Raw genomic sequence first — 72,089 nt, 5'->3', positions numbered from 1 at the left:
GAAATAGCTACTTAACGTCAGTGTTCATGTTTATTAAAATAACTTGCAATTTAAACTGGAAGTGCAATAAAAATGTCTTTTGAATAAACAGAAGATAATAACATGGACTTGAAAAAGCCTGATCAGTTTCACCTTGATTCTCTTTGGCTGTAGCTTTAGCTACGAAGGCATTCAAGGATTCAACTACTTTTTGTTCAATAATCAGAGCTTTACTTCATTCAGGATTTAAGATTTGGGTGCTTTCACTGTTAAAAATGTATCTTCTGATAGGAATATGACCTCCAAAAAGATCCTTTTGGAGGCATCTCCTAGGTTTTATATAAGCAGTCCTCGACTTACGACCAGAATTGGAACCAGAAATTCCATCATAAATTGGTGCAGTCATAAAGCAACTCATCACATGACTGAATAATGATTATTTTTTTTCCACAGTCATTAAATGAATCACATAGTTAAGTGAATACAGCTTCCCTAATTGACTTTGCTTATCAGAAGCTGGATGGGAAGATCACCAGTTATGAACAATGAGTTTGCTTAATGACCATGGCGTTTGCTTTGTTATTGTGGGGTTTGCTTTGCAACTGTGACATTCACTTAACAACCATGACAAGAAAAAAAAAATCTCATTAAAGTAAAATAATGTTAACCTGTTCTGGAACTGCAGCAAGAAGGTGGCACGTATTTGTGGGGAAGGGGAGGTGTTCCATAAACTGGGTGGCTGGAGGTTGGGTCTTCCTGCCATTTCACCCACAGCTCTGTTGAGGAACCAGACCAGAGGGGCAGATTCAATTCCAACAAAGCTTTGCCTGAGGTATCTTGGCATTCTGCCATTTAGAGCTATAAAAGTAAGAGCAGCACTTTTAACTGGGCCTAGAAGCCTAGTGATAACAAATATAACAATCTACATCTATGTCTATATAAAATATAGACACAATATGAATTTATTGTCACATTTGAATTGTGGCCTGTATTACAAAATCATTCTGCTCTGGCTTGGGAAACATGAATTGGTTCAATTTGGTTCAATTTGCAAACAAACCCCAGACCACCCCAATGATGCCCTTGATGTGATGTCCCGCTGCCTGGAGGCCGTGTGGGTCTGGATGGGGTGAAACTCAACCCTTCCTAGACCGAGTGGCTGTGGCTTCCGGCGTCCCGGTATAGTCAGCTGGTGCCATCGCTGACTATTGGGGGTGAATCTTTGCCCCCCACAGAGAGGGCTCGCAATCTGGGCATCCTCCTGGATGCATGGCTGTCTTTAGAAGAGCTGTGCTTTAGAAGAGGGGGGCTTTCTATCAGGTTCGCCTGATCCACCAGTTGTATCCCTTTCTAGACCGGGACACCCTACGCACAGTCACTCATGCCCTTGTCACCTGCTGGCTGGACTACTGTAATGCTCTCTACATGGGGCTCCCCTTGAAGAGCATTCGGAGGCTCCAACTGGTCCAGAATGCGGCCGCGCGGGTGGTTATGGGTGCAACTCGCTGCACCCATGTAACACCCCTCCTTGCATGAGTTGCACTGGCTTCCGGTGGTCTTCCGGGTGTAATTCAAGGTATTGGTTACCACCTTTAAAGCGCTCCATGGCATAGGACCAGGGTATTTACGGGACTGCCTTCTGCCACCAATAGCCTCCCACCAACCAGTTCGCTCCCACAAAGAGGGACTCCTCAGAGTCCGCCAAATTATGCCGGCTGGCGACACCCAGGAGGAGAGCCTTCTCAGTGGCAGCTCCTGCCCTTTGGAACAAACTGCCCCTGGAAATACATACAATCTCTGACCTCCGGGTTTTTCGTTGTGCCCTCAAGACCCTACTGTTCCGACAGGCGGGGCTGTCTATTTAAGTGGTTTTAAATTGGAGTTTTAACTTGGGGTTTTAAATTTTGGCCGAAACTGTTTAATTGATTTTAATTACTTTTAATGATGATGTCTGTATATTTATGTTTTTAAATTGGCTGTACACCGCCCCGAGTCCTTCGGGAGAAGGGCGGTATATAAATAAAATTAACATAACATAACATAACATAACATAACATAACATAACATAACATAACATAACATAACATAACATAACATAACATAACATAACATAACATAACATAACATAACATGTCAATGCAATGATTTTTCCCCCCCATTTTTTATTTCCTTCTGAAACCTGACTGGGAGGGAGGGAAAGAGGGAATCATTTTTCAGAGAGTTTGAATCATTCAAAGGGTTCCCATGAATTTTGGTACAATGATAGTGGAAGCTCATTCACTTATCCCCCCCCCTCACCACCTGTACAGTATGGATGTGTCCTCCATTATCTGATCCTTTATATTATTATGCCTGTTTCTATTTATTATCTGCAGCAGCTGGGTCTATTTGAACACTAGCAAAGGAAAAGTATCTTTATCATCTGAGATCAAATATGCAGGCAAAAATCAATTTGTCCTGCTCTGTGTTAGGAACAATGTGAGCCTCAGCATTTTTCGAACTAGCATCCAGAATTCTCTGCCTTTACAAACTCCTACAAATCTTGACATGCAGGTCAGAAAACTTGAGAAATAGCAGGTCTGCAACCTCACTGGCCCTAAATTAATACACCAAGACAACCCCAAAATGCATCCAAAAGGAAGACAAAGCTGAAACAAAAGTAGAAAATAACCAGGTAAATGATTTTAGTAAAGATTTGTCGGAAAATATAGGATTCAAATTAACTCCAATGTACTAATAAAAGAGAATATTTCTGGCTCAGGGTTGACATGAGGAGTCCTTGGTGCTCTCTGAGCTTGCTTGTTTTCCTGATGATTGATAGATAGATAGATAGATAGATAGATAGATAGATAGATAGATAGATAGATAGATAGATGATAGATGATAGCGATGACAATGGCAATGGCAACGGCAATAGCACTTAGATTTATATACTGCTTCGTAGTTCTTTACAGCCCTCCCTAAGTGGTTTACAGAGTCAGCATACTGCCCCGAACAATCGGGGGGCAGTACCAACCTCAGAAGGATGGAAGGCTGAGTCAGCCTTGAGCCTGGTGAGATTCGATCTGCCAAACTGTTGGCAGTCGGTGATCAGTAGAAGTAGCCTGCAGTACTGCACTCTAACCATTGCGCCACTGAGGATAGATAGATAGATAGATAGATAGATAGATAGATAGATAGATAGATAGATAGATAGATAGATGATGGAAGAAAGAAAGAAGGGAAGGAAGGAAGGAAGGAAGGAAGGAAGGAAGGAAGGAAGGAAGGAAGGAAGGAAGGAAACTAATCAAGGAGAAAAGCAACTCAGAACTAATGAGAAATTTCCTAACAAATAGTAAGAACACTTTATTAGTGGAACAGCTTGCCTTCAGAAGTTGAAGGTGTTCCATCATTGGCAGCTTTTCAGAAGAGACTGGAGAGCAATTTATCTGGAATGGTGTAGGGTTTGAACTAGAAGACTCCAAGGTCCCTTTCTGATATTCTGTTAAACCAAGGCCATTGGTTAAATCTGTGCAAACCATTCTTGCTTCCGTCATATTCATGTGCCACTACATATATTGTCTATTATTCTTTGTGAATTTCATCAGCTCTGTTCAGCCACTGTATTTTTGGTCTGCCCTTTCCTCTCAACTCATTCACTCTTCTTTCATAGATTTGATTGATCAACCAACTCAACATACTTTTGTGTTGGCCATTCACTTTTGTATGCAATCCACCTTCATTTAATCACCGGCCATCCAGCGTACACACATTTGAAGTGCTCAGTTCCCGCTGCTTTCAATTTACTTTTATGTTTCTCCTATTATACTCAATCTGGTTCTTTCCTCAGGCATTTGGGCCAGAAAGTTTAATGATCTCCCTGGATGACAGATTGGTTAGTTTTATTGCTGCTTTTTTGTGGTAAATTGGGAATGATTTTTCTTGACCCCAGACTTTGATTATGTGGATTATGTTTTGTTTAATTTACTGTTTTGTGGTTTTAACTTCTTGTTTAATTTCGGCAGGCACAATAATAGCTGTGAGATGATCAGCCATATAAATTATTTGCATAAATAAAAAAGTGAAGCTTCAAAAACTAATTATAATGGGAACATGGAACATAAGAAGCATTAACATAAGAAAGCTCAGCACAATGAGATATGAAATGAATTTACTACTCATTGACATTTTAGGCAGTATTTGAAAAGTATAGCATAAATGAGCACTTAATAAGGTAGCAATGAAGGCATCAAATGAAATAATATAAATATCTTTATATTCAGATGCTGGGGTAAAAGTGATCAAAGTAATAATTCTGTGTTCAAAGATCAAAATTCTGCATGCAATGTTTTTGCCTGTCACACTACATGGAAAAGAAAGTTAGATTTTGAACACGTAAGCTAGCAAAAGTATTGATGCATTTAAAATTTAGTGTTAAAGAAGACTCCTGAGAATACTATGAACAGCAAGGGAAACAAATGATCATTAAATAACTCAAACCCAGGTTGTCAAGGCACAAACAATGAGAGTCAAATTATCATAAGTTGCACCTTTATCCGAGGACCCAACTTCCTTAAGAAGTCCATAATTCTGGGGGGAAATGGAAAGAAAGAGAAGAGGATGACTAGCAACAAGGAGGATAGACTTGATTATAGTAGTGATAGGTGCACCTGAAAGACTGAGGATAGATATACTGGAGAAGCTAGCTAGGTGGACACTAAGTATCAACACCAAATTGATGGAAATAATCAATCAATCATTTATAGCATTCATATTGAATTCTACATTATCACTATCTTTCCCAAACAAGTGTAGCTCTTCCAAGCAATCTCTCACAACAATTTCATCCAAGATTATTTTATCACTTCAACAAAAATAAACCAACCATCACATGGGTTAGCATTACATGTAAATCGGGATTAGAGGCAGTGGGGAAATAAAAGTAAAGGAATGACTGGTTTTTCCTGAGCTTCTCAGGAAAGATTTGTTCAAAAGAACTCTTTTGTTCTTTTATCACCACAGTTCTCCTCTGTCACCTGAAACCTGAAATGTGTCATTTCACCATTTCACAGGAAGAACAATTCTGAGTCTTATGGCACAGTTAGAGTGGTCATCTGTCCTAAATTACTGAGGACTTTCCTGTGTGAAAGTTTAGTCTTTCTGTATAGGCATCCATCACGTTCAAAGATGGCCCAAACCAAAGAATCAGAATCAGAATAGAGCTGGAAGGGATCTTGGAGGTCTTCAGTCCAGCCCTCTGCTCAAGCAGGAGATCCTATATCATTTCAGACAAGTAACTGTCCAGTCTCTTCTTACAAACCTCCAGTGATGAAACATCCACAACTTCTAAAGGCGAGCTGTTCCACTGGTTAATTCTCCTCATTGTTTCTCCTTAATTCCAGGTTGCTTTGATTAGTTTCAATCCATTGTTTCTTATCCTGTCCTCTGGTGCTTTGGAAAATACATTGATCCCCTCCTCTTTGTGGCAGCCTCTCAAATACTCGAATACTGCTATCATGTCTCCCCTAGTCCTTCTTTTCTATAGACTAGCCAAACCCAAATCCTGCAACTGTTCTTTGTATGTTGTAGTATCCAGGCACTTAACCATCTTAGTTGCTCTTTTTTGACTTTTTCCAAAGTCTCAACAACTTTTTTGTAATGTAGTGATCAAACTGGATGCAGTATTCCAGATTTTATAATACTCTGATTCATTCTTATCTTTAAGTTCCAAGGTCATTCTGTCCATTTGGGACAGACAGAAATGCTGGGATATAGGACCACTGACGAGTAAAATGTTTTTTTATGCTAGTTTGTTATGACAGATACGATTGAATTAGATATCGATATAACCTATATGGATGAAAGAATATACGTATTTGAAATGTGATAATTAGTGTAAATATGTATAGAGATAAGGAAGTGTATCAATTACATGACAAAAGTTGATGAAAATGTTTAACCCGGAGATGTCACACTATGTCCATTGTTTTTAATTTGTATTATAAATAAAAAACTTTTTTAAAAAAAACTGGATGTAGTATTCCAGGTGTAATCTTACTAAGGCTTTATAAAGAGTATAAGTATATAGCATCCAGTATGCTTTGAGTGGCCCATCAACTGTTCTCATAAATTGAACTGGTATTCTGTATGGATCACCAATTATAATTTCTCCACTCAAATTATTCTGCTTTAATGATACTATTTCTAATTTCGTTTATTAACATATGCAAATATTATGCCAACCCAGGTCTTCTTTTGTCTTCTTTGCTAGTATTGCATAAAAGAACTTAGCTGTAAGTGCTGGAGACTAAAAGAGTGATCTTAGGAGCTCATTTAAGGACATATGTTGTATTTATAACAAATTAGATTAAAACCAGGCATTTCCTGGTAAATAGCAATGCTTCTTTGTCACAGGCCATCACTGATTTCATGCTCCATTTTTCTTCTCTTGGCTATAGCCTTCCTCTCCATATCTGGAATCCATCAACATCCATCCCACATTCCATTGTATCCAAAGATATTTTGAGGGGTCCTTGGTGCTCAAAGATGCTTTGACATACAATTCCCATCACCTCCGAAAGATGTAATTAATGATCAGGGTTGATTGCTGTTGTAGGCCAAATTATGGGTACACTTTCCCCACACTTTGGAAATCTAATATATTATTTTCTTACTTTGAAATTGGATCAGAGGCTGGGCCAGCTTCATTTTCAAAGCTGCTTAATTCTTCCAAATACTGGTGTAGATTTAACATTTCCCCATCTGGCTCCGTGTTTTATTGGATCTTTTTTCAGATGGCATCTGGATCTCTTTGGAAACAATGTTCCCACTTGATCCAACTTTTCCCATTAAAAGCAACAGACCCTTTCTTCTTATCCATGTCCTCAAGGAAATATCCTCTCTCATTTTTCCCTCTGGAAAATGTTCCTTATGGGAATTTTTAGAACATATTCTTAGGATTACCTTGTCTTCCCAAATATAAATCTATACAAATGAATATTGAGGAATCAGATTATGCCATTTCATATACTACTCATGTTAAGGTATATGAATACTCTCTCTCTCACACACACACACACATGAGTGTACACTTATACACACATAAAGCAATAAGAAAAAGCATTAACTTGGTTTATAAAACTGAGTCATTGCAATTTTCAGAAGAAATGAAAACTGGTTTTATCAACTGTTAGGGAGAGGATAAAGATAATGTAGCTAGTCGACTGCGTAATAACTCAGAGAATATACACAACAAATCTTGTGATTTAATAAAGATTAATAAGAGTGTTTTGACCTCAGTTTATCTTAGGGTAAGTCCATGAAAGCTGATGCTATAATAAATGTGTTAGCTCCTTAGTTGCCACAATCCTTTGCTGCTTTTGGTCCAATAGATTAGCATAACAAAAACACTGTTAAGGTTTCTGTATATAAAATGCACATGTATATAATCTTGCATGTTGAGTATCTTGAGGAATATCTTCATAGTTTGAAAAATATTAATGCGTTGTTAAGGAAAGCTTCTTGTATTGGTTTTTACTTTATTTATGAATTCATTGGTAACAAAGCCTCTTGTGACTTCTAAACTAAATAACTTTGGATATGTTTCCATAACAAATGAAGAGCAGAAGGATTATTCAAAATAATTTGTTCCACCAGAAGACAATCAGAGTTACCCTTTTCTAATAATCTCAACATGTTGAATCATCTACCACACATTCTTAGAAGGAGCATTATTACAAACATCCCAAATCAACAAGTAATAAGAACAATAAGCAGTTCTGTGCCATATGGATTTTATTAATAATATTCATGACAGAAATGGGACAGAGTAGATAACAATGCTGATATTTATGATAGATTGTATGTTCACCTTGAACATTATATCTCCTGCTCCAATGAGTTAAATAATTAAAATCTAATAATAATGGGTTAGAATTATTAAATGATGCTGTTTTTCAGTGTAGGATCCAGAACTATCCTTCTCCAGCTCAGCAAATAAATGTACTGGGACTGTCACACCAAAATTTCCATCCTAATTGAAAAGCTAAACAAAAGTCTCAAAATACTTGAAGGTTTGAGGTTAGAGAAAGCTCTTCTGGAGATTAAAGAACATGATTGCTATCTAATTCACTTGTGCTGATTAACCTTATTGCTGCAAACTGATAGTTTGTATAATATAAATCCAGTACATTTCCCAAAACTATGAGAATTCAATCTGCTGTTCAGGTGTTTACATTGATTCATAACAGCAAAACCTCTGTTCTTTTTCCTTCATTTCTTTATGTATGGAAACCATTTAGAAAAGACAATTTAGAAGCCATTTAGAAAAGACAACATTCCTATAGGGAATTCAAATAGAGGGTAATACAGTAGATAGATATCATTATATCACAATATGTATATTAACTTGAAATTAATGCAATGGATGAATATTTACTTTGTTTTCAAGTAGTCCATATTCAAAGATCAGTCATTATAGAACAAGTAACTAATATGGTATTCCGTCATTCTACAACATTTCTGAAAAATGTCAGCTGGTAACAAATACCCAAACATAATTAAAACATTTTAAAATAGGGAAGACTTTCAAGATTCTGATATATTTGTATGAGATCTTAGTCATTTAAGTAATAAATTTTTAAAGAGTATTTTTTTTTATCCTGCCACAAAAAATATCTGTCACCTGAAATTGTTGATTATAGCATGTCAAATCCATAACTCCAACAGGAATTTGACTTAATTATTCCACACAAGTTTGGTGTAATCTGACACAAAAACATAGTAATAAAATCTACATTAACTATAAGATGTTTGTTTGAGTGTGGGCATGTGCACACACATGCAGCAGTGGTGGGTTGCTCCTGGTTCGCAAGAACCGGTAGTAAAAATTTGTAGTAGTTTGGAGAACCGGTAATAACATTGGCTGGCCATGCCCCCGAACTGGTCCCTGGCCCAGTCGCTGCTCGCTTACCCCACCCACCTCATCAGAGGCTCTTTTTTTTTAACTTTTAAAAGCATTTTTTCTACAACCTCTTCAGCGGAAAAAAAATGCTTTTAAAAGTTAAAAAAAAAAGCCTCTGATGATCCTGTGGCTCAGCTGAGATCATCAGAGGCTTTTCAAAGCATTTTTTCTACAACCTCTTCAGCCAAAGGGGTGGTAAAAAAAATGCTTTGAAAAGCCTCTGACGATCCCAGCTGAGTTGCCTGAGGCTTTTCAAAGCATTTTTTTCTGCAACCTCTTCGGCCGAAGAGGTGGTAAAAAAAATGCTTTGAAAAGTAAAAAAAAAAAAGTTGGCCACGCCCACCCAGTCACATTACCCCCACCAAGCCACACCCACAAAATAAGCCATGTCCACAGAACCGGTAGTAAAAAAATTTAGAACCCACCCCTGTCATGCACATTTGGGTATCTAATCTAATCAAATGTAATATAAGTAGGCCTCAACTAATGACCACAACTGAGCCCAAAATTTATGGGCTGGCGGCCCCCAGGGGGAGAGCCTTCTCTGTGGGGGCACCTACTATCTGGAACGAGCTCCCCCCAGAGATACGGAGGATCCCGGATCTGCACACCTTCCGCCGCACTTTAAAGACCTTACTATTTCACCAGGCGGGCCTGGCCTAATTTTCTCCCTCTTTTATAAAAGATTTTTAATTTTTAAATATCTTTTAGTATTTTATACATTCAATTTTAAATTGGTTTTAAAAGTTTGGGGTTTTAAATTTGTCAGGGCCAAAATTATTTAATTTGATTTTATTCTACTTTTAAATTTTGTATGTATGTGTTTTATTGTTTGGCTATGCACCGCCCTGAGTCCTTCGGGAGTAGGGCGGTATAGAAATAAAATAAAATAAAATAAAATAAATAAATAAATGTTGCTAAACAAGACAATTGATAAGTGAGCTTTGTTGAACCTTGTTGTAAAATGAGTCATTGCAGTTGTTAAGTTAGTAACACAGTTGTTAAGTGAATCTGGCTTCCCTATTGACTTTGTTTGACAGAAGGTCGCAAAAAGTGATCACATGACCCTGGCTTTTATGCAACCCTCATAAATATCAATCAGTTTGCCAAGTGTCGAAATTTTGATCACATCACCATGGGGATGCTTCAATGGTCTTAAGTATGAACGGTTATAAGTCACTTTTTTTAGTGCCATTGTAACTTCGAACAGTCACTAAATGAATCGTTGCAAGGGGAGGACTACCTGTACAAGATAAACCGATAACAAAGACAAGAAAATAAATAACACATCAGCTGTTTTCTTTTAAAAAGTCCTACTGACACACTGTTGTGGAATTTATTCATTTGTACAAAAACTCTTATTTTATTATCCTGTCTGCAGGCTGGCATTTAACAAGTGCTGCAACATAAAAATTGGAACGTGTTGAAAGTAGCAAAGATTGTTTCTTTGTGTTTTAAGTATCAAGCCGAAAGCATTCAAAATATGTTCGAGAAATTTAATCTGAAGGGATGCTAATGTGAAATGCTGTAAAAGACATTATTTGGTCATTCAGCCATGTTCTTGGAAGTTTAGCTATCAGTTCTAAAAGCTTTATAAAAACAGATGCTTCCACTGTGTTTGCAAAATACGTTTTCTATAAACTTTGCTGATTTGTTGCTAAGTTTTTTAAAAATCAAGATTTTTAATGAAGGAGTCCTGAAATGCACCCACCCTATCTAACCTAGTAAGACAGGCAGACACCTTCAGGGAGAGGTGTCCAAGTTGCCTGGACAAGTGCCACCTAGGTCCTTAAAGGGATGGTCAGCATCTTGATTTGCATGCAGAAAACAACTGGAGCTCATGGAGCAATGATGTTATTTAGGTGAACAGTGGAGCATCCAAGAGTGCAAATGCTGCTGCCTTCTGGACCACTTGCAGCTTCCAGATGTTCTTCAAGGGCAGCCCCATGAAGAGTGTATTGCAGTAATCCAAATAAGGGGCGACCAAGGCACAGGTGGCTGTGAACCAGATAGTTTGAATCCCTAGTGCCGCATAACAGGGTGAGCTCCTGATACTTGTCCCAGCTTCTGGCGACTTAGCAGTTCGAAAGCACGTAAAAAATGCAAGTAGAAAAATAGGGACCACCTTTGGTGGGAAGGTAACAGCATTTCGTGCACCTTTGGCATTTAGTCATGCTGGCCACATGACCACGGAGACTCTTCGGACAGCGCTGGCTCTTCGGCTTTGAAAAAGAGATGAGCACCACCACCTACAGTTGGGAACAACTAGCACATATGTGCGAGGGGAACCTTTGCCTTTTTAAAAGCATAGGTGGCTTTGAGCCAGGCATATAAACACATTCAAAATTGAATTAAAAGATATTAGACAACCATTCTAGCCATTGGGGTGGAGATGGAAATAGACAGTTTCTCAGTAATATCAAATGGGAAAGATCTTTGGTTGGAGAATGACTGCTTTGTATTTCCTAATATTTGAAAATCACTGAGTGTACTTTATTCATTAGGAAGGATCTTACATGACTGTTTCAATAAAATAAGCTACGAAGTGCTTTAGCAAAAGCACTAACAAATTGGGTTCAAGAAAAAAAATATCAGGAAATTATTTCCTCTGATGAAAGAAAACAAACGGTTAGGAACCACCAAAGGAACTTTGTTGCAAGACTCCTTGAACTATGTGTTCATCATTTTCAAATTAATAATAAAAAAAAAACATTTCTCTCTGTCTGCTAAAACCGCAGCAGTTTTGCATTCCATTCCTCTGTTTTTGGATATCTTAATCGAGCATTTGGTATTATCTGTTTTATACAGTGGCATGATCAGGGGTAGGTTCTACTTACCTTTACTACCAGTTTGCAACAGGAGCACGCGCGCTTCTGCGCATGCGCAGATCGTCAACTATGACATCTGAGTGGGTGGGCGGAGCCTCCCGCTGCTTTTACTACTGGTTCTAAAGAACCGGACAGAACCGGGATTAACCCACCACTGGCATGATTCCTCTGAACTGAAGGACTGAAGGCACTTCTTAATATTTGCTCCTTAAGCTACTGTTCTGTTAGCACTAGTACCGTCATAGTTAACCTGCCTTGTAACTTTGGCTTCACCATTTCTGAATCGCACCTTCCCAGGGCATAGGATATATGAGAAATGGCACCAGAGAACCTGAAAAATATGGTGCTGACATTTGTCAAGCATGGGTAGCTCTCCTGACTTTGAGGCCAAAGAGGTAAATAGAGCAAGTCCCACCATTTGTGTAGCAAATTCAACCAATTCACAATTTGGAAAAAGGAGTATTTTTCAGCCACAAGTTTACAGAAAAGACTTGACTCTCTTCAGCCTTTCTCTAGGAAGCTACTGGTGGTTACTAATGCTGCTTACAGCCAGATAAACAATTCTCCTGCATTATTGCAGGAGAATTGCAGGACAAAGTTGCTTTAGCAATTTTTCAAATTAGGAGATTATTTACTTATTTAGTGATATAAAAGCTGGGAAGCGTTTCATTACACACTGCCTGATAATCACCCTGGCTACCCATGTGCCAAGAAAAAAAACATAATAAGAGAAATCTTTGTTTTAAACTTGGAGTTCATTTATGTTGAATGCAGCCAACGTCACTATTGCACCTACACTTGAGGAACTGTTGCAAATTTTCTCCTCCTGGTAGAAAAATTGGTTACCCAATGTCTCTGCCTGATAATTTAGTAAGTAATTTTGAAAGATTGTCTTACTCTTAATTATTGTCTACTAACTCTTGTATTACAGGCAGCATTGTTTAAATACCAATGGTTCAGAGATCATGGTGGAAAAGCTATCATCCTTTGGCCCTTAGTTGTGAATTTCTTGGGTATATTTAGTTGGCAATATATGGAATTAACACACTAGATGAGCATTCTTCTGATTCTCAAAGATTCTTTTTACATTCTTAAGTTAAAAATAGGTAAGCATAGAGGCTGGATATCATAAATTAAAAGCATTCAGGTCACCAGCAATTCCTCTACCTGCCTATCTTCAAACAGTAGGTCTCTGTGATCTGATCTTCCATTTACACCTTTACTGTATGGACTGTTCATCTCTATCTTGCACTTTTTGAAGGAAATTATATGGTTAGCTTGTCAGGAAAGTGTTTTGTGTCAGTTTGATTACAGGTCAAATTGTACTGGATAATGGATGTTTGGCTTATGCAAAGCAATATTTGAGAAATATCGACAATAGTTTCTTTGTTTAGAATGTGGTTACTTCAGCTGGCACTGGAAGCTGGATATAACATAATCAGAATTTCCTCAATACTGTCCTTGTAGTTATCTTGGTAAATAAAACCTGTAATGCTCTTGAAATAAAAATCTATCATTGCACAATGTAGGAATACAAAGAAGGTCTCTAAGTGTGGGAAACAATTTATTCAAATTACCTGAGTTGCACAACCTGGGAGCTGAATGCCTCATAAAAGCTTTGGTTACAATTTTCAGGGGCCTTCAAAGTCTTATAAAATTGTATTTTTTATGGTTACAGCAGAGGTAAATCATAAATAAAGATTATCATATTAAGTTTCTTTTAACTGTATAAATTGTAAAAATCAATTTTGTGGGTTCATTAGTGCTCTCTGAGTTTTGCTGGGGGGGGGGGGTTCAGACATTTCACTCCCAAACTGGGTAACATCATCAGTGCTTGAAGGGAGTGGAGTGTGCTTTCATTTTATATACTTAAGGCTTTCCCTATCAGTATTGTTGGGAGTGGTATTGATGGTTCCTTGATTAGGCCACTGTTTATTGTTAGCTTGTTTGTCTGAGTTGATAGTTCCTTGACTGGAATATTGTTTTCTTCTTGATTTGTTGGTCTAGTGTTAATCCTGATGTTGATCTCTGTTCATCTGGGTGTTGATTGCTAATGAGAAGATCTTTTGGTCTCTTTATTTCCTTTTTGGCTTTTTGATTGTCTCTTTTAAATGATATGTAGATGTTGTTTAGATCTATGTGCATGTTGATGGTGAGTTTGTCTGAGTGCCAGGTTTCCAGGAATTCTCTAGCATTTTTGGACTTAGCTTAGTCTAGGATGCCTACAGTTTTCCAGTTAATACTATTGTTAAGTTTGTCCATCTGTTGTGAAATTAAGGAGTTTTTATCATGCCAATTGATAGTCTCAATTGTTTGGAGCCTTCTAGCATGCCATGCAAAGGCCCAAGATTCACTCTGACTTGAGAAAAAGCTGTATGCTTTTGAAAGAGAACATAGTGTTTTATCTCTATTGGAAAGCCATCCTTAAGCAATAAGAATAGAATTCATGGTAAGTTAATTAAATGTCTTTCAGAGAACCTTTGATGAGGTCATACTCAAATGCTCTGAATAAAAATACTTTTTAATATGTATCATGTGTTATTTTTTCTTTGTTAGCAACAAAAATATTTTTAAAGAAAAGTGTAAGCGGTGTTTTAAGGTGAGTAAGGCACAAACAACTTTCTCAGATGCCAGGACAACTAACTCTCAGAACAGTTCTATCAGGCGCTTCAATAGAAATGCCTCAAATCTATAGTATGTACTTCTGTAGCTGCTTGGGGGCAATGGTTGATAGTTGATGGTTGATAGTAAGGAGGAAACTGAGAAATAAACCAGGCAGAAGAAATCTTCAAGTGTAAGACATGAGGCAGAGTTTATTCCAGATTTATGTAGTTCTGCCCTCAAACCTGGTCAGCAGGTTCTGACCAATTCTGGAGAAGGAGATAGCAGAAATTTTGAGTAGTTCGGAGAACCGGTAGTAAAAGTTCTGACTGGCCCCACCCCCATCTATTCTCTGCCTCCTGAGTCCCAGCTGATTGGGAGGAAATGGGGATTTTGCAGTCATCTTCCCCTGGAGTGGGGTGGGAATGGAGATTTTACAGTATCCTTCCTCTGCCACGCTGGTCCCAGAGTGGGATGGGAATGGAGATTTTGCAATATCCTTCCCCCAAGAGGGGAGGGAATGGAGATTTGCAATATCCTTCCCCTGAAGTGGGGTGGGAATGGAGATTTTGCAATATCCTTCCCCTGCCATGCCCACCAAGCCACACCCACAGAACTAGTCTAATTTCTCCAAGATGTTTGCCTCCAGCTCAGATTGTGAATTAAGAGACATTACATGTAGCATTATCATTTGGCTTGGAAAGGGTCATTTCTTGAAGCATACACAAAAGTATGTTAATATCAGGCTCTGGATCATCACCAAACTCTCAGGAAAACATTTATCATTGATGCCATCAATCCAATTGCACATGTTGTTTATGAGCTGGAGATTTAAGTCTATTATTTATTCATTCATTTATGAATGAATAAATTTTATTTATTTATTCATTTATTGGACTTATACAGTATGCCGCCCTTTCTCCACAGCTTATTGCTGTGAGGGTGGCTCACAGCAATAAGCAACAGGAACTCCAAATTAAAATTCAAACAATAAATAATAAATAAATATTATGTAATATTTATTTAAATATCTGATTTGTTGAACTGCTTTATCCTATGCCAAGTTTAGATTATGTTTATAACTTAATTTGGGGGCTTTTGATATAAATAAAATAGATTGATTATTCTGTTAGGTATATTTCTTCATAAATCAGGGACAGCTTAATATAACCTGGCATTGACCAGATTTTGTTCTGAGCTGCGACTTTTGAGAGTGACAATCCTACTACATCCGTTTCATTCTTTCAAATTGTCTATCTATGGACATGAAAACCCTATCACTGCATTTTTGGAAGGTGGGTACCAGTGAATTAAAATATTTAATCTGGTTACTTAATTAATCCATTTTCTGAGTTTGCCCATTTCATTGGATCTTATACTAACCAAACAGGTTGGGTTTAAACAACACTTTACGGTTTATATGAACATTGCCAACATTTCAGTTCTCAAAACAATAAAATAGTTTGCCTCTGTGTGGCCTTATTCATCCTAAGTACGAAGAGAATGTTTAAACAAGGAAAAAAAAATGTATACTTGATTGTCCTGTTAAAAAAAAAAATCAGTATAAACTAATCCATTTTGGAATTCACTAATCCATTGCTAGTCCTAGATGGACCTTTTGCAGAGTTGACGACTGAGTATAAAGTCAATAAATCAAATTGGCAGCTCTTTTGCAATTTCTTTATTAGTACAACCTCAAGGCTATGAACAGGTGTCCAGTTTGCTTTTCTAAGGGCCATGTAATGCAAACCCAATGAATGTTTATCAAGTTATGTTCTTTGGTGAGTACTTAGCAATAAACAAATACTACAAAATTGTAATATGCAGAGTGAAGCTTTTTGCCTCTTAAAAAAAAATCCGAAGTGTTCACTCCTGGCAACTGCCTGGATGAATCCTTGCCCATTTGTTGGCAAGATTTTCAGAAGAGGTTTGCTGTTGGGGGGGGAGATAGAGATAGCTGGGGATGTGTAGCCAAAGCAACATTCTTTCCAGTGGAAGCCAAGGACGTTCTACCAGGTGTTGCAGAGGCTTGGGCCAAAGCCAGTCAAAGCCAGTGGGGAAAACTTCAGGTCCTCCAGAGTCGGATTTTCTCCAAATGTGCCAATATGACATGCCTAGTAAATCTATACTTTGAGGAAGATGTCTGCCTTGGAGTTTTGATTCCATTGGGTGTATTAACTGGAACCCTGACATTTGCCATTGCCTCCTTCCTAGGGCTGAGAGAGAGTGACTGGCCCAAGTTCATCTAGCTGGCTTTGTGCCAAAGGTAGGACTAGTTTTCATAGTGTCCTGGCTTCTATCCTGGTATATCTTAACCATTGTACCTTACTACCGGTAGCTCTCTACTTCTTAATGGATCAGATTATCAAAACATAATAAAAAATAAATAGGCATATTACATTAACTGCCTTAAAAATCCATCGGCATTCCTCCACCTGTTTCTTTGAGTGGCATCTTAAGCTCCTTTGTTTGTCTGGCCAACTAATCATTCAGTTAAGTCCTCACATATATTTAAAATTATTCCTTTACCAAAATCACACATACAAAACCCCCCTTTTTTTTCATTTAACTTTCTTTTTATCAAAAAGTAAAAAGAAAAAGTAATTGTTTTTTATTTTCTCTCTTGAAGGAGAAGAGAGCCACAAAACTTCCTTAAGTGGGAGGCAGAGTCCTTGTTCATCACTTAGCTTTGAGGCGACCAAAAGTTCTGGAGTCTCCCTGGTTTCTCGGAAAGACATCATAAGGATCTCTTCCTTTGGTGTTTCTTCAGATTGAGAGGTGGGGACAGACAAGAAAGCTGTACATCATGGAGAAATGCATTGCAATGCACAGCATAGTTTAGCATACCAAAGCAGAGCATAACAAGAAAACAAGGAAACCAACCCAACCCAACCCAACCCAACAGAATGGGACAATTAACTACAGCCAACTTGCTGTGGCCACTTCACCACTCCCAACTCTCCACGGCCAACTTGCCATGGGACAATTTGCTGCAGGAGAAATTAACAATTCAATTTAATTATTTAAAATAAATTAAAAATATTTGAATTTGTGTCATTCCCTTTTCATTTTGTTCCACCCTTTTCATCCTTTTTTAAATGATTCTATTCCAACATGTCTTTTGATATTAGTGAATTCCTGTCCCGTAGTGAATTGGCTGTGGCACATTGTCCCACTGTGAGTTGGCTGCAACAAGTGGGCCATGGCAACTTGGCCATGGTGAGTTGACCATGGCAACTTGGCCATGGTGAGTTGGCTGTAGAGATACTTCATTTTATGAAGTATCCTGTGTCATTCTGATTGACAAGAATATACTCTAAATGAAGATCTATTAGACAGAAGAAAAACTGTATTGAATATCATACCCAAAGTGTTTCAGATCAAATTGGAGAAAGATATTAAGTGAAATGACATGGTATTTGCCTCTGTGTTTGGTATTTTTTTTAAATAATTTCACTAACAGTGTTGGTAAAAATTAGAGAAAAGCCACTTATATTTTTGCCTCTTACATCTTGAATTAATTTTCTCAAATTTCTCAGAATAATTATATTACTAATGTTCATATATTTTTTCATTATATCAGGCAGGCAGTGGATTGCACATCTACCAAAATTGGTGACTGCTAGTTAATATAATTCCATGTTTTCAACTAGAGCCACAGCTTCTAAGCAATTGCACTATCCCAAAACTCCTATATACTTTATGAAGATCTTTCAGTGTACAGAAATGCATTACATATTTAAATTAAAATTGAAAATATCTACCAAGCCATGAAGCTTGCTATTCCTCATTGAGATGTGAATTTCTTATGAGTTTGATTCTTAATCACAGAACAAAAACTGTCTGGAAGCCAGTGGAAAATTACTATATAAATAGTTTGCTACTCAGATCTGTTTTTAAAAGTGCAAGAACACAGGGCTCCTTAATTGGACATAATTGGACATTCGGCAGACAATATCTGCAATCACAACACCAGCTAGGGTAAACATCCAGTCAACAGATCATTAAAAGTATACGTGACTTAGTTAACGAGGCAGAAGAGTTGAGTTCTGTAGGAAAAAAAATATGGATAGTTTTTTTTTAATCTGCATCCTGGTGGAGGTGATAATCTTTCATTAGGCAATCAAATAGAAATCTTATTCAATGTGTTTTGTCATGAAGGGAGTCATCCTGTTGAAGTAACAATAGGAAGGACAAACTTGACAACATATTTTGAGATGGTTCGTTGAGGATCAGCTGGGGTTTTTTTTTCACCCGAACAGGTAAGAATCAAAGAAATGCAGAATTCCATTATGTATTTTTTTTTCTTCTGTTCAATTGTATCTGATTCTCTGGGACTACCTGGACAAGTCCTTGCAGTTTTTCTTAGCAAGATTTTTTAGAAGTGGTTTGCCATTGCCTCCTTCTGAGAAAAAATGATTGGCTTAAGTTCACCCAGCTGGCTTTGGGCCTAATGGGAGACTAGAAGTCACAGTCACCCAGTTTCTAGCCTGATGTGAGCTCAGATGCATAGATGGTCAAATGATACTGCTTATATAGAAGAAATTAAGAAATTAAGGTTAATGTATATATGTACTTACATGTTCAAATATAGATAGATAATCCTGTTTGTTAGTTTTTTTTACTATATATGTAATTTAGAATTGTACCTTCTTTTTTTAGAATTAAGAACGTTTTGTACAATCTTTTATCTTTTTATATTGACTAAAGTTTGTTTTTAAAATCGAAAAAAAAAAAAAGAAGAGCTATGTATCAGAGGTGGTATTCAGCAGGTTCTGACCAGTTCTGGAGAACCGGTAGCGGAAATTTTGAGTAGTTCAGAGAACCAGTAAATACCACCTCTGACTGGCCCCGCCTCCATCTATTCTCTGCCTCCCAAGTCCCAGCTGATCAAGAGGAAATGGAGATTTTGCAGTAACCTTTCCCTGCCACGCCAACCAAACCACACTCACAGAACCGGTAGTAAAAAAATTTGAATCCTACCACTTCTATGTATCAGCAGGCAATTTGAAAATCTTTGAGGGCAATTAATTAAAAAAGGTGGTTTTCTCTTATATTAAGACATTATCATCACCATCATCTTCTTTTAATGACTCCATAATTCCTTTTGGGTTGGAGTCTGGGCAACTGAATGGAGCTGAGTGTTTACTGATCGGATGCCCTTCCTGTCACCAATGAGGAGTTACATTCAGCAGATATATTCTCATTGTGCCCAGAGAGGGAAATATCTGCCTCTACCTAGGATCGAACTCACAGCCTTCTGATTGTGAGGCGAGAACTCCACCTCTAGGCCACTGCACCACTCAATATTATGACACTATAATGGTGTGAAAAAAATGGATAAATTAAAAAGTGTAAATGAATAAACAAAATTAAACACAAAGGACTAAATCAGTAGATGAAAATGGCCCAATCTCAAACAATACAGTGCTACTTGTTTTGTTATTTGTGAACTGCTGGGTAGGAAGGCTTTAACAGTCAAAAACAGATCCTTATCAAAATTAATGTTGTATAATGTTATTGTGGCAATGTTATTAATTGCATCTCATCCAACTGACAGAAAACTGCAATAAAGTAGCATAAAATATAAACCTTTTAACACTGCTGCTGGTTGTACTTTTTCTTTTTTTTACCTTTTTGAATATCCTACTTCTAATACGACTGTAGTAAAGATCCATGTAAACAGAGACATGGGAATCTGGCTAGGGAGTAACAGAAAGCACACATTGGACCTTCAAGATGTAGACAGCCTACCAAAGTTTATTCTTAATCCCTTGAGTATTCAGGATCAAGGTTTGAAAATAAAAACAAACTCCTTGGAGCCTAAGCAATCCAAGAAATCAAAGTAACAATCAAAATAAAAGATCTAACCAAGGTGGTAAATGAATCTGGCAGAAGCAGATTGAGACTTATTCAGTTGTTCTTTCTCACCATCAATCTCATTTCCAGCCTTTGTTGTCCTTACTTGTGTAGTCTCTGACTCCCTTCCTTCCTTCCTTCCTTCCTTCCTTCCTTCCTTCCTTCCTTCCTTCCTTCCTTCCTTCCTTCCTTCCTTCTTTCCTTCCTTCCTCCTTCCTTCCCTCCTTCCCTCCCTCCCAAGGAAGGCTTTCCAACTTGAGAAAAAGTTTCTTCTTTGCTAAGACAATGAGCTGAAATCCCACCAAGCAGCATGGAGGCTGAAGGTAGTTGATATATAGACTTGATAAGAGTCATCCAAAAAGTGCTTTTCTTATAGGTTTTTCTACTCTGTAGGCTTCTCTTTGTTATCTTTTACCATCTTTCCTGACCTAGAAAGCATGCTTTTTCTGTGGCAACCCTTTACCTACAGAACACCTTTCTCCCTGAGGTCTTGCACCCCACCCATTTAATTTAAGCACATAAGATCTGGCTTTCCCCCCAAGTTGCTGGATCAAGTGAGGTTAGACTGGGATGTTATAGTTATGTAGACTTCCCTCCCCCCCTTCCATTCAATCATGTCCAATTCTTGGAGATTATATATATCAAAACCCTCACTGTCATCTGATCCCCCATATCTCTTCAGCAAAGAGAATAATGCACCTTGAGGAGGGCAAGTTTCAGACTAATTGCAACTGAGCAAAGAGCATTCTGACCTGGCTTCTTTCCAGTAAAAATAACCATCACAACAAGTAAAAGTGTCTGGAGATTCCTTGTGCATTCTGTGAATTCATTTCCTAGCATTGTATTACAATCCTTGGGGTGTACAAATATTTAAATATAGTTGAACCTTCCATTGGATTTATAAAACATCTCTCTATTTGAGAGATGGGAAAGGATTCTTAGCCCAACAACTAGTAAATCTGAATGAAAACAGCGGGACTTACTTCTATGTAAACCAACACCTCTCTTATCACTGTTTACTTGGAAAAGTAATCTGTATGGAACTCGGCAAAGTTTATTTTTGAACAGACAAGTCCATCATTGCCCAGTAAGTGGAATATTCCACATACTAATTCTTCAAAAGTAGATTTTGGTATTTTTCCATCCAGTATTCTTAGATAAGGATAAAAAAAAAGATGTCTAAAATGTTTTCTCAAATTCGGAGAAAGGGAGAAAAGACACTTAAAAATTAACTAGAGAAGTGGACTTCTTGCAACCTGAAATGCTTATAAGCAGCAATATAGCAATAGCAATAGCACTTAGACCTACTGTGTTTCCCCGAAAATAAGACATCCCTTCCCCAAAAATAAGCCCTCCCCGAAAATAAGCCCTCTCTGAAAATATTTAAACGAATTTCCTCTGGTTAGAGTTAGGGAGACAGAGCTGGAAATCAAGTAAGATGGCAAGAGGAGCCCCGTCTTGCTCCACATCCCAAAATAATAAGACCTCCCTGAAAATAAAGCCAAGCACTTATTTCAGGGTTAAAAAAAATAAGACAGGGTCTTATTTTGGGGAAAACGCGGTATATATTGCTTCATAGTGCTTTTACAGCCCTCTCTAAGAGTCAGCATATTTCCCCCAACAATCTTGGTCCTCATTTTACCCACCTCGGGAGGATGGAAGGCTGAGTCAACCTTGAACCGGTGACATTTGAACTGCTGAACTGCAGCTAGCAGTCAGCTGAAGTAGCCTGCAGTACTGCACTCTAACTGCTATTTGTTTATAACAAATCAGGAGTAGGCAATATAGGAGACTTGGAACATCTTCCAATTCTCCTATATTGCCTACTAATTGCTCTCATCTCCATTCTGTCTCTAAAGGCTAAAACTGCAGTAGCATCAGGGTGTACGATGAGTCAACCTTATTTGCAAGACGGCACATCAAGTTAAATGTTCTGTTCAATCATGTTTGATTCTCAGAGACCCCCCTCACACACACACACACACACAGAGAGAGAGAGAGAGGGAGAGAGGGGGGGGAACTCAATCCATGCCAGTGGTGACTTCTTTACCACAAGTTAGAATGTCAATTGAACTCATTTAAGGAGAAATAAACATCTGGTTGAATTAATTTGTGAGTAGGGAAAGATCACTTAATTAAATGGGAATCAGTGAACCTAATGCTTGGTTTTCTCCCTTTCCCCTCCCCCCCCCTGCCTTTTGCATATTTAAGAAATGTGCACAAAGATTTGCACACATTTCCTTGCCTCTTGTTTCCTAAAGTAAACATTCTGTGCACACTTTTCCTAATGCATGCATTATTCCAAGCTATTAAGCTTCTTGTTTTTCTTATGCACTCTCTCTCTATAAATGTTTGCATACATCTTCCTAATATATGAAACTTTGTATATCTTTTTAAATTGCAAAGTAGAATGTTTTGAGGCATCTGTCTGCTGTCACAACAAATGACTGTTTTTAGAGATTCCCTATAGCATTATAAATAGAAGAGCGAAAGACATTGTAAGCTTCTCATCTTTCCTCCATAACATAAATACATAAGGAATGGATCTTTCAAAAGACAATTTTTGGATAACATCTTCCCCAAAGCCTCTTTCCTGACCAGCCAGTTGCTAATGCTGCATTTTGAATATCTGTCTGATCAGGTCACATTATGCTTTCTGTTATCAGCTACTGAATCAAACTTTAGGGTTACTAAATGCTTTTCCTTCTTTTTTTGATGCAAAGTTCTTTATTTTGTTATCCATATTTTGTGCAGTTTCAACACACAGTGTTTTTAGTTAGGTAATCTCACCTATAATTGACTTTTGTCTCCAAAATGATTAAATATTATATTAAACTGAATCAGTGCTGGGATTCAAATTTTTTTTACTACCGGTTCTGTGGGCATGGCTTGGTGGGCATAGCATGACTTGGTGGGCGTGGCTTGGTGGGCATAGCAGAAGAAGGATACTGTAAAATCTCCATTCCACCCCCATTCCAGGGGAAGGTTACTGCAAAATCCCCATTTCCTCCAGATCAGCTGGGACTCAGGAGGCAGAGAATAGATGGGGGCAGGGCCAGTCAGAGGTGGTATTTACGGGTTCTCCAAACTACTCAACATTTCTGCTACTGGTTCTCCAGAACTGGTCAGAACCTGCTGAAACCCACCTCTGATCTGAATGCTAGAGAGAGTACAGATATGTAAGTTCTACCCAAATGTTGATGCAAATCTAGGCCGTTTTCTCCTGCCAGCATGGACCTCACCTCAGGTCTCTGAGGTAGCAGAAAAATATACTAGAATATTTTGCATTGCTTCATTTTTGAGCTTTCTTCTGCTTCAGGAAAAAGGCGGAGAATTGTCCTTTCAGTTTAATGTGAGGCAAGTGAAGAAAAATGATGAGCTTTTCTCTGTTTCTTTGTTCTCCCGTCAAAGATAATCAGAGACAGGGGAACTCTGATTATCCTGGCCGTCCTTAATAATGAGTTGGAGCTGGAGTTGTGGAGGAGACCAATATTGGCAGATGTTTAAAGAGGCAGGTTGAACACTCTGTTCAATTTTGTCTGCAGATTTCAGGGGAGCCAATTATCAATTATCCAACCTCATCATTAAGGATGGCCAGGAGGTTCACAAAAATCCCCAGTAGCATTTTTGTGAAGTGTCTTAGGTCATGTCTTATATTGTTTTGTATTACCACTGAAGTGCCCTAGGTCATGTCTTGTATTACCACTGAAAAAGTTAAATATGGGTGTAAGTCAGGGGTGGGCTTCAAAAATTTTAGCAAGGGGTTCTCTGCCCGGTTGCTGGGTGGATATGGCCATGGTGGCCATGGCCTAATCGGCCTCATGCACCATGGTGGAAGAGGCATTTTTGCCCTCCCCGGGTTGCGGAGGTTTTCCTTGAGCCTCTAGGAGGATGAAAATGGCCTCCCCGGGCTCCAGAAGCCCTCTGGAGGCCAGAAATGGGCCCACTTCTGGCATTCCTGAACTTCCGGAAGGCCCATTTTTTGCCCTCACTGAGCCTCTGTGCATGTCCTGCACTTACCTGCATCCAAAATGGGCTGCGTGGGGATTCCTGAGATTGGCTGGGTGGGCAGGGCCAGCCAGGAGTGGGATTTGGGGATTCTCCAAACTGCACAAAATCTTAACTAGAGATTCTCCTGAACCCTTGCAAACTCCCAGCAGTCCACCCCTGGTGTAAATTGTCCCCAGAGAGCCAGCTTGATGTAGTGCTTAAGACAATGGAGGACCACGAATTCTAGTCTAGCCTAGGCCCAAAGTCAGTTGGATGACTGCCAAGAAAACTGCAGGGACTTGTCTTCCAGAATTGCAGTCTTCAGTCTGCAGTCTGCAGTCTTCCAGAATTGAATCTAATTGAACGGAAGGGGGAAAAGTTGCCTCTACAGTGGGCTGGCGATGAGATGAAAGGGAGGGTCATGAATTCATGTTCCTTAAAAATGATTAGTTGTGCTGTGGTTAGAAGGACACAAACTTGAATCCTTAGAAATGTATGTGGACAGATTTACATTTTTTTCACAATATTGATGAGAGCAATTTTCAAACCTGTCCGACCAAAAAATAAAATATGTTTTATTGGCTACTATTTGTAAGAGATATCTTTATGAGCTTTAATATTCTTTAAAGTTATGTACTTTTAGATGGATATAAAGACACTTAGACAATTCCTGAAGCTTCACTTGGACTCTATACATTTCTCATCATTTTTCAAAGAAATTGTAACATTGCCAAAAAAGCATTAAGAGTTGTTAACCTAATCTTGAGTAGCTTCTTCTCTGGTAATGTTGAACTACTAACTAGAGCATACAAAACATTTGCTAGACCAATTCTTGAATACAGCTCATCTGTCTGAAACCCGCACTCTATATCCGACATAAATACAACTGAGAGAGTCCAGAGATATTTTATGAGAAGAGTCCTCCATTCCTCTAACTGCAATAAAAAACCTTATACCACTAGACTCCAAATTTTGGGCTTAGACAACTTAGAACTATGCCGACTTCAGTCTGACCTAAGCATAGTACATAAAATTATCTGCCACAATGTCCTTCCTGTCAATGACTACTTCAACTTCAACCACAACAATACACGAGCAAATAATAGATACAAACTCAAGGTAAACCGCTCAAACTCGATTGCAGAAAATGACTTCAGTAACAGAGTGGTCAATGCCTGGAATGCACTACCTGACTCTGTGGTTTCTTCCTCAAACCCCCAAAACTTTAACCTTAAACTGTCTACTGTTGACCTCACCCCATTCCTAAGAGGTCTGTAAGGAGCATACATAAGTGCACCAGCGTGCCTACTGTCCCTGTCCTAATATTCCTTTTTACTTACTCTTTTCATGTATTCCAATTATGTTTATACTTTTACCTGTTATCTTATATATGTTTGACAAATAAACTTATGATTATGATTCTGATTGCCTTTCTAATTGCTCAGGGTAAGAACCAAAATATTCAAACCAACCTGTCTGCTTCTTCATAATAATTGGTCTGGGCAGTGGTGAAATTCAATTTTTTTTCTACTAGTTCTGTGGGCATGGCTTGGTGGGCATGGTAGGGAAAGGATACTGCAAAATCTCCATTCCTACTCTACTCCAGGGGAAGGATATTGCAAAATCTCCATTCCCACCTCACTTTGGGGCCAGCCAGAGGTGGTATTTGCCGGTTCTCTGAACTACTCAAAATTTCCGCTATCAGTTCTCCAGAACCTGTCAGAACCTGCTGGATTTCATCCCAGGGTCTGGGGAAACATCACCTTGTAAGCTCTTTCTAGTTATCCTTTCTATCAGACTAAATAACATGTGAACTTTGGAATTAATTTTTTGCTATTTTAGTGTTATGGGGGAGTTGTTCTCGTGGTTTCTTTTCCCACCACAAGTAATAAGTTATTGTTTGGAATTCAAATCTCTGAGAGATTTCTGAATAATTTTCCATCACCCAATAGTTGAAATATGTCTTTAATTAGCTTTCTTTATCCAGAATTTTCAAAAGGCCAAGAAAGTCTTGCAATTACTACTGCTAGTCATGTAAGATGGGCCAGTTTTAACTGAAGAGCAATTTAATAAGTATGTGCAAAGCTGATGCTTTGTTTGAATGAAGATACCTGTGAAGCACCTGTAAAGCTCCTTTCCAAAACATCATAGATCCAAACTTTGAAATAATGAAACAATGCTGCCATATTGCTTCACTTTATCTCTGGGCAATTTCAATCAGCAATATTATTTCTCTTCCCCCCCACCTACCAAATTTGAGTTACATTGCTTTGTAACTCAAGCTACCTGTTTTCAATCAGGAGGAGAGTTAGTGAGCAAAGGGTGCTTACTAAGGACAAAGATGGATGGAAGATCCTGAGGTAAACAGGCTCATAGATGAAAACAAAGATGCCAAGGGGACATCTCTCTCTATGTACTATATTTAGAATAGGCTGTGAGATGCTGAAGAGTCAATGCAACTGAGGTGACACTTTCAACAATTTTGGAAGACTTAGGACAGTAAAGCTGGTGGCCAAATGGAAGCAACCTTCACTCAGACAGAGCTCTTGAGCTCTTACAAGTCTGTTTCTAATCCTTTTAATTAGGCTTTTTATCTTCAAGAGTAAAGCAGGAAGACACAATCCAAAAATCTTCCCCATCTTAAAAATACTCTTCTATTAATTCATAGAAATCAATCCATTGTTTTTTTATAAAAAAAGATTAATTTTTAATTTGCATTAATTTTCAGATTTTTCTCCCTTAAAATCTCCAGATAGTAGTTTTCCAATATCTAAGGGGCTGCCACAAAGAAGATGGGAGTCATCTCCAAAGCACCTGAAAGCAGAACAAAAAGTAATGGATGGAAACTAATCAAGAAGCAAGGAAAGAAGCAATCTAGAAATGAGGAGAAATTTCCTGACAGTTAGAACAATTATTAGTGGAATGGCTTGCCTTCAGAAGTGCTCCATCACTGGAGGTTTTTAATAAGGGGCTGGACAACCACTTGCCTGAAATGGTATAGGGCCGTGATGGCGAACCTATGGCACTCGTGCCACAGGTGGCATGGGGAGCCATATCTGTGCGCACGTGTGTGTTGCCCTAGCTCAGCTCCAGCGTGCATGTGTGCACTGGCCAGCTGATTTTCAAGCCTTCTGGGCCCACTGGAAGTCAGGAAATGGGCCATTTCCGGCCTCTGGAGGGCCTCGGGGGGGGGGGGGGGGAGGCCATTTTCACCCTCCTCAGGCTCCCAGAAAGCCTCTGGAGCCTGGGGAGGGCAAAAAACAGGCCCACTATGCCATCACTTGCCAAAAGTGGGGGGAGCATGGGGGGTGTCACAGACGCATGCATGGGGCCAGGGCACATTGAATTCTGGGTGGGTGCATGCAACCCCCCGTACTCTCCCCTCCTTTGGCACGCGACGGCAAAAAGGTTAACCATCACTGGTATAGGGTCTCCTGTTTGAGCAAGGGTTGCTCCAAGGTTCTTTCCAACTTTTGTTATTCTGTTAATTTTTTTTTTTTGTATCATATAAATCAAATGATTAATTCTCATGCCGGTTGTTGTTACATCATCTGCATTGTTTAAAAGGAATAAACACTAGGTTGTTTTTTTCCTCCCAATTTAATCAAAACCTGGGTCAGACTGAACTGTTGACAAAATGATTGGATTTGTGCAAATCATTCCTTTTCACAGCTTCTGATTTTTAAGCCAGAGCAGTAGTCAAACACCTCCTGTTTTTGAAACATTTAACTTGTGTCTCAGTTGCCATGTGAATTGTAATTTGTTTGTTATTTCTTTCAGTAGGCATTTAAAAGAAAAATCATGTAAGTGCATAATTCATAATTTGCGTCACAAAATTATGAATCAGGCAGTCTCTTAACTAGAACAGCCTTCTACAATTTGGAGCCTGCCAGATGAGGTCCAACAATTCCCATATTTTAGAATCAACCTGGCTTTTAGATTATAAAATCTTTACTGCAAAACAACTGGAGACCAGAAAAGCAGGAAAGGATGGGGTGGAATATTACATAATTTAGGCAACTATTGAAATAACAGTTTTTCCTACCTATTTTTTTAGAGGAAGAGGTTCATGCTTGCCCAATGAGAAAGACTAGAGCTTCTCAGCCAGCAAAGGTTACCGTAAGCTGCTCAGAGCACCTCAAAGTGAGAGATGGCAACAAATAAATTTGATAATAATAAAAATGATTTTAGCCAATGAGATGAAAAATGAGGCCCAAGAGTTGACACCAATGGCTTTAAGTTATAGGATGTAAATCCTATAAAGTTATAGGATGTAAATCTCAGTTCACTACTGGGTTTTTTTGGGGGGGGGGCAAGGAAAGTTTGAGAATAAAAGCACAGATTGGAAAGATTGATGGAAATGCCTTCCATGCAGGGGTGGGTTCTACTTACCTTTACTATGGTTTGCAATGGGAGTGTGCGCATGCGTACTTCTGTGCATGCCTAGATCATCCATTATGATGTCCGGGTGGTGGGGAGCCTCCAGCCATTTTTACTACCAGTTTACAAGAACCGGACAGAACCAGGAGCAACCCACCACTGCTTCCATGGATGTCTAGTAGCAGAAGATGGATGCTTGCTCAGGATATTTTGGGATGAGCCACGGTGGTGCAGTGCTTAGAGTGCATACTGCAGGCTACTTCTGTTGACTGCCGGCTGCCTGCAATTTGGCAGTTCAAATCTCACCAGGCTCAAGATTGACTCAGCCTTCCATCCTTCTGAGATGGGTAAAATGAGGAGCCAGATTGTTGGGGGCAATATGCTGACTCTGTAAACCGCTTAGACAGGGCTGTAAAGCATTGTAAAGCAGTATATAAGTCTAAGTGCTATTGCTATTGCTAATGCTATGAGCGGAGGAGGTTAGACTTGATGAGTAGAGCATGGAAGATCCATGAACTGTTTTATTGGGAAGATATCTATGGAGATTCTCAGTCATCCAGGTCATGGTTGTCCCAAAGGTGCTTTTCCAAAGGGCAACTGGACTTGGACTTTTCCTTGAAAATATTTCACTTCTCATCGAAGAAGCTTTGGAGCCTTGGTGGTGCAGCCGTCTAAGTGCTGTTATGTAGCACTTAGCTACCAGCTGCCTGCAATTAGTGCGAGTTCAAATCCCACCAGGCTCAAGGTTGACTCAGCCTTCCATCCTTCCGAGGTAGGTAAATTGAGGACCCGGATTGTGGGGACAATAAACTGACTTTGTAGAAACACCGCTTTGGGGGGGGGAGCAAAAGCCTTAATAAGCAGGTATATACAAAAGAATGAAGGCTATTGCTATAAGTGCATTGTAAGCCACCCTGAGTCTTCAGAGAAGGGCGGCATATAAATTGAACTAAGAAAGAAAGAAAGAAAGAAAGAAAGAAAGAAAGAAAGAAAGAAAGAAAGAAAGAAAGAAAGAAAGAAAGAAAGAAAGAAAGAAAGAAAGAAAGAAAGAACTTCTTCAGTTTTGATTCCTTGGAAAGAGTTTTGGCATTTGCTCCAGCAGTTGCTGAAAATTGATGAGTTGGTTTCCTGCCACTATGAGAAGAGTAATACAAAATCTTTGTGGTTTAAATTCAAAATAAGCTTAATGCATCTGAAAAATAAAGAACATTTCTCTTTCTTGAAAAAATGTTCAGAGCTCATTGAGTTTGCATGAGTCATTCTCTGTGCTCTAAAACTACTAAATATTAAATAGTGTAAGACATCCTTCAACTTGATGCTTCTATGATTACAACTTTGGTATTATACTATTGATCACATAGTCAGCCAGAGGTTTAGACTAGATTTTTATCCTCCTCTTAAGACTTTTCCAGGGACATGGGACAGGCAGATGTTGTTGTTTGGTGATGTTAGCACAGGATGGAAGCTGTTCCAAGTTAATCTACTTTTTGCAATTGACTGGGATTTTGTCAATGTTCACATTATTCAAATAATACTCCAGAAGTTTTGGGATCACACCCATTGCCTATTATTATTGGTACTATCTTTGCTTTCTTTTCCCATCATTATCTGTGGAGATTCTCAGTCATCCAGGATGTTGTTGTCTCAAAGATGCTTTTTCAAAAGGCAACTGGACTTTGCCACCATTGTTCTACTTCTAGAACTGTAGGTCTTTGTGTTTTGTGATTTTCTCCAGTTCTTTCTCTTCTCTTCTGCTGGTACTGCAAAATCTACTACCCAAACTTTTTCTTTTAATCTTTCTTACCAACAGTTGTTACATCTGGAGTGTTATTCAGTCGTAGCTTGTCTACTTGAATTCTAAAGTCCCTTTTTTTTTTAATTAAAATTTATATGCCGCCCTTCTCCCGTAGGACTCGGGGCGGCTCACACAATAAAAACCACAACAATAAAATACTAAAAACCAATCCGAATTTAAAATCCCCAAAGTTAAAAGCCTCATAGTCGGTCTGGGAATTTGCTGAAAAAGCCATGTCTTCAGGCCAGCGTGGAAAGTGCGGAGATCGGGAGCCATCCGGAGCTCAGTGGGTAACCCATTCCAGAGTGTTGTAGACAAAATAACGGACTAGAGCAAGCTCTTCAATGCAGGAAAGAGTTTATTTGCGCAAGGTTCAAACAGTCCAAAGACAAGAAAAGGGTCTGAACGCCGATGGCTTCTTCTGGCCATGTATTTATACAGTTTAAAGGCAAAATTATTACAGAGAGTGATGCATTTCACACGTAGAAGCTACCCTTTAATCTATCTCTAGGAAAGACATAACAGCCCTGTTCCCACAGGCTCAGGTTCTCAGCTCCGGAGCTCAAGACATAACAAAAGGAGATAAGAGGCTAGGAGACGCCTCAAGGGCAATAAGGAAGCAGCACCCCTTATCCAGGGATATGCATGACATTTGGGATGCAATAAACATTAAACAACAGAATGTATCTGGTTAGGGTCAGTTTGCCCTTTTACAATTCTGTACCTACGTCAAATACCGTTTGTCATCTCAGCACCTTGGCACGGAAAAGGCACTTCTGTCTTGACCAAAGATTTGGATTTCTAATATTTGAGTTTTATCCCAATATCGAATCTTAGCCTGGCTCATACCCCACTTTGTGACTCATCTGTTTATCCAGACGAGTCACACCATAGGTCCTCTTCCTGCTGGAGCCGTTTGTAATCCCACATAGCCATCACCTGAGCAGTTGTCCTACGTTCCACCAGCAAGGATAGACTTTTAGAGATAGTTTTAACAAACAGAGGTAAAATACATGGGAGAAAAATACACTCCGCAGCTATTAATCCCACCAGGCCAAAAATGGCCTGCAGGCCAGCTAACCTTGGCCACCATCCTGAAAACATATCCTGTAAATTAAGACCTTTCCAAGTCTGGACTGGCACATGAGCTATTTTAACCATTTTGTCTGTTATTTCCTTAATAACCTTTCCTCTTTCATCAACCTTTATACAGCAGTTAGTCAAATTAGACTTTGAGGGTCGGTGCGGCCACAGAGAACGCCCTCATCCTGGGGGTCGCCAGCCAACATTGTCTGGCCGACAGCACCCGAAAGAGGGCAGCTCTATGAAAATGCACTGGGCAGTGGGAGGTCGGTAGAAGGTGGTCCTGCAAGTACCTTAGGCCCATGCCATGAAGGTCTTTATAGGTAAGTACCAACACCTTGAAGCAGATCCAGAAGGCCACCGGCAGCCAGTGCAGCTTGCGCAGGAGAGGTGTTGCAGGAAGGAGTAACGGGAAGCTCCTGTAACAACCCTCACGGCCACATTCTGGACCAGCTGGAGCCTCTAGGTGCACCCCAAGGACAGCCCCATGTAAAGGGTGTTGCAGTAATGCAACCAAGAGATTATGAGAGCTTGAGTGACTGTGCGGAGGGCATCCCTGTCTAGGAAAGGCCGCAACTGGTGCACTAGGTGAACCCCCCTTGTCACGGCCATTAGATGATCCACCAAGGACAGCCGTGAATCAAGGAGGATGCCAAGATTGCGAGCCCTTTCAGAGGGAGTAAGCAACTCCCCTCTCATCAAAAGTGACGGGGTGACTAGATCAGGAGATGCCGGGATCCACAGCCACTTGGTCTTGGAGGGGTTGAGTCTGAGCCTGTTTCTACCCATCCAGACCCGTACCGCCTCCAGGCACTTAGACATCACGGAAAGGGCATCCCTGGGTTGATCCGGGGTGGAGATGTACAATTGGGTATCATCAGCGTACTGATGATTACTGATCATTTTCCATTACTTTGTCTAGTTTGTGGTCCCACCAGTTCTTGTTTGGAGTCAAATTGTAATTCTTGCAGATATTTCCATGTAGTATTGTTGCTACTTTGTCACGCCATTGTTTGTAATCAGTCTATGTAATCCTCTTGCAGCGGCTAACCAGGTGGTCCAATGTTTCTTTAGCTTCTTTGCATTTGCTGACTGTTGCAATCTTCTCAATTCGAGCTACGGCTGTAAAAAGCTCTTCCAAAGTAAATCAGGTCTTTTAACAATACTACAAGCCAGGATTTTTAAGAATGGGGAAAAGGAGAAAAAGACAACACTTTGCAGCACAGAGTTCATCCAAGCCATTGAAGTAGCAGAAAATGGAAGATTATACTGTAAACAGACAGTCTGTTCCAGTAAGTAACTCATTTGCAGTCGCCTTATCAGATAAATTGAATTTATGTGACTCATTGGAATGGGACTTACAAACCAAACTTGAAATCTAACAGCGTATAGAACCATCTTCCTCTCTCTCAGAAAATGGCTCCCCACCTTGGAACTCAGCAGCAGCTTTCCTTGCACAGGAGGGAGATGTAATAAATTTAAAGGGGGGGGATGTGACAGATTTCCTCTCTAGACCATGTTTGCTTACAGCTCAAACTGTAAACTCAATCTCTGAACTTTTATCAACTGTCATAAATAAGGTTGACTGCCTGAAAGAATCTTTTGCAAAGTTTATTAAGAGCCACCCAAATACTGCAGAAGGACTTAGGAGACAACCACGGATAGGTATGGGATGGCTAATTCAGGAAATGAAACTAGAGAAGGTCTTCCTTCCATAAATGTGAACTCTCATAAAGAAAACACTCAATCAGATAAAGAAATGACCAATGTAACTACAGTTTGCAGACTAACCAGGTTACCTTGCAAATTTATGACAACAGAATGAATAGAGGGCATTGGAGTGATAGAGAAGCTGTTAGGCTGTCCCTGAGCCAGCTGCTCCGCTGTGAACTCACTCTGATAGATCTACTACACACAGAGTGGCTGCCAGCGAGAAGGCAATGTATGAGAATTCTTCTATCGTTCAAACAGCCCACAATTCTATCTATGCTCTTTAGAATGAAGCTACTTTTCTGAGCGGCTTTTCAATATTTCCAATACGGGTCTTTTGCTCAGACAAAGTGTGCCCACTCCTGAAACGGCATCACCAAGAGGGAACCACTGCTTTAAATCCAAGCTGCAACAGCCCTCACACTGATAAGCCTGAGGCTGCTGCAGCTGAATTGACCCTGAGAAGGCAAAGGAGCGATATACAAACTGTGTTACCCACAGCTGCAAAAACTGCTGAGGATGTGCCAGAAGAAATGCTGATGGGCCTATTCAGTGCATGGCCGGAACCTGAGCAAGTTAATATTATTCAAATCTAAAAGAGATCTAAAGAGGCTCTGACAACAACTCAATCTACAGCAAAGCCTCTATTTAATTTGGCTCAACCTTGTGACAATATATTTAACCAACAATCTGCCTTTACCTCAATAGTAAAAAAAAAAAAAAAAAAAAGGTAGTGGTCATACAGGCTGACAGTGGAGTAACTGCACTGACTGACCCAGACTCTGAGAAACAATTGAAAGACAAAGGACTTCTCAATTCTGGCTTTATATGTTCTTAAGGCTTGGTCATGTTCAGCCAAAATTATCCCCTCTGTCTTAGCTGTTGCTAAATCTTATTGTTATCTGTTTTGCCTGTCAGTTTTTCTATGTACTAGCCATGTAATACTTTACCTTGCCATCTCTCTTTTCAATTGGTCTTTCTTACAGGCTGTAACAACTGTCCTTCAGATATTCTTCCAATGCCCCTTCAATTGTCTGGTGTACTTGCAACATCTCATGACCACCTATTTTCCTTAATAAGTAGACTCTGTCTGTGTCATTGCATTGATGAAGGACATGATTCATTGTCTCATCAAATTCATGGGGAAATGAATGCTAACATGAATTAATTTGGCTAATGATCATTTGTTCCCTGAAAACAAAATCATTAATAGTGGGGATGACTCCTGTGTAAAAGAATGAGTCAATTATGTTCTATCAAAACATATAAGAAAAGATGTGAGAAAGATAGTGCCAAGATAGAATCATCCGAGCGTTGGTGTAGTAGTCAAACCATTTCTGTACTATTGCCCAGAAAGCTAGAAGGATAGTTGGAAGGATAACTGGAAGGCAGCAAAGAACTCCTATGGTTTCATCAAAATTTATAAGATATTTGGAAACAATACAATGTTAGAAATTCATACATTCATAGCAGTGGTGGGTTTCAAATTTTTTTACTACTGGTTCTGTGGGTGTGGCTTTGTGGGCGTGGCAGGTGAAGGATACTGTAAAATCTCCATTCCCACCCCAATCCAGGGGAAGAATACTGAAAAATCCCCATTTCCTCCCAATTAGCTGGGACTCGGGAGGCAGAGAATAGATGGGGGCAGGGCCAGTCAGAATTTTTACTACTGGTTCTCCAAACTACTGAAACTTTCTGCTACCGGTTCTCCAGAACTGGTCAGAACCTGCTGAAACCCACCTCTGATTCATAGGCCTCTTCTTTTGTTCCTTCAAAGACACTTTATTAACCTCTCCTTAAGAATAAGCTGCTCAGGAGTGCTTTCAAAACACTCATCTACCCAGAAAGACGGTATAGCAGGAGTACACCTTGATACCCAGTCTATTCAACTTCTATATTAACTCTACAGCCAAAAGATTAGATAAGCTAGTTTTCCATCCACCAATACTTGCCAGCTTCACCACTCCCATCTTCTCCATGTTGACAATGCAGTGATCATTTCACATACTCCAATGGTCTTTCAAAAGCTGTAAAGCCTATAATCCAAATAGTGGTAATTGCTAGATATTACCTGGTAGATATTAAATTTAATCAGCTGCAAAATCAGTTGGTGTCAATATTGTTTTTGAAGAAGAGTAAACTGAAATATCAGGAGAAATTGTTTTGAATTATAGGAAGAGGAAATGAATCTCTCTTTAAAATGTTGTTTATGTTTTCACTGGCAATGTACCATAGAAGATTTAATTACCAGTATGCCTTCTTTGCTGGGTACAAGTATGTCTGTTTGTGATGATAAGTTGACAGAAAGCTGATAGTAATCCCTTTTTCTAATTGTATTGTTTTAAAGCACATAGTTATTAACTGTAATGACTGATGACATTGATCAATAGCTTTATTTTTTAAAAATAATCGAAGCTCTATGTTCTTCAGTTGTATGATATACTGTATGACTGAAATGGTTGACAGAGATCGTTGTTCACCAACACTCAGTGTATCGATTGAGATGATGAAAGAATAAAGGATACATGAATTATCTGGACCTGAATAAGCTATCCAACCCACGCTGAAGTATTTTCAATGGATTGTTTTTTCAAGTGTTAATTTGGAAACCTCAAGCTATGTTTCAATTAGTGTGTGCAAGATGGTTAATCTGACCGGTATGCATGCAGGATTAGTTGCAGAAATGAAACATGTAGTGCCAAATATACAAAGCCAACTATGAGAAGCAAAAGAATATGTCCCAAATTAAATGAAATGTTAAAACAACAACTGTCAAAATCATCAATATTGTAGTCTTAATTCACAACTGCTTTCTCTTTTCTGTGATGAAAGTGGGATCACTCCATGAGTATCGTTGTATGTATATGTGTGAGTGTTGCCGATAAAAGGGGATGTCTATGGAGAGTCTCAATCATCCAGATCATGGTTGTCCCAAAGGTGCTGTTCAAAAGGCAATTGGACTTTCTTGGGTTTTTTCCTTGAAAACATTTCACTTCCCATTCAAGACATTTCTTCAGTTCTGGATGAATGGTGGGGAAGGGTTTATAATCTCTGAAGTCATCTGATCATTAACACTCTGAAGGTCAGTTGTTAGCTCTCTGAGTGTCGTTGATAAATTTGGGGGCTTACCAGTACCTTTAGGTCACTTGAATCAGAGTGAAAATGTATGTGGACCTTCTTGGTACTGCTGAAAGGACTGTGTTGTAGATAGGAGATAGATGGACATGGAAGAGGTGGAAACCAAAGCCCTAAACTTCTTCATAGGAATTCCACCTACTCACTGGTACAGATATGTGGATGATACTAGGGTCAAGATTAAAACATAGGAATGGAAGTCTTCACCATCAACACTTGGACAGGTACCTTAAGGTCACACGGGGAGATGTTAAAGGAAATAGTTTGACTTTCCTGAACTATGCAATACACATTAAGGAAGTCAGAAGCTTCAACATCAAAGCATTCAGAAAACTCTCACATAGATTCTCAGTACCCACTGTAGCACAAAATGGGAGTGACACCACCAGCTGAAGGGTTGCCTACCAGCAAAGAGGTAAAAGAAAAAGAACTAAAACGTATCAAGGAAGCTATGGTTCCTTGTTATGGTTGTCCCTACTGGGCCTTCATCAAATCCAGGAAAAGATTCAGCAGGAGCGCCTTCATAACAGACAAAGAATAAAGCAACAAATGAAGCAACTTTGTCATTCCACAGATTGCAGAATTATCTGACAAGCTGAAATGCACAGAAGGATTTTCAACCAACACAACATATGTGCACACTTTAAACCCAAGAATACATTAAGTCAGAAGCTTGTCCACCCCAAGGAAAAACACCCAGACATAAGCTAAGCAATGTGGTATATGCAGTACAGTGCAGTGAGGCATGTAGATCTGTACATTGGGGAAACTAAACATCCCCTTCACAAACTCATGGTATAACACAGGAGAACAAACCCATCAGAACAAGATTCAGGATCCATCTGCATCTGAAAGACAAAAATCACTCTTTTGAACATGGAAATATCCACATTCTGGACAGAAAGGACCACTGGTTTGAAAGAGGAGTCAAAAAGGCCATCTATGTAAAAATTGAACAGCCCTCTCTCAACAGAGGGGGAGGGATACAACACCACCTATCTATAATACTTGGGTCTCAGGCTTTCTTATTCAATCTGCCTTTGGATTACGGATTTCCTGTCTGGCCACTCTCAGAGGGTCAGATTAGGTAATCATATCTCTTCAGCCCTTATTCTTAACACTGGTACAACACAGGGTTGCATGTTGAGTCCCTCTTTATGTGCATGACTCATTTCCACTCACGCTAAGTAATACTATTACTAAATTTGCAGATGATACAACAGTGGTGGGACTCATCTCTGGGGCGGATGAGTCTGCCTATTGAGATGAGGTGGAACAGTTGCTTTTGTGGTGTGGAGACAATAATTTGGTCCTTAACACAAATAAGACCAAGGAGCTTATGGTGGACTAGAGAAGGAATAGATCAGGCATCCAGCCCTTGCTTATCTGTACCCGAGTGGAGCAAGTGGCCAGTTTTAAGTTTCTGGGTGTTATCATAAAAGAGGACCTGACCTGGGGCACTCACATTACAGCATTGGTCAAAAGGGCCCAGCAGAGATTATAGTACCTGAGTCTTCTCAGGAAACAACAACTAAATGAAAAACTGCGGGTGGCCTTCTACTGCTGCACCATAGAGAGTATTTTAACTTACTGCATCTGTGTATGGTTTGCCAATTGTACAGTGGCACAATTGTCCAGAGGGTCAACGTCATTGCCCAGAGAATCATTGGTTCCCCTCTCCCCTCCTTGGAAGAGCTTTATAGCTCCCGCTGCCTTAAGAAAGTTCAAAACATTCTTAAAGATCCATCTCATCCTGGGAACCCTTTTTTTGAACTATTACCATCTGGCAGACGATACTGGTCAATAAAAACAAGGAGAAATAGGTTGAAAAACATCTTCTATCCCAGGGCAATAACCATATTGAATTCTGTGGTATAGTGCAATATCAGGTTTTCAATTTCAATTATATAGAATGTAAATTTTTATTTATTTTATTTGTTTCAATTTGTATACCGCCCTTCTCCAACAGGACTCAGGGCGGTGAACAGCCAGAATAAAAACAGAACATACAAAATTTAAAAACAATTTAAAATAATTAAATATTTTTGGCCGCAGTTTAAAACAAACCCAATTTAAAATCAATTAAATTTAACCCAAAACTGTGGGATCAAGCCAGCCTGGCTAGTTGAAATAAATAAGTTTTCAGGGCCCGACAAAAAATCCGGAGGTCTGATATTGTACGTATCTCTGGGGGAAGGTTGTTCCAGAGGGCGGGCGCCGCCACAGAGAAGGCTCTCCCCCTGGGGGTCGCCAGCCAACACTGTCTGGTGGATGGCACCCTGAGGAGGCCCACTCTGTGCGAGCGTACTGGCCGGTGGGAGGCTATTGGTGGCAGAAGGCGGTCTCGTAAATACCCCGGCCCTAAGCCATGGAGCGCTTTAAAGGTGGTCACCAACACCTTGAAGCGCACCTGGAAGACCACTGGGAGCCAGTGCAGCTCGTGCAGGAGAGGTGTCACATGGGAGCGCCCCGTCGCATTTGACTCCCAAATGATATATGTTTGTGTTTTTATTTTTATGGTTATAATGTACACTGAAGGCAACATTTAATTTTGTTGTACCATGTGAAATGACAATATACTATACTATACTATACTATACTATACTATACTATACTATACTATACTATACTATACTATACTATACTATACTATACTATACTTTCAGCAGTCCCAAGAATGTTCCATACCCATTTGCACTCTGATTCAGGTGACCCTGAGTCAGTGGTGGGATTCAGCCAGTTCGCACCACTTCGGGAGAACCGGTTGTTAACTTTCTGAGCAGTTTGGCAAACTGGTTGTTGGAAGAAATCATTAGGGCAGAGAACCGGTTGTTAAATTACTTGAATCCCACTACTGCCCTGAGGGTACAGATAAACCCGCAAGTGGTCTCAACAGCTCTCAGAGATCTCAGGGTTCAAATGCTGCATAACATCATCAATGCTAGCTTAGCACTGATGATGTTGCTCTGTATGGGTAATGAAACATCTACAAGAAAACAACAAAGCTCAGAGAGCACCAAGGACCTCTCATGTGTGAATCTGTTTAAAAAAATGGCAAGATGTTGGCCACAATCAAATAGACATTGCCTCTTTTTACATGTAGGACTATTTTGATGCTTCCCCCTCCCCACTTTCTCATTGGGTGCCCCTGATCTATAGACAGGATTTTATGACCACAGGCAGACATACGCTAGCTACCAAGAACTTTAAAACTCAAGGCAAAGTAACACTTTTCCTGGCATATAGAAACTGTCACCTGGTTCAGTAGTTTAAACCCATCAATTGGGACATGAAATTGAACTGCCTTGTATGCATGTTCTAGCATTTGAGCAAATTCGATTTCTTTATTCAGGGATCATAGAAAAAATATATTTGACATAATTATGAGTTATGTTGTGCATGCCAGACAGGCTCAGACACTCACAGACTGCAGATATTCTCAGATAAATCCAGAATTGCTGGGAGTTTTGCCTGAGGCATGAAGCCAGCTGGGTAACTTTAGGCTAGTCATTGTGTGTGTGTGTGTGTGTGTGTGTGTGTGTGTGTGTGTGTGTGTGTGTCAGCTCCAGGAAGAAGGCAATGGCAAACTACTTCTGACAATGTTGACAGGAAAACTTCAGGGGCTAATCTAAGTAGTCACCCACACACTGACGTGAAGGCAATACATCTATCCATCTATTCACAAGTGAGGCATGATTCTTGTTGAATATGCAAGATATATATAAACAAGTCAGACTCAGCCTGTCCATCTGCTAGAATCAAAGAGTTTGTTTGGAGTTTGAACAAAGAAAAATTAGACTTTAGAGAAGAGGCAAAAAAGGAAATAGGACTCCCTGATCACCCTTGCAGTCTCTGTTTTGGAATTCTTGTAGAAGTTGGAAAAATCAAGTAAGGAAAACATTGGCTTTTGCTTCAGGAATCCAATTATTTCTGTTGGAATGGGGATGACAGACTGAATTTTGTTCTAGAGTGCTGATTGGTTTCTTGTATGCTTATGTAAAACTTCTGTTTTCTTTTCTGTTTTATATTTGTGTACAAATTCAGGAATAGTGTGCATTTCAGACAACAAACAGGATATGCATGTGGAAATAATTCTTTAGAAATTTTTTGATCCAGAACAATAATTTGAATCCTGTCCAGGTTCTTTATTAAGAACTTTTCCATTTGTTGAGCTCTGCAGGGATTTTTAATCATAATTTTAATCAAACTCTGTTTCAGCAATGAATGTTTTTATAGAATACTTAATCTTAAAAATATAAATTTAACCTTAAATATAGACAGTTTATTTATTTTTTTTATTTTTTTTTTAAATGATTTTGTTTATTTCTTGGGATTGCTTATTCTTCTAAGGAAGGACTGAATCCTATAGACCAGGGATGTCAAACTTGATTTCATTGTGGGCCGCATCAGGGTTGTGTTTGACTTTGGGGGGCAAGGATGGGCTTGGCCTGGGTGGGTGTGGCCAGCTCGATGTCACTTGTGCCATCGGGGGCGCCTGTGATAGCTTGAGCGCTCTGTCAGCGAAAATGGAGCTTGGGAGTGCTGCCCGCGGCCCTCACAAGCTCTATTTTCAGCTGTGATGGCCTCCTGCAACTCTCTGCCAGTGAAAATGGAGCTTGGGAGGGCCGCATACAGCCACACTGCGGGCTGGTCCTTTGCTGTTTCCAGGGCAGCCCTGTGGGCCAGTTCTAAGCACCCTGTGGGTTGGATCCAGCCCCTGGGCCTTGAATTTGACACCCCTCCTATTGTTGTGGTCCGCCAGTGGCCTGCACAGATCATGGCTGATCCTGACGAGGAGGAGGCTGGTGTGGGGTTGCACCAGCAGCCTCCGCAGCCGGCGCTTGCGTCGGACAGCGAGGAGGCTGAAGAGGATGTGGTGCCAGAGGCAGAGACTCAGCCAGGGCCTTCAGAACCTCCAGAGGCTCCTTCAAGTGGAGACAGCGAAGTGGAGGAGCCTCTCCTCAATGCTCGAGTACGCAGGGCTGCCAAAAGGCAAGAGTGGCTACTCAGGAGGAGGACGTCTCCTCGAGAGTAAGGCTTGAGGATAATTGGCCACTCCCTTAGCTTATTTAAGTCGCATGCAGTTAGTAATTTCTTGCTAGAAACAACTTGTAATTATCATCAGAGCATTTTTGGAAAAGTCTTATCATATCTTGTTTTCTGGGCTGGTTGCCAAACTTTGCTGAACTTTGGTTTATTCTTGCTACTTAATAAATTTGATAAGGACCATTAGTGTGTGTCAATATCCTCGGGAATCCGGAGCTGGGGCAGAACACCTATAGACCAGTGTTTCTAAAACTTGGCAACTTTAAGATGTGTGGAGTTCAACATGGCTGGCTGGGGAAATTTAGGCGTTAAAATGTTTAAAGTTGCCAAGTTTGAAAAACACCATTATGGATGCATCTGTATAAGTTACAGTCATTTATTTCAACATTTGCATTTTCTACTAAATTGCAGGCACATATAAAAAGGGTAAAATATTTGGGGGGGGAAATTGTTTTGCCATGGTCAATGCAACTTATGAATGATTCCTCACTTTTAAAGTGGCAATTTAAGTCACTTGAAAATGCTCTCATTCTAAACCAAGAGGTCTTTTCCTTCAGAGGAAGAAGCCAAAAAAGCTTTTCATGGATTTTGGAACCTGTCAGTTTTGCTAACCAAACAAGTTTGCTCTTCATGGGTAAAGAGGAGAAATTGGCAGATCGCTCTTTAGATCTCATCCTTAAATCACTTCAAGGTAAAAAAAAAAAAAAGTTCACAAAATATTTGACATTTTAAGTGAAAATGTATGAAAAGTGTTTATTTATTTATGGGTCCCTTCAAGTTACTCTTGACTCCTGGTGACTATCTGGACAGGTTGCTGCAGTTTCCTGGCCAAGATTTTTCAGAAGCAAATTGATTTTGCCTGGTTCCTAGGGCTGAGAGGATCTTGCCTGGGCCAAGATCACTCAGATGTCTAAAGTGGGACGAGAACTCCTGGTCTCCCAGTTTCCAACCTGATGGCTTAATCACTACACCAAACTAGCTATCTAAACTTTATTCTTATTATTAAAGTGTATTAAATGCAAGGAAAAATAATTATTCAGATGTTTTTAGCTAAGCAAGTTAGTTCTAAATGGAAGACCATCCAGGAAATATTCAGGACAAATGATGGATTAGATTAGAAAAATGAAACAAAATAAATCATGGAAGAAAGATATTAAAGCACTCCCATACTGCTTCCAACAAAACTACAAAGGATTCAGGGAGGACTTTTTATATTAAAATAAGCATGTCATTTATTTCTGAAATGAGGACTAATTTATTTATCTTTTAACACTAATGATTGCTAGAAAAAAAAACATTAACATTGTTCCACAATTATTCATTTTCTTCTCAAATACATAAGTATAGGGAATTGCTGGATATATTCTATAATATACTTTGGGACAATACAAAATCTAATGGGCAAAATCTAATCCCTAATGTTTTATGCCTTTCGGATATTAGTGCTGCCCTGAACTCAAAAGTCAAGATATAATATCCTCTCTGAAATCCAGTGGCCAATGGCTAGCCTATTCCATAAAGTCTCTAATCTTATTGTTGTATCCTTTTAATTGAATTGCTATACACGGCTGAAGGCCAAGAATATTGTCAGTTATTTTTTAAGGTTGATATGAATATAAGCTTGATTTTAGTCACACTAGATGCTGTTTCTTTCTAGAGCACGATACCATAGTTTCTTGAGACTGAAAGATGCCAATGATATGAATTGGGGGATGGTGAATACCACAGCAAATGTTCATTTTTCTGGTTGCCAATGTATCCTGTAACCACTTTCACATCCAAAACAGGATGACTGGTATTGTCCTTAAATCTCTCTCCTCATTAGAAGGGTTCTTCTACTAATGGATTTATCCACAGAGGCAAGAAAGAAAAATTCTTACAAGATTGGCAACATCTTGCTTGCAATTTTAACTACAACTACTGTATCTGGGCATATTTATTTATTTATCTAATTTATATAGCTGTCCATCTCACAAGCAGATTACTGTGAATGGCACACAACGAAACGTATCTTTAAAATAAGCATCAGCATTCTTTCCAACAGGTTGTAGATTAGACATGCAAGGATTTATTATCAAATGATTCAATGTGAAAAATGTTTTCATATTTCTAACAAGCCAGAGCAGACAAGAGCTAGTATTAAAACAGGTGTCTTACTACTGTATATTATTCGTAATGGAAATTTTGCTGGGAGGGGTAATAATTGACTAATAATCATTGACTGGAAATAATGTAAGAAAAGCTATGAGCAACTTCCAGAGGAAAACATATCTTTTCAAATACATAGAGCTGGCTGGAAAACAATGTGTGGTTATAGATATAGGTTAACTTCCTTCAAGCTTTTCTTTTCCTGATGTGTAAGATTGTAATGTAAGCTAATAAGGCTGAGGATTTTGGTAGTTGAGATGCTACATATCTGGAAGGCATCATTATCTGGTTTCAGTTATATCATGCTATGATCATATTATGACTCCAGATGGAATGAGCTGTATGCCTGCATGAAGATTAGATGTATATTGTAATAAACATTGGCCTTCAGATGCAGAATTTCATCAGATGTTTACTTGAGATGCAGAATTTCATCAGATGTTTATCAGTAGCTGGGCAAAGGTGACGAATAGTCATTATTAAGGTGTTAAGAGTAGTTGGAACCTTTTCAAAACTTTAGGCAGTTGAGATCAACACTATTAAAAATATACACAATAGACTTTGTCATAATCCCTTATTACAGTGTTTCTCAACCTTGGCAACTTCAAAATATACTTCCAGAAATCCAGAGTCAGATAATAAAATTGTTGGCTGGGGAAATCTGAAAGTTGACATCCACCTAAGTTAAAGTGGCCAAGATGAAAAATACTTTCTTAATAGGGTGCAGGGTGATCTTGAAATCAGTTGCAGCTGTTGCATTAGGAATTCTATTTTAACTAATTTTAAAAAGTCTATACAAATTGCATTTACTTATACAACTGTTATGACTCTAAATAACTTTACCTGCATTCTGCTATTAAAATAATTGCTTTGATCTAGGAGTGACTGGTTAATACATGTATATGCCTTTCTCACAACTGTGTTAAATACTGGATCTGAATTTTAGGCATGAAATTGACTTATTACCTTGCTTTTCCAATAATCCTTATTTTTTCAGTTTCTTGATGCATTACTTTTTATAATGCTCTATACTAGACTCTTAGGTTTGGTTCAGTCTTAGAGTTGGTTCACTGAAATTGCTCACCACTCACTGAACATAATTCTAATCTCCTAATAGATTAAGTGATACAGCATTGACTGACTCATAGCTATCTGAGTTGGATCCATAGAACATTTTTCTCTCAAATCTTGGTTGGCGATTTATTTAATCTGATGGATGAATGAATCAATCGTCTGTGACTCTATAATACATTGACCCATGAACTAACCCAAAAAGCTGAATTTACACAACACAAGTAAGTCAAAACCCAAACTGAGCTTCCCATGCTGTACAAATGCACATAATTAAACTTTTAATTGATCTCAATAAACATACTGAACAAAGACAGCTGCTTTTTCATATTGAATTCCTTAACTATAGAATTAAGTCAGAGCTCTCCTATCAAGTTGACAACTTATTGTTTAATATTTCCATCATTATTTTTATGAAATTAAAAATGGGAAATAGAAAGAAAGAAAGTACGATTAAGTCTGAATTCTAAGGCTTAGAAGCATATGTCTGACAAATACCACTCTTATTGAATATAGCAGAAAGAGAAGGAGAAGAAGAAAGAAATGGAGATTGAAGATAATCATATGCAGCACTATTGTCAAACCTGTCCAAGACATCAAAACATAAGAGAAACCGTACTTGATCAGAATTAAATAGTCTTTATAATCAGAAGATGATTAAACCAGGTGTTCATTAAATCTCATAAAGATAATGTAATAGGGACAACCATTTCTTAAATACAATATATATGATAATAGGTATATTTCCTTGTAGATGATTCCAGCAGGTGAGAAAAGTTCTCACAAGTTTTTGCAATAAGCAAAAGGCATCAAAGCACCACCGAACAACCCCCCCAAAATTCAGAATTTTCCTCTGATCTGAAGGAACCATTAACAGATACATATTATGGTGATTCCAATTGCACCTGAATCTATAGCAATTTATTGGGCAACACATTCACAATACCTTATATGTTTAGTTGGCATCAGGTAGGAAATCCTTATATTGATGGTATCAATATGTTCTGTTCACCTTCTGCAAACGAACCTTCTGCATAGTGCTCTGACAAATTCCATACATATGAAAAGCATATATGTACAATCTATACTAGGTCTGAAACAAGGAGGAGCATGAACAATTCTACAGGGAATCTAGAAATACAGTATAATAAATGGCTTCCTGTTTGCATAAAGAGCAATAGCAATCTAGCAGCTGGCATGTTAATACACTTCTTATAGTATTTGGATGCACAAAAATATGGCTTACTAAAAAAATGTGGACAACCTTTTTTAAAAAATTCCAACCCTTAATATGAACTTTACTAAAATGAAAGATGACCTTACGACTGTAATATGTAACAAAAAATTTGAACTTCTTTATCTTATTCATTCAATTTCTGCAATTTGCATAATACTGGTTTAGCCCCAAACACTTCTTTTCTAATTTCAAGTCCCATTTTGGTATTGCATTCATATATTAAGTATGGTGTGTTTGAAAATCTGTCCCCTCCCTCCCTCCCTCCCTCCCTCCCTCCCTCCCTTCCTTCCTTCCTTCCTTCCTTCCTTCCTTGATAGGGTTACTGTTACTATTTTATTGAAAGTCAGTTGCCATTCTGCTTACAGTTTATCATAATAGAAAGGGGGAAATAGAACAAATATTTTCAACAAATAGAAATGAGGCCAGAAACTTTCTTACTGGGAATAATTACCGGGCCATATGAAAAAGAAATAAGATACTTAATTATTCACATATTGACAGCAGCACGAATAGTTTTTGCTCAAAACTGGAAAAACAATGACATACCATCAGAAGACAAGGTGATTAGACAAGGTGATTAGAAAAATTATGGACTGTGCGGAAATGGATAAGGTCACAAGAAAAAGATGAAACAGATTATTACTTAGTTTGGGAGAAATGGTATAAATGGTTGGAGGAGAAAGGGGAAAAGGGAAAAAAAGGGGGACAAAAGAAAACTAAACAATGGTAAAATTAGATGGAGAAATATGGAAACAAATGGGAAGGTTGTGGAAAGGAAATTAGGTACCTGTTTATGTTAAATGTAAATAAAATATTTAGATTAAGAGAATATACATATATATGATATACTAGGAATATATGTATAAGAGATAGATTAAGATAAGAAAGAGAAAATGTATAAATATAGATTACTGATACGAAAATGTTGAAAAGAAGATGTAAAGATCAATTTTTGTTTGTTTGTTTGTTTTGCTGTTGTTTGTAGGTTTGTTTGTTTATTCGTATTAAAAAATGTTTTTTTTAAAAAAAAAAGATTTATAAGCACTAGAGCACAATTCTAGCTTTAAAATTGGTTCTAAAGAAGCATTTTTCATAAAACACAAGATAAGGCAGAATAACCTGTCATACATCTTCATCTGTGTGTGTCCCCTCTGAAACTGAAAGAAAATTTTTGTGTCCTCATATTTCTTTAGAAGATGGAAAAAAAAGTTGTCCTGCTGTGGGTATTGTTCTGCTAATAGGTATCAAATGGAAAAGGCTGAACTATTGTTTTATAATAGTAGAATAGAATAGAATAACACAGTTGGAAGGGACCTTGGAGGTCTTCTAGTCCAACCCCCTGCTTAGGCAGGAAACCCTACACCAATTCAGACAAATGGTTATCCAACCTCTTCTTAAAAACTTCCAATGTTGGAGCATTCACAACTTCTGGAGGCAAGTTGCTCCACTGATTAATTATTCTAACTGTCAGGAAATTTCTCCTTAGTTGCTTCTCTCCTTGATTACTTTCCACCCATTGCTTCTTGTTCTGCCCTCAGGTGCTTTGGAGAATAGCTCGACTTCCTCTTCTTTGTGACAGCCCCTGAGACATTGGAACACTGCTATCACATCTCCCCTAGTCCTTCTTTTCATTAAACTAGACATATCCAGTTCCTGCAACCGTTCTTCATATGTTTTAGCCTCCAGTCCCCTAATCACCTTTGTTGCTCTTCTCTGCACTCTTTCTAGAGTCTCCACATCTTTTTTACATCGTGGCGACCAAAACTGAATACTAGTAACAATAGCAATAGCACTTAGACTTATATACCACTTCACAGTGCTTTTACATTCCTCTCTAAGCAGTTTCCAGAGTCAGCATATTGCCCCTGACAATCTGGGTTCTTATTTTACCCACCTTGGAAAGATGGAAGGCTGCCTGGTGAGATTCGATCTATCAAATTACAGGCAGCTGGCAGAAGTAGCCTACAGTACTGCATTCTAACCACTGGGAGTTGAAGTCTTAAAGTTGCCAAGGTTGGAGACCCCAACCTTCTAGTAGACTTTAAAGGGAGAGATTGAAAATCTTTTGCCTCTGGAAACTAGGATCTTATGAATTACCCTACACTTGAGGAATGTATTTATTTCTTTAGAGCAGGTAAGATTTTCATATGGTTTGCTTTTTTTTGGATAACTTGAATATCTATAAAATTCTTCATATCTAAAACAGAATATCCATCCAGGCAAAAGTTGCAAATATTTTGCTCATGGGTGTGAATCTTGGGTGTTTAGTAATGTATGAATCAGTGTTTCTGTCTCTTCAGTTTTGATACATTCTTCAAAGAAGTTCCCTGAGGATGGGCTCCAGCACAGTCCAGAACTTTTGAGTCCAAATGTTCAGCAGACTAAACCTCTGGTCCCAGTGGCTGATCCAGATTGGATCCTGCAACATTATGTTGGGACACCTCTATTTGCCTTCATTCATGACATTCTTCATCTGCCTGGTGAGACTTCTGCAATACAGTCTTCTGCTGATGGCTATCTCTTGTCTATGATGGAAGGATACATCAGAAAAAGGAATTAGAAGTTGAGATTACTCCGATCGTTGACTTTTGATGGTTAAAATCCTAACCACATCTGACTGGGCTTTTAGAAACAGAATAGAATGAGACATATTCATTTGGAAATTACTCAGTGGTGAAATCCATTTTTTTTTACTACCGGTTCTGTGGGCGTGGCTTGGTGGGCGTGGTGTGGCTTGGTAGTCAGGGGAAGAATACGGCAAAATCTCCATTCCCACCCCACTCTGGGGACAGCAAGAGGTGGTATTTGCCGGTTCTCCGAACTACGTAAAATTTCCGCTACCAATTCTCCAGAACCTGTCAGAACCTGCTGGATTTCATCCCTGAAATTACTTTTGATCACCCTGCCATTTAAAGTGGCTCTTTTTCTTTTTATTTGGTTGAATTGATAGGCTGGAGAACTTCTGGAGTTGCAGTCTCACATCTGGAGGGTATCAGATTGGAAAAAATGAATCTAAAGCTTTCTCGTTCTGAAAAACCTAATGGATCTTTCTGGTAATTCAGCAATACCTTCTTAAGATAATACCTTTTAGCTGTTTGTATTGAAAAGTGCATTGCTAGAATTATCCTTAATCTAAAAGTCAGTGGAATAACTTTTTGGAGGCCAGTGCCTCCAAAAAGAGAGGCACTGAGAGAGTGAACAGAGAGTGCAACCTTTTTGAGACAGAGGGAGAAAGTACAGCTTGTGCTTCACTTGTCAGAAAATCAGCGTATCAAGCCTGGACATCACTCAGATGTATTTTTATCTGAGTTCTACCTTGTCGCTCGTAAAAGCTACTTGTTAGTCTTAAAGAAAAAGAAAGTTTTCCATTTCTTTCCTCCCATGTTTCTCACTGCTAACTCCCTTCACCCTGCAATCAAAGATGACCCTCCAAGTGAAGTACGCCACAAAATATATCAACGTACACTATTTTTGTTTATTGTTCCATGCTGATTTTCCAGGAAATTCCCATTTGTTTTCTTCCATTTTCAAATGCTGATCAGTTTTTGGAAAAATGAATATACACAGTTGCCAAAAGGATATTTTGGACCTGTGCTCCTTGGATTTTAAAAATGTTTACATTATTTCAGCAAAACTTGGAATTTTTTTCTTTTCCTTTTTTTGATGTCTGTGTCTTACATATGACTATGTACATAATGGCAGGGATATGTAAAATTTTCATTAAAGTACTAACAAATCCATTCCTCTGAGTATAATCAAGTATTCAACAACAGCAGTGCATTTCAGAGCATGCAAATTTTATCTTAATTATCATTCACTCTTAGCTTTTTTCTATGTGCATTGGTTTTCTTTTTATTATCTCAAAACTGATACCGGCATGATATCAATTTTCTGATGATTTTATGGGTGTGTTTTTATTTTAGCTTCCTATTAATGTCTGCATTTTATTGTTTTCTTGAAAAGCCTATATGCAATAAAATATTCATGGGGACTAATGTGCAGATGTTAAAAACAGATAGTTTGAAAAACCTGCATTAGTACTATTTTTTCCCATGCTATTAGTTCGAAATATATGGTAACTAATGTATGCTAAAGTGGTCATCCTTTGTTAGGGCTGTAATTATGGTTGCCCCAAGATGTTTAAATTTTATTGAAGTAATCGGAATTGCAATTGCACTTTCAGCCAATATAGCACTATAAGTGACCTTTCTTCTATATTCAATATGCTATTTTTCAACCAAGTTCTTCTGAATGAAAACAGTCAAGGACAGAAGTGAAATTGAGGGTTCTGGCAAGGCAAGAGAATTGGAAGTCTGCCTTTCTATTTTCAATTGTTTTGTTGCACCAGAATGAAAGAGAATATTGATCCAATATTCATCCTTGCTGTGTGCAGAACTGTAAATCAAAGCAATAGGAAGAATATTCTCTTTGCCTTAGCTAACGCCAACTAATCTTTTCCTAGAACTTATGAGCAAGCTCTCCAAGTACTAATAATTTTTTAGTACTGTACCTTCTATGGAAGATACTTGGAGATGTAAGATTGCTTGGAGATGGGAGATACTTCTAATGTAATTTACAGATGGCGGAGGAAGTGTCAATGGAGATTCTCAGTCATCCAGGTCATGGTTATCCCAAAGATGCTTTTTCAAGAGCAACTGGACTTTCTGGTTTTTCTTTGAAGACTTTTCATTCCTTATCCAAGAAGCTTCTTCTGTCAGAGCTGAATAATTTATTTAGTCAATATTTAGTCCTCCCCTTGAGGAGCACCCAGAGGCTCCAGCTGGCGCAGAGTGCGGCCGCGCGGGTGGTAATGGGAGCGACATGGCGTTCCAATGTAACACCTCTTCTGCGCGAGCTGCACTGGCTCCTGGTGGTCTTCCGGGTGCACTTCAAGGTTTTGGTTACCACCTTTAGAGCGCTCCATGGCTTAGGACCTGGTTATTTACGGGACCACCTACTACCACCAATAGCCTCCCACTGGCCGGTACGCTCTCATAGAGAGGGGCTCCTCTGGGTGCCATCAGCCAAACAATGTCAACTGGCGGCCCCTAGGGGGAGAGCCTTCTCTGTGGGGGCACCTACTATCTGGAACGAGCTCCCCCCGGAGATACGGAGGATCCTGGATCTGCGCACCTTCCGCCGCACTCTTAAGACCTTTTTATTCCACCAGGCGGGCCTGGCCTAATTTTTTTCCCTCTTTTTAATTACGCAAATTTTAAATTGGGTTTTTAAATGATTGGGGTTTAAATATGTCTTGGGCCAAATTTGTTTAATTCGATTTTACTTTGTTCTTAAATTTTGTATTTATGTGTTTTTACTGTTTGGCTGTTCACCGCCCTGAGTCCTTTGGGAGTAGAGCGGTATATAAATTAAATAAATAAATAAATAAATAAATAAAATAGTCAATATTTGCTATGATAATAGTTTTTTTAAAAAAAAAACATAAATATAAAACATGTTATGTAATTAATGTTTACCAAAGGATGCCTAAAATGAGACTCTAAACTAAGGGTAGCTACTTATTTTGGTCAACAGACCACCATCCAGAAAGGTTCAATTCTTTTGCCGGCTAACTATGGTCATTAATTCATAGATTTGGAGTCATGAATACATAAATGAAGTAGAAGTTGGAATGGTTTATTGAACAAAGCAAAGTAAAAAAAAAAAAAAAAAGCTTTTATACGTTACCATTAATCTAGATAAATATTTACAGATAAGACCAAAACCCAAGATACGGTAATACAGTAGTCCTCAACTTACGACCGCAATTGAGCCCAAAATTTATGTTGCGAAGAGAGAAATTTGTTAAGTGAGTTTGTCCCATTCTATGACGTTTCTCACCACATTTGTTAAGGGAATCCCTGCCGTTGTTAAATTACTAACATAGTTGTTAAGTAAACCCGGCTTCCCCATTGACTTTGCTTGCTGCAAAAGTTAATCACATGGCTCAGGGACGCTGCAACCATCATAAATATGAGTCAGTTGTCAAGCATCCAAATGTAAATCACGTGACCATGGGAATGCTGCAATGGTCATAAGTGTGAAAAATGGCCATAATTTCAGTGTGGTTGTAACTTTGAACTTCTGTAAATCGACGACTACCTGTATTCAATACAGAAATAAGAATACTGAACAGACTGTCATATTGCTTCGGTTGTCAGGAGCTCCATCTCCCCAGAGGTTGTTCTGCCCCAGCTACGGACCCCAAAGAATGCAGCACACACAAAGTCCGTTCAAACCTTAGTTTACTGAATAAACCAGTCTTTTACAACAACGGCTGTTAATTAAGTGCATTAACAGCCGCCGAGAATTCAAAAAATAATAACTGAAAACTTACTATGGTTGGCAGAATGCCCAGAAGCAATTTGCAGAAAGCTGATAAGATAAGCAAGACAATACACAAAGGTATGTGAGCTAAATTATTCCCTGCAAATTGCTTCAGTCAGCGTTCCTCCTTAAATAGACTAAGGGAGTGGCCAATTAGCCCCAAGCCTTACTCTCGAGGAGACCTCCTCCTAAGGAGCCACTCCTGCCTTTTGGCAGCTCTGCACGCCCGTGCATTGAGAAGAGGCTCCTCCTCTTCGTCCTCTTAAGGAAGCTTCTGGAGGTTCTGAAGGCCCTGGCTGAATCCCCGCCTCTGGCACCACATCTTCTCCAGCCTCGTCATTGTCTGACTCGAGTGCTAGCTGCACAGGCTGCTGGCGCAGCACCACACCAGCCTCCTCGCTGTCGGAATCAGCTACTAGCTGTACAGGCCGTGTATGGGCCACAACAGAGGTAGCAAACATTCCCTAGCCTAGATTGTGCTGGCACTATCATTCCAAGACAATACCACATGGAAGGTCATTCCTCAGAGTTTATGTGGTATTCTATTGGGATCACTAATACTTCTATTAACAAACTTGTGTTTTTTTTTTTACTTTTTCCCTATCAAATAGTGAGAGTTCTGTCCCATATATTGTGGCCTCGACATAAGGATCAAAGTCCAGACTGTGGCTGTAATAGCCCAGTTCAGTATAGAATAGTATAGAATTCTTTATTGGCCAAGTGTGATTGGACATACAAGGAATTTGTCTTCAGTGCATAAGCTCTCAATGTAGATAAAAGATAGAAGTGATAAACCATGATCATACTGATCCTAAAGCTGTGGCTGGATCTATTGGTGAATGTCCATAGCTTACTAATGGGACATATACATTGCATTTTGAAGCTCTGACATTCTTTAGTTAAAAGATTGAAAGAATAAAAACAACAGCATTCAGCAAATGTTGGCAGTGTCCCAAAACTAAGCAGGATCAAACCTAGTAAATCCTATGATGGGAGTCCACCAGGAAAGTTCAGATTGCAAAGCCTAGAAACCATATTAGAAAAAGGCATTGACAAACCACTTCTGTATTAAAGTTGAGAAAATATTATTTTATGTATTTATTGATTAAATTTATATGCCACCCATCTCACTGATAAGGTCTCCATGCAGTCACCAGGAACAAAACTTGATCTGAACACTTTACCTTAACAAATACGGAAAATTTCTTTGTTTAGGATTCTGCCAGTGTTAATTCTAGGTTAAAAATACAATTTGACTGACTCTGTCATTTAGTGTATGTTATCCAGCTATCTATATTTAAAGCAGGACTGCCTTGTGGTTCATAACCAGAAACCTTTCTGTATGATATCAGTAGCTCTTCATTACCTCTACCAAACAAGGCAATGAAGACAGATTCCAGCTGCAAATAATTTACTAACCATGCCAAACATGTAATTCTTTGAATTAAGAATACAGCTTAACCAGTTCACTGCATCTCTTGGAAAATAACCGTATCCTTCCTACTCTCATTTTCAATAATTGCTTCTTCAAGCGGCAGGAATTGGTTAAAAATTGCATGGGAGTCAGGTTGTAGTTGAGAAAGGACGTGGTTGTGACTGAATTTGCAGTTGCTGTCAGCTAAAATCTGGAAATATATTTGACAGCCCTGAACAAACCATCAGTCCAAATCCTCGAAACCACCTCAAACATGATTTACATTACATAGCAAATTAGCATTTCAATTATACCAAAAGGAAAAGAAAGGCTGAAATAATTTGGTTAAGAGGAACTTAATCTATAATTGTGCCTGTGTTACAGACACAGGCTTTATTTTCTCTAGCATTATTTCCAGAACTGAGTGCCAAACTTTGAAGCTTGGGAAGCCGCAAATACTGTTCTGGAAGAAAAATGCACTGCTTTATCCTTAAGGGAGACAAATATGCTACAGCCATGACTGGACATTGCTTCTGCGACACTCCATAGATAAATGTTGAGGTCTTTGGGACAAACAGATGTAGCAAAAGAGAATTGTGAGCAAAAACAGGCTTCACAGAAGCAAGAGAGATAGACAGAAAAAAGGGATGAAGGAAAAACTAAGCATGATTATGTTACAATAAGAAGGCTCTTCTCAAAACAATTTATGGCTGGATCTTGAAGAGTGGCATTTCCTCCACAGAGAGGGGAAAAAAACCCACTTGATACTAGGGTTCTTTATTCAAACTTTACTGTGGTTAGTGACCAAAGACATATGACAAAAGAACAAAGAGAAGCACACAGCTGCATTCGCCATAACAGCGTTACAAAACCTTGGAATTAACACAATATTTGCCTGCATGAAGCAATGACAAACTGTAAGAAATTGTTCAACTCTCCTGGAAATGATCCAATAATATCCTGTAAATGAAATAAAATCATCTTGAGAACAGCTAGAAAATTGTTTACTAGCGGAGTGATGAGAGAATCAATCAAGTTGTTATAGAAAAGGAATAGACAGTCTGAATTCATGGGTTCCTCCGAATCACAAGGACAAGTCTGCTTTAGTATGGCAGAAAGCAAGACAGCAGGCCAAAAAGAGAGAGTTATAGTGTGATAGGTTAGTTTTATCCCGAATTGTAGTTTGCTGGAATGGAAGATTTCTGTTTATATTCTGCCGGTATAAATTACTTAGATCTATCGATCTTAGCTCAGTGGCTAAGACACTGAACTTGTCGATTGAAAGGTTGGCAGTTCAGTGGTTCAAATCCCTAGTGCCGCGTAACAGGGTGAGCTCCCATTACTTGTCCCAGCTCCTGCCAATCTAACAGTTCAAAAGCACATAAAAAATGCAAGTAGAAAAATAGGGACCATCTTTGATGGGAAGGTAACAGTGTTCCATGTGCCTTTGGTGTTTAGTCATGCCAATCACATGACCACGGAGACGTCTTCGGACAGCGCTGGCTCTTCAGCTTTGAAACGGAGATGAGCACCGCCCCCTAGAATCGGGAACGACTAGCACAGGAATGGGCAAATGTGGCTCTTTTACAATCTGTGGACTTCAACTCCCAGAATTCCTGAGACAGCCAAGCTGGCTTAGGAATTCTGGGAGTTGAAGTCCATAGGTCATAAAGGAGCCATATTTGCCCACCCCTGGACCAGCATATATGTGCAAGGGGAACCTTTACCTTTATCTGCCATATTATATTGTAGGTGTAGACCTTAATAGCCCCATGAGAAACTGAGATTGATCCAAGAGACTGGGTCTGGTCTGGGTTCTAGTTTTCTAAGTGGAAGAACAATTGTCAAATTTTCAGTTTCTTGACTAATAGCAGAATGGCAAGAAAAGAGCCGAGATGGTGCAGTGGTTAGAATGCAGTACCGCAGGCTACTTCTGCTGACTGGCTGCTGACTGCAATTTGGCAGTTTGAATCTCACCAGGCTCAAGGTTGACTCGCCTTCCATCCTTCCAAGGTAAAATGAGAACCCAGATTGTTGGGGGCAATAGGCTGACTCTGTAAACCATTTAGAGAGGGCTGTAAAGCACTGTAAAGTGGTATATAAGTCTAAGTGCTATTGGTATTGCTAAAAGAATGGAATGAGAAGGTTCTCCACCATTCCAGTTTCCCACTCCAGAGCTGCATTTGGAGTATTTGACTCTCTGAGTATGCAAACTATTGCAGAGTTTGGAACTAAAAATATGTACATTTGAGTACATTGGAACTCAATGATAGAGCAGACGTTTTGCAGGCAGAAAGTATCTAAGTTCATCTCCAAATAAGGTTGGAGGAAAATATTCTCCCTAAAATGTTGGAAAGTTGCTCTTATTCGGTGTGGACATTGCAAAGCCGGAGGAATTTAATAGGCCGACAATTTCCAAATTTCCTTTCTTTCTAGAGGAATCTTTAATTTTATGACCTCCATTTCTACAAAGTGCTTGAAGAATAATCTGATAGGAAACTAAACCTAGACATCTTAACAATTTATCAAGTTCATGTTGTATAATATGGGACCCTTTTACAATTAACATAATCTGAATAAAATGTGTGACGTCTCTGACTCAATTTAACCTTAAGCAAGGCAACCAATTTGCCTAATGTATTATATATTGAAGCACTGTTCATTATATTGTAGGGTGACTTTCAGATAGAGGAAGTGCAATGCAAAAATGATGGAAAAAGATGAAGTTTTAGATTCAAATAGGCAGGGTGGTGCTACTGAGATTTATGGTAGACCTTCCTTTGCCATCCAGCAAGCTTCTTGCCCCAGCCAGACTTGATTAAAAAAAAAAAAAAACTGCCTGCAAAACGATGTACCCCAATGTACTCAAGTGTACATATTTTTAGTTCCAAATTCTCCAAGTTGTGCTTAACTCTTGGTGAATATAAGTACAACTCTAGGCAGTAGTATAAAAGTGATTTTTTCACTATTGTTTCTCTATGATGTTCTTTCAGTCCACCCTACAGCTCTGTCACTTCCATTAGCTAGGTTTTCCACTCAAGTAAGACTGTTATCTGTTGAATCAGAGGAATGGTTTACAATCTTTTAATTATTAATAAATAAATAAATAAATACATGACATGTTGCAAAGCACCAGCCTCCAGCATCATCTTCCAAGCATGACCTTCATGGTTTTTCTGGGCATTCTTGGGAGGGATAAAGAAGTTACTACTGCTTCTTCCTTTTTCTAAAGCTCTGCCCCTTTCTGAAAGGGAAAAGATATGATAGTTGACTTGAGGAGATAAAGGGACTGGCAAGGACCAGTCGTCTCAGTTTGCTTGATAAATTAGCACTCTATGTTTGCATTTCACAAGAGGAACTGCATGCTCCCAAAATTCCAACTATATCCCCATTCCCCAAAGGTTGATTAGAGTTGTTCTATACATGGAAAATAAATAATTATTGTATATCCAGATGGCATTCATCCCTCAACTCTTAAAGAATCAAAGATAGAATGGTCAGTCTTTGGACAAAAACAGAACTCATATTAGCTTCTGTAGGAATGCTGAATTTGAAGTCTCATTAGCTTTGGGTGTTCTGGATAAATTGGTGGCTATTGTTATTACATCTTACCCTTCTAGCATAATTAATTTCTGGAAATTGTGATGACTACATATAGGGGGTATCCATTCATTTTAATAATAACTTGCTGTTACATAAGGATAAAGTTATCAGCAGCATTGGTTATGATATTTAAATGGGATACCATTAAATTTAGAGCTGCTATGCCAATGATTACCAGTTGTTGGATACAAACCAACATAAAAGAACTGCTGACTTTCAGTGCTAACTTTCTAGTGCCGTCTGCCAGGCCCCTGTAGGAAACAGGATGATAGACTAAATCGTGGTCCTGTCATCAAAGCTCCTTCTCTGTCCTTAAGTCTTTACAACAGTCCTTGGACTGCAACTTCAGGATCTATTGGAATGGGAAGCTACATTCACTCTAATTAATAATAATTTCCAGAATTACTAACTAGCATTTCTGAGAATTACAATCCAAGTGTTCTGGACAGCATCAGATTGGAGAAAGACCATCTGATTGGTCAGAATAGTAGCCTGTCATACAAAAAGAATAGCTCATAATTAAATTGCTTTTATCCAAATGCGATTTAGAAACATATGCAGAAGGTAAGCTAAACAATTATTCTCTAGCCTTAAAACACATTCTTCCATTGCACATTTGCCTTGATCGGCCTGGAATCTGGATACTGTCATTCCCTACCGCAGCATAAGACTCACATTTCTTCTGTGCAAAGCTACTTCTACGTTAGTAGAGGCTACTGTTTGTATTAAGCACCATTATTGATTTCATCTATTTAGGTTACTGGAAAATTGACGTTCGCACATTCTGCTGCGGCTGTTGGAGGAAAGAGCCAGGAATCTGAGAGTTGGCAAAGTTACTTCGTTCAACTTTCTCAGCCTGACGAGGGTCATTTCCCAGAAGCTTTTCCTTTAGACTGGTGTTTTTTCTCAAACCCATCAGAATCATCACTCGTGACTTGGATGCCAGCTTCAATGATGTACTTGGAAAAATAATGTGTTCCATTAAGAACAGTGAGCCATCAGCTCCTTCCTACAGACCCAGATGTAGACAAGGTATTTTAGATGATTTCCAAATACTATGTTTATTCATATTCATCTATTTATTATTGCAATTGCATCCGGTCTTCAAGGAGCTGAAGGCAATGCACATAATTCTAAATAAATCTAATTTTTTTAAAAAAATTAATCCATACACTAACCTTCTAAGGTCAGTTTGCCTAAAAGACTTGGAAAGTCCCATGCTCATTTAGTTAGCTTCTGCCTATAGCTGAGCTGAGCAAGGATTTTACCTACTCTACTCTTTAAAGTCTTTATTAGACTTTACCTAGGTAATCATTATCATGTAGGATGTCCTACCAGCTCCTGCACAAAAATGATTAAATTGAATGTGCACTAACTTCATTCTCTTTTTTATTTTTATTTTTCTGAATAGTTTCACACATTTTACTAAGCCATAATGCAATTTTGCTAAATTTGGGCTCCGGGCATTATGTAAATTGATCCACTGAGGTTTTAAAACCATAGTTTGTGCTCTGGTATAACTTATATCCAGTTTGGCTTATTTTAAGACTGCATTCAACTTACGTGTGATGAGTAAACCCAATTCTTTATGACGGTGAACTTTGAAAAAGCAGGTTTTCCCAAAACTGTCCATGCAAAACAACAATGTTTCACTGGTGAGGTTTTGCCAACTTGAATCTATAATGGGACAGTAGGGATGGCACCAAGGCACTCATCCTGTACTGAATCTTCCATTGTATCTCAAGATACCCATGTTTTCAGAACAGTAGTGCTTATTGCATGTAGCAAAAATGTTATAATCTTAGCCATAACTTGATCTTTGCTTTGTACCTCCAACCTCATTTTTCAGGAGCTGCTTCTGTTTCTGATAGAAACAGAGATCTACCGTATTTTATGACTCTACCATTGCTTCTTCCAGGAATCATAAAATTGCAAATTTATTCTTTACAACTACCTTACAATAACATTGTTCATTATTTCAAAGGGCTTTGGATTTGACAGCCACAAGAGAAACTTACAATAAAGGGGAGAGCACAAAGTGATTTGTGACTATTCTCCAAACAGAGTCATGTTTTTGAGTCTCAGCTGAACCTGAGGTGGGAGTTTTAACAGTGTCATTGTCATTCCAGATTCCAAAGATAATACAGGCAAGCAATTGGCCAATTTTTATACTAATTGCTGTTATCCTAGAAGGTAAACAACATGGTGTTCTGCTGTAATATTCCTTCCTGGAAAGCATTTCTTCCATTGGTCTGTGGCACTTAAAATAATAGAGAGCAACAGCATTTGAAAGATGTACCGTAGCTCAAACTTTGGAAGTGTAGTGTAGCATTTTTCTCCCTGTGCTGGGAGGGCTGCACTGGGCAATGGCCTTACAACAAATAAAGCTGCTTGCTTTTTTTTTTTTTTTTTTGGCATGCAAGATAAATGGAACTGTTCTTTGAAGTGTCTGATCTCTTGCTTTGGCCCACATGAACTTCTGTTAAGCACTGCAGAAAAATAGGGGAGACATTTTGGATTAGCCTTTATTTTTGCATGCCTGAGGGCTAAATAACATGGTATAAATAACATGGCTAAATAACATGGCTAAATAACATGGTATTCATAAGATATCTTTTCAGAAGAAGAAGAATAGAAATTAGTAGGAATGTCCACAGAGGAATATCAAAGGAAATCAAAATGGCAGTCAAGCAACTGAAGCCCCACCTCTTTTCTGCATTCATCATGAAGCACAAAAAAAGAGACCAAGCTTTGTTTGTGGCTACCATGCAAATATTCCTGGAAAACAGCAGCTAGTCTGTTCCTTCCTGAACCAAACTGTACCCTAAATCCTTATCAATTTAGTAAGAAAGAAGCACATCTCTAAGATTGGAGAGATGGAGAAGCAAGCCTGAATGTTTGCCAGGGGAACTGCAGTATGTAGCAAAAACTAACTTTCCCAGATAAAGACAATTCAAGAAATCCTTTCAGTTAGAGAAAAAAAACCTATCAATAAGATCTGGGAAGTTTCAATTGCCCTAATGAAAATGTGCTGATTTAGTTTATCCAGTTTTATTTTCTAGTTCTTAAGAAAAGTGTATTAGTCCAGGCTAAATAATCCCATACTCAATAACAGACTTAAAGGCTCCTAGAGAGATATCTCCCTCCCTCCCTCTCTCTCTGTCTCTCAACATATCACACACATAATCTCTTTCTACATGGTCTGTAAAAAGAATTTATTTTTTTAATATAGTTTTTATTGTTTTTATATCACAAATTCCATTTCTAAATTGAACAGTGTGTTTTCTAGGTAACAAAAGTGTTAAAATTTAAACATCCTCGTAATCATTATGATGATATCAACATACAAACATATAGTAGATACTATCAATCATTGTTATAAAGTATACTACCTTCCATATTAACATCAATTATATAAGCATCAAAATGTTTACTAATCGATTTTTCTTTCTCATACAATCCGTATTTCATATAAACCCTTCCATCTGATCTCTGTATCTATCGACTAAATTCCCAAGTCATAAAATATTCAGAATCTTCTTTTTCTTTAATTTTTAGTATTAACCTATCCATTTCTGCACATTCCATTATCTTTTTGATTATATTCTCATCTGTGGCGATTTGTTTATTTTTCCAATATTTATTAATAAAAGAATTTATTAATCCCAGTGACTGAGAAAGCAACTAATAGCCATTCTTCCTTCTTCTTGTTCTTTCTGCGTATGGCAGAACTAGAACAACTCTATAAAAACGATGAGTAGGTGGCTAATTTTTACTATGTATTTGGTGTTTTTTTTTAAAGTGAAGAAGATCCAGAAGGCAGTGGTTTACTTTGAAGGGGAGGGCATCATCCCAGGTGCAGGCAATATGGAGGATACTACTAAAGACATGAGGAGGTCAAAAGCAGGTGCAGAGTTGGGCTGTTGCTGCCAGCTTGATGATTCAGCTCTTGTTTCTCTCTGGGAAATAGGCCAATTTCATTACTGATATAAACAAGATCAAACTTTTTTTTAACAGAAAAAAAAAGAAACATTCTACCTTTTTAACTTTTAATATGAACATGGCTGTAAAGAAAATTATAAAGCTGTTCAGATCATAATAAAATTATTAGCAACTGAGGAAAGGATGAGATATCTGATATCTACGTGACAAAGAACATCTTTCCCTCACAATGGTATAGATCAGGGGTGAAATGCCCCCAGTTCGGACCGGAACATGCGATCCGGTAGCGATGGCGGCGAGAACCAGTAGCAAAAATTCCTGAGGCCCCCCCCCCCCCCATGCTCAGCTGAGTTGCACGATCATCAGAGGCTTTTTTTTTTACTTTTAAAAGCATTTTTTCTACAACCTCTTCCGACGAAAAAATGCTTTTAAAAGTTAAAAAAAAAGCCTCTGATGATCACGAGGCTCAGCTGGGCTCCTCAGAGGCTTTTCAAAGCATTTTTTTCTGCAACCTCTTGGCCGAAGAGCTGGTAAAAAAAAAATGCTTAGAAAAGCCTTTCTGACGATCCCAGCTGAGTTGCCTGATCGCCAGAGAGGCATTTTTTAAAAAGCCTCTCTGACAATCCCAGCTGAGTTGCCTGATCGCCAGAGGCTTTTCCAAGCATTAGAAAAAATGCTTTGAAAAGTTAAAAAAAAAAAAGTTGGCCACCCCCACCCAGTCACATTACCACCCCCCACCAAGCCACACCCACTGAACTGGTAGTAACACATTTTACATTTCACCCCTGATATGGATTCCACGTCCAGCCAGTTGACTTCAATACTGTGAATGCCTGTCAAACTGGCACATTCACAATAATCATGAGCCTCTCCTTGATCTGTCTATGGAGCCCAGATGACTGCAAGGAATATAAATCCTTCCATTCCCCACTGTTCAGTCAGAACTGAAGAAGTTCTTGAGGTAAAATGTACTCAAGGAAAAAAACAAAGTCCAGTTGCCTTTTGAAAAGTACCTTTGGGACATCTCCTTGATCGTTGCCCCAGAAATCAATACAGTAGAAAGTGAACAAATTAGATAAATAATTAATGGTATTGGAATGAAATCTGTCTTTGGTTTTCCATAAAAGTTTTCTTCCATTTTTAAGAGGCTTTTGTTTGCCATCTCTTCCGTTGAATTATTTTATTTATTTATTTATTTTTGGTAGTGCTACTAAGTTTGCCTTTATTGTTGCAAAATAGTCATTTTTTTCTTCTGCATGCCTTTTGGTCCCTTCCTTCGCTACAAAAAATGTCCAGCATAAAAAAAATTGCTCATGAGTTAATTAAAGAGAAACAAGGAGGCTGAAGACTTCTTCTTCTTCTTCTTTTTTTTTTTTTATTTATATGCCGCCCTTCTCCGGAGACTCAGGGCGGTTTACAATGCGTTAAGCAATAGCCTTCATACTTTTGTATATTTTATACAAAGTCAGCTTATTGCCCCCACAAACCGGGTCCTCATTTTACCTACCTTAGAAAGGATGGAAGGCTGAGTCAACCTTGAGCCTGGTGAGAATTGAACTCACAGTAATTGCAGGCAGCTGGAAGCTAAATACTACCTTTAACAGCAGCATTAGTCTGCTGCGCCACTCAGGCTCCTTCTACATGTGTCATACTATATCACACATTGAAAGACACTGAACTTAGACTAAAATGTAGGTGGATTGGTCATGATGACTGCTAGTCATAGGAACTTAGATTGTAACTCCCCTATCCAGATCCCCATGCCCATTCATAGTTGAGTCTCAGGGACTCACTAAAATCATTTCTAGGCCATTAAGTTCACAACTGCAGTCCTAGTCCCCACAGTGTCTGCCAAATGTCTGAAATTCAATGCAGAGTCTATCTGTGTCTCTTTTTCCCTCTTTATCTCTGTACAGTCAAAATCTTGCAAGATGATCAAAAGTTTATAAACTCTCAAATCTTGCAATATTTCTGCTGGCAACACCAGCAGAACAACTTCTCAAGATGTTGACCCTTAAAAAAGATTGTCTTTACATTATTTTTCATTTAATTTTGGAAATGCAGGGGTACCACATGAAGGAACATGTGTGCTATTGTTCCCACAGCAGCTTTACTGATGACCCCCTAGCTTATATGTTTAAGTGACAGTTCCTTGAAAACCTCCCATGATTATGCTGTGGTCCACATAAAGGCAGGAGCTAGCTAGTCTGGTCTGTAGGGTAAAAAAAGTTGCCATACTCTCATATGGAATGGGATTGTCAATTGCAAGGGGATATTACAGTATAGTTTCTACACTTGCCAGTATCTGCATCCTACCCAATTATTAAATGATACTCCTAAGTGCACGTTTTAGATAACCTCTCTAGCAAAACACATGGAAGTGTACAGAGAGAGAAAATGAGTCTTAACAGTAATAACAAGTTCATAGCCAGCTGGAAAAGAAACATTCATGGCAAGAGAGCAAAAATCATAAAAGCACCAAGTGACGCCTACAGGAATTGTGTCAACAACAATGAGTTAGCAGTCAGCATCTGAAGGCAACTTTATGGCAAAAACTGGAGAGGAACACTCTTATTGCCTCAGCAATGAGGAAGGAAAGAATAAGAAGGGGAAAAGGTTTATTACTACAAACCATGCAAGCAGACAGTTTAAGGGCCATATTCCACAGGGAAGAATGCAGAACAGCCAGACACAAATATCACGTCCTATTGTAAATTTATCAAGAAAGAAGCATGGGTTTGTTCCTCCAGATAATTTATTGTCAACATGAGGGAAAAGGTCATCTTAAATTAGCTGAGAATTTGATATTAGTTAAAAGTTTTGCTCAACTGTCCAGTCCTTCTTGTGGAAGAAAAGAGGACTTGAATCAATGGTGAAATCCATTTTTTTTTACTACTGGTTCTGTGGGCGTGGCTTGGTGGGCGTGGTGTGGCTTGGTGGGCATGACAGAGGAAGGATACTGCAAAATCTCCATTCCCACCCCACTCCAGGGGAAGGATATTGCAAAATCTCCATTGCCACCCCACTCTGGGGCCAGCCAGAGGTGGTATTTTCTGGTTCTCCGAACTACCCAAAATTTCTGCTACCAGTTCTCCAGAACCTGTCAGAACCTGCTGGATTTCACCCCTGGCTTGAATTCAGGATACTGTAATTGTTCAGGTAAAAGCGCTATTATGCAAAGGTGCTTTCTTTCAAAAGGCAACTAGACTTTCTTGTTTGCTTGTAAGACCTGTTGCTTCTCCCCCAACACGCTTCTTCAGTTCTGACTGAATGGTGGAGAATGGAAGGATTTATATTCCTTGCAGTCATCTGGTCGTTTGCACTCTTTCTGAGAGTCACTGAGGGTACCTGGAAGTTTATCTGTGCCCTCAGGGACACCTGAATCCTGTCATCTGCCATTTTTTTTCTGGAAATCCACTCCTCACCATTCGAAGGGTGTTCATCCTAAAGTGCGTAGCTAAATGTCCGTGGAGCTTTTCGGTCATCCACGTCATGGTTGTCTCAAAGGTGCTTTCTTTCAAAAGGCAACTGGACTTTCTTTTTTGCTTGAAGAAAGCACCTTTGGGACAACCATGACCTGTATGACCGAAAAGCTCCATAGACACCATTATAGCAATAACAATAGCACTTAGATTTATATACCGCTTCACAGTGCTTTACAGCCCTCTCTAAGCAGTTTACAGAGTCAGCATATTTGGTCCCAACAATTTTCGTCCTCATTTTACCCACCTCGGAAGGATGGAAGACTGAGTCAACCTTGAGCCTGGTGTGATTCAAGCTGCCAAATTGCAAGCAGCCAGCAGTCAGCAGAAGTCGCCTGTAGTACTGCACTCTAACCACTGCGCCACCGTTAAGTAGTTTTGTAGTAAAGGAAGGAAGTATTATGAAGCGCTGGGATAAGATGTAGCTCCCAAAGCCTTTTTTTCCAGCCTTTCCAAACACCACTGATTAGAAAACCAAATGTGGAAAACCAAAAGTCCAGTTCCATTCATTTTCATTCAGGAACAGGACTGTCCACAGAGTGTATCAGAAAGTCAAAATGGTGGTTGTGTCAGTAAAATGGAAAGTCTCTCTGTTTTCTAAGGGCAGCTCTTTGGACCATAACTTGCAGACACCACTGTACAATGTTTGCAGTGGTTACTAAGAAGAAAATGCCTGAAAATTAAGGACAAAAAAAATCCAACTTTCTCTCAAAATAATCATCCATAAGTATGTGATGCAGGCAGTTCTTGATTTATGACCACAATCGAGCCCAAAATTTATGCTATTAAGTGAGGAAAGGTGTTCAGTGAGTTTGCCCCATTTTAACACTTTTCTCGCCACATTTGTTAAGTGAATCACGGCACAGTGCTTAAATTAGCACCATGGTGGTTAAGCAAATCTGGTTTCCCTATTGACTTTGCTTGTCAGAAGGTCACAATGACTCCAGGACACTGCAACCGTCATAAATGTTGTCAGTTGTCAGTCATCCGAATGTAAATCACAGGATGCTGCAATGGTCGTAAGTGTGAAAAACGGTCATAAGTCACTTTTTTCAGTACTGTTGTAACTTTGAATCATCACTAAATGAACTCTTGTAAATCGAGGATTACCTGTATATGTAAGTGATATTTGTATCAATTGAACTTGTTTATTGGGGCATTTGTCTGGTATTACAATTAAACACTTTGACTATCTGTTGGGACTGTGTATATTATTGGTTCGTTACGCTTGTTTTTATCTATTGTTTTCTATCAGGGATGAAATGCTCCTGGTTCGGACTGGATTGCCTGATCCAGTAGCGATGGAGGCTGGTGGTTCGGAGAACTGGTAGCAAAAATCCCTGCCCCCCACCCTCCACATGCCCAGCTAAGCCGCACAATCATCAGAGGCTTTTTTTTTACTTTTAAAAGCATTTTTCCTACAACCTCTTCGGCTGAAAAAATGCTTTTAAAAGTAAAAAAAAAAAGCCTCTGATGATTGCCCGGCTCAGCTGGGATCATCAAAGGCTTTTAAAAGAAAAAAAATCCTTTTTTTCTTTTAAATGCCTCTGACGATCCAAGATGAGTTGCCTGATCGGCAGAGACTTTTTTTCTTTTAAATGGCTCTAACGATCAGGCAACTCAGCTTGGATCGTCAGAGGCATTTAAAAGAAAAAAGCCCTTTTTTTCTTTTAAATGCCTCTGACGATCCAAGCTGGATTGCCTGATCGGCAGAGGCATTTAAAAGAAAAAAAACCTTTTTTTTTTGAGTTGAGTTGCCTGATCGTCAGAGGCATTTAAAAGAAAAAAAGCCTCTGCCAATCAGGCAACTCAGCTGGGATCATCAGAGGCTTTGAAAGCATTTTTTTACAACCTCTTCGCCAAAGAGGTTGTAGAAAAAATGGTTTTAAAAGTAAAAAAAAAAAAATTGGCCACACCCACCCAGTCACATTATCCCACCATCACCAAGCCATGCCCACAGAACCGGTAGTAACAAATTTTAGATTTCACCACTGTTTTCTATGTATTGTTTTTAGATTGCGTTTGTTTTTGTTTTAAATCCTAACGAGTACTTATAATTAGAAATACAGAAATATAACTAGAAATGTGTGCCTGTGAGAGAAAGAGAGAGAAAGGGATCAGATTTAATCAAAACTGTTAGCCTTCATTCAACTGAAAAGGAGGGGAAGGGATTGGATTAAATACGACATGGAGATTATTTGATTTGGTGGAGAGGAAAGATTGTAGTGTAAATATGAGCACGCTGGAGGTAAATGCATTTATCAAACCTTTGGAATCTGGAACTTTATCTGCCACACCTCTGGCAGATAAGAAAAAAAAGAGTGCTTCTTATTTATTGCTTTCAAGTGTTCAAAGTACTAATTTGACAGCCATCTCTCAAAAAATTGCATCTGTTACAATAGTTCAGTAAACATGGTTTATTTTACTTTAGCTTAGTTTAGCTTAGTTTTTACTAAGTACTTTATTTTCTACATCCAACACTGCTAAAAGGGTTGATTTAAATTGGAAATAGGCATTATTTGATTTGGTGGAGACACACATTTATAATACAAACACGGGCATGGAGAAATCGAGGTTATGTACATTCCCATTCCAGGGGTGTGTGAAAAGAATGTATTTCATTATTCAATACACACCTATGTATTTCAATGATCTATTTTAGAACTTGTATTCCATCTTCCACTGAAAGCCAGTAGGAGTTGAACCTCTAGGACAGTGGTGGGTTTCAAATTTTTTTACTACCGGTTCTGTGGGTGTGGCTTGGTGGAGGTGGCATGGCTTGGTGGACGTGGCTTGGTGGGCATGGCAGGGGAAGGATACTGTAAAATCTCCATTCCCACCCCATTCCAGGGGAAGGATACTGCAAAATCCCCATTTCCTCCCGATCAGCTGGGACATGGGAGGCAGAAAATAGATGGGGGTGGGGCCAGTCAAAATTTTTACTACCGGTTCTCTGAACTACTCAAAATTTCTGCTACCTGTTCTCCAGAACTGGTCAGAACCTGCTGAAACCCACCTCTGCTCTAGGAAGTTGCTAAAAGGACACTCAGGAACCACAGATTAAACCAGGACATTACAACTAATCTATAGGGAATAAGTGAATAATTCCAATAGTATTCCAACTACAGGGAAATATAACATTTCTGTATAACAAATTATTCAAAATACTTGCATTTTATTAATGTACTATACACTTGATATATAAGTTTGAAGCTTATCAGGCATAATTTTTTTTATTATCAATGTAGTTTGCTTATGGGATAGACTGCAAAACTTTTGATGTCATGATGGAACTAAGGTTTCTACCAACAGTGAAGTTCTTTATGAGTGCAATACTCCTGCATACTTGTAATTTAGGATTTACAAATCTAAGGTACAACTTCGAGTTCTGAGAATGCCTTATCCACAGAGAGTTTCCTTGGAGTCTAACCAACACAGTGCAATTCTTTAGCATTTCCTCCCAAAAAAACAGTACTCTGCAGATGAACTCAACTCTAACCCCACCTTCCCAAACAAGTATGACTGTCCATGTTAACAAAGGAATCATAATCCAATCCATTAGGGCAATATAAGATCATGTGTGAACAGAACTGAACTCCAGGCTAATTTTGAAGCAAACATACAGGGTTGCAGGGTTCCAAGAAACATATCCACAGCAAACAAAACTCCGAGGCAGGTAGATTCCTTAAAGAATAGCTTTATTGGATATGCCATATTGGCACAGGCTGGTGAAAACCAACTCTAAATGTTCCCACAATTTTCACCTAATTAAAAGTAGAAGTTTTTCACTTTCTCAAAACAATCAGTCGCACAGTCCAATCAGGATACAGTCCAGTTGCTAGGTGACCTCGGTCCCCTCCTGCCAAGCACTTGCTGGAATGTCCTTGGTTCCCAAACAAAAGTATTTTGTTTTGACTACAAACCCCAGGTATCTCTACTCCCCCCTCCCCAGGGGTGAAATGGTCCCGGATCGGACCGGTCTGGTAGCGATCTTGGCTGGTGGTTCGGTGATCCAGTAGCGATGGCGGAGCAAAGCTCTGCCCATCTGCCTGAGTGTCATTACTTCCTGTTTTTTACCTTCTGCGCATGTGCAGAAGGTTTTGTGCATGCACATAAGGTCTGCGTGCACATGTGACACATGCATGTGCGCACATGAAGTGAGCACACGTGCAGGGCATGCACTTCCGAACTGGTAAGGAAGGTAAGTAGATTTCACCCCTGCCCCTCCCTATCCCTTAGCTCCAGTTGTGGCATCCGTGAAGCCACAACATGGCCTCAGTCAGGTCAGTTTCAGGGTTGACACAGGGAAAAATAACTCCTCACTTCTCTCATCTTTACAGTTAACTAAGATGCAGGTCAATTGTGCTCCTTCTCAATCATGTCTGGTGGCTGGGATCATTTTCCCAGCTATATCAGGGAAGGGAAAAAATGCCCAAGGAAAAGAAGCTCTAATTTTTGAACAACCTGCAAAGCTATGCCATCCACACTGCTGGATTATAAGATTTATCCAATTTTTTGTTCTCTCAACTGACACTAAGCTGGAAGAACTGGGCCAATCTAAGAGATGAGCTTTCTATGTCCTTTGATGCTTCAGAACTGTTCCGACCTAACATGGCCCTTACATCGTAATTTTAAAATGGGCTGCCTAACTTTCCTTGTTTTCCTTCCTCCTTCTTTCCTGCTGTGTCTTTAAAAGAATTACATGAGGGCAAGGATCCCCTTATTAGTTACTGATCTTATGTGTACTGCTCTGATAACAGCTTCAGCAGCAGAACAGGTACAATGCTAAAAAGCATAATAATTGGAAAACATTCTTCAGCTGCATGCACGTCTCATCCTGGAACACACACACACACACACACACACACACACACACACACAAGGTTTCTAGATAGCTATATGAAAAACAGGATATTGTACCATTTTGATTCTTATGTTCCCTTCCTTGGAATTGTTGGTTCATTTAAATCAGTGTTTCTCAACCTTGGTAGCTTGAAGATGGGTGAACTTCAACTCCCAGAATCCCCCAGCCAGCAGCGCTGAAGAGAAACACTGATTTAAATTAAAAAAATGCTGAAGAAAAGAGGCACATTAACATTCACCAAGAGCAGCCAAACAGCTTCCACCATATCTGGCTACTCTAGTTTTACAGTATTTGTTCATAACTATCTGAAAACACGCAATAGGTTTAATCATACTGAAGTATATGTGGCCTTTTTGTTATCTCTTTGAAGCAATGGGGAATTCCAAAAAACTCCCCCCCCAAAAAAACAAAACACCCTCAATGTCAAGCAATTAGTTGACCCTGGCAAAACAATTTCATATTTTTCTATTCCAGCTGTTATCCATGCAACTGATTATCTACCAGTAGTGCTTATGTGTTTATTTTCTGATCTGCTGCCATTTGGATTGCTCTGTGAGTATTTTATCAATGTGCATCGGTTATTGGCAGCTTTGAAAAGCTTATTGCTGACTTCTTCCAAGCCTCCAGCTGGAAAACAAAAAAATGCACCCGTTACTGGAGGTTTTTTTTTTCTTTTTTCCCATTTATATTTATAGAATTTAGCAGAATTCCCACCAAGTCATAACTGTTGGCACTGGCGAAATTTAAACCCAGCTGTGCAATATTATGTCACTTTGTTTTGAATCTTTGTTTTCAGATAAATCTATTAAATGTTTTGATTGCTCACCCGTTTCTCAACAAAATTCGATCAATGATTCCTGTAAATATTTGGATGCAACAGTGTCCGCTAAAGGCTGTCTGAGAGGATTTGGTTTTGTTTACTGGAATTATTGAGGATGTGATTTCTTTGTCAACAGCTCCGTTGATTCCTGATCACTGGGTGAGTCCTTAAAGTTTTCTTGCCACTGCTTGTTTCCTAGGACTGTCAGAGAGTGACTGGCCCAATGGGGTCATTGGGTTTCTAGACTGACGCTTTAATCACAAGACCACGCTGGTTCAGTTATTCTGTATAGTCAACAGAGAAGAAGGAGCAGCTTTTCATATCACTTTCAACTCTTTCATCCTATCTTTGCTCCTTTTTCCAACCACTTCTAGTCTATTGAGCTGCAAGAACTGAAGAGTGTTTGTCCATGCTTTCAACTTGAGCGTACATTGATTCCCCATTCCCTCTTCTTGGGATCCAGAATTATTAGAGCTCCATTTTTGCCCCATTTTTCTATTTGTATTTGTTTCTGTTCTTTTCTGCAGTTCTGTAGTGTGCTTCACAGTGGTTCAGAGACTTGAACCCAAGTTCCAAATCACAACACGGCACCTCAACATTAATCCTTCAGCTGGTATAATGCATGGTATAGGCAAGCTGAGTGGTACCCGTGAAAAAGGCTGGGCAAAGTCATATTGTTCATTACTCCAGTATCTACTGGAGCTGTTTGTTTAAGAATACTATCTGTCTGTCTGTCTGTCTCTCTGTCTGTCTGTCTGTGTCTGTGTCTGTGTCTGTGTTTGTGTGTCTGTCTTCTATCTCTATCATCTTATCTATCTATCTATCTATCTATCTATCTATCTATCTATCTATCTATCTATCTATCTATCTATATCATCTATCTATCTATCATCCATCTATCTAATATCTAGCAATAGCAATAGCAATAGCACTTAGACTTATATACTGCTTTACAGCGCTTTACAGCCCTCTCTAAGCAGTTTACAGAGTCAGCCTATTGCCCCCAACCATCTGGGTCCTCATTTTACCCACCTCGGAAGGATGGAAGGCTGAGTCAACCCTGAGCCAATGACAATTGAACTGCTGGCAGTTGGCAGAATTAACCTGCAATTCTAACCACTGCACCGCCATGGCTCCACGGAGCTACATATCTGTTTGGACTTTTCTTCAATCTGACAGGTTCCTGCATGCAATTTTATCCCAAATGAACATTTTGCTTGGTGTTTTTTAATTACATTTTTTGTATTTTTAGTTCATCTCTCCATGTGTATGATCATTTTTTTTTTAAATGAGAGAACTGAACGACCAAACTCAGAGATGTGTGGATTTTGATTAGTAACTACATCTTAGTTAATATATAGCTTTAAAAAATTAAGCAGGTATGGATAAAAATGTAAATCGTATTTCTCTTCCATCACGGGATGTGATTTTTTTTCCCTAAAGGATGTGATGTTTTCTACCCAGGACAACATTTTTTTCTAAAGAAATCAAGGCAATGAGATCATCCAGATTTATTCCCAAACCAGGTTCTATCTTTGCTGTTAAAGGAAGCTCTTCTGAATCAGAAATAAGGACTCCGAGCTTGCAAAGCCATTGAGAGGACAACTGCAAAGAGTTCAAGCCTTTAGGAAGTTGTGGAGAAATAAAGGTGTATATTCTTGCCTAAAGGCCAGTCATCTGCTCCCTATCTCGAAAAAAAAGAGAGGCCTTTTTGTGCAATTCACCCAATAGTTGTTTGCCTGGAAGCTTCATTGAGATGGAATCTCAATAATTTGAACAAGCAAAGAATTAACAAGGCACGGAGACCCAAAAAAGCTGGAGTCCTTTGCTGTGG

The sequence above is a fragment of the Pituophis catenifer genome, unplaced genomic scaffold (assembly GCF_029215685.1).
Source record: "Pituophis catenifer annectens isolate HBS135680 unplaced genomic scaffold, rPitCat1.0.hap2 SCAF_2, whole genome shotgun sequence".
Taxonomy (NCBI): Eukaryota; Metazoa; Chordata; class Lepidosauria; order Squamata; family Colubridae; genus Pituophis; species Pituophis catenifer.
Note: the sequence above shows the minus strand (reverse complement) of the source record.